Here is a 63879-nt window from a genome sequence, read left to right on the forward strand (position 1 = left end):
TTTTCAACAAGATATTTCAACTGTTTGTTCCTTCCTAGTGATTGGGTGGCGTTTATATAACTGTTAAAAGTGGATATTGATTTTCAGGTGGGCATGTACAATCCAGCCCTGTTTGTTACATTGCACATGGTAGGAGTTTAAACTCTGTCTAAAATCCTGAGAGAAAAGCAAGTCTAACCTTATTAATACTTGTGCAAGTCAAGGCGTATTACTCAAAGCCTGACAACTTGCCAAAAAACCCAGAATCTACTCTGGGCACCTAACCCACGACTGCACAACTGAAAGCAGTTTTCTTAAAACTGACCGTCTTGTTCTTAGTAGGTTTCCAGCACTGAATGTACTACCAGTGTTTACATGCATCGGGGGGGGCACAAACATGAGCAAACAATGACCATAGTTCATTTTTAAATGGACAGAAAGGCATACTTGAAACTACTTTGTGACAAAAGCAGCTAAACCATTCTATGATTAACAGTTGCTTGACTGAAAATTGTGCAGTGTGTGACTACTACAGATGGTTACACCGAATGCCCTTCACGCTTTGCTGGGTGAAATAAAGGAGTTAAAGACCTTAACCTCTTAAATCCCAGCCATCAACTATTCGTAAGTGCTTATCCTGTGCAGGGTTGCGGACAAGCTGGAGCCTATCCCAGCTGACTATGAGTGAGAGGCAGGGTACACCCTGGACAAGTTGCCAAATCATTGCAGGGCTGACACAGAGACAAAAACAACCATTCACACACTCATTCATACCTAGTGTCAATTTAGAGCCACCAAATTAACCTAACCTGCATGTCTTTGGACTGTGGGGGTAACCGGAGCACCCAGAGGAAACCCATGCAGACAACATGCAAACTCCACACAGAAAGGCCCCCCCCATCAGCCACTGGGCTCAAACCCAGGACCTTCTTGCTATGAGGCAACAGTGCTAACCACTACACCACTGTGCCACCACCTCTTAAAATATTTAAGGAACGCCAATTCACCAAACTGATCCTTGTGCCAGAAGACTGCAATAGAGCCCTACTGGTCTTCATAATAAAATTATTTTCCTAAGATTTCATGGATTAAGTCACTGCAACAAATACCCCAATACCATGATTATTAACTCCATGTTTTATTGGTATTAACCAAAGAACTTTGAAGGCACAGAAGTGAGGAACACAAAATCTGAAAAATAACTTGACAGACAAATCAGAAGGGGGGGGGGGGGGGGGGGGAGAAGGAAAGTTGAACAGAAAAACATGGAAAAAAAAAAAAGTTACTGACAAAATATATTTAAGCCAGCTCCTCTTCCTCCTCATCAAACTCTCCTTCTTCAGCAGTTGCATCCTGGTACTGCTGGTACTCAGACACCAGGTCATTCATGTTGCTCTCAGCCTCTGTGAACTCCATCTCATCCATACCTTCACCCGTGTACCAGTGCAGGAAAGCCTTGCGTCTGAACATGGCTGTGAACTGCTCGGAGATGCGCTTGAACAGCTCCTGGATGGCTGTGCTGTTCCCAATGAAAGTGGCAGCCATCTTCAGGCCACGGGGTGGGATGTCGCATACAGCCGTCTTCACATTGTTGGGGATCCATTCAACAAAGTAGCTGCTATTCTTATTCTGCACATTGAGCATCTGCTCATCCACCTCCTTCATGGACATGCGGCCACGGAAAACTGCAGCCACCGTGAGGTAGCGCCCATGACGTGGATCGCAAGCAGCCATCATGTTCTTGGCATCGAACATCTGCTGGGTTAATTCAGGTACAGTGAGAGCACGGTATTGTTGGCTACCCCTGCTGGTCAGTGGGGCAAAACCAGGCATGAAGAAATGCAGACGGGGGAAGGGCACCATGTTGACAGCCAATTTGCGCAAATCAGCATTGAGCTGCCCAGGAAACCTCAGACATGTTGTAACTCCACTCATGGTGGAAGAGACCAAGTGGTTGAGGTCACCGTATGTTGGTGTTGTGAGTTTGAGGGTGCGGAAACAGATATCGTACAGGGCTTCGTTGTCAATGCAGTACGTCTCATCCGTGTTCTCTACCAGTTGGTGGACAGACAGTGTGGCATTGTAAGGCTCCACCACTGTATCAGAGACTTTGGGTGAGGGGACAACGCTGAAAGTGTTCATAATGCGGTCAGGGTACTCCTCACGGATTTTGCTGATGAGCAGGGTGCCCATGCCTGACCCAGTACCACCACCCAGCGAGTGAGTGAGTTGGAAGCCCTGCAGGCAGTCGCAGCTCTCAGCCTCCTTACGCACCACATCCAAGACAGAGTCCACCAGCTCAGCACCTTCTGTGTAGTGGCCCTTGGCCCAGTTATTACCAGCACCACTCTGGCCTGTGGAGAGGAAGCATTGACAGTATTAGAGCTAGCAACAAACAATAGGTGAATCAAAATGAGGTGCACAGCCAAAATTCATGCACATTTGACTGCAAGACAGATGACAACCAGATTTACTGCTTTGCATCTGAATGCTAGTGCAAAAAAAGGTTGTGCAATAGTTACCGAAAACAAAGTTGTCAGGCCTGAAAATTTGCCCGAAAGGTCCAGACCTCACAGAGTCCATGGTACCCGGCTCCAAATCTACTAGCACAGCACGGGGGACATACTTGCCTCCTGAAAGGATCAAAATGAAGTTTAAAAAGTAAGGAAACATACATTAAATGTTGAAAAAAATCATTTAAAAATTAAACACTGAAAAATCCTCACCTGTAGCTTCACTGTAGTAGACATTAATTCTGTCCAACTGAAGATCACTATCACCATGGTAACTGCCTGTAGGGTCAATTCCATGCTCATCACTAATGACTTCCCAAAACTGAGGGCACAAAAAAAAAAAATAAATAAATAAAAAAAATTGGGGTTGTTTATAAAAAAAAAAAAAAAGTTACAAAAAAAAAACCACACAAGTTTAATATTTTATCTGGACAGTAAATAAGTGAAATAGAGCAGGGTTTTTTTTATATAAATGTGGCCACTGAGCGATTTCCACAAGCCTAACCAGATACAACCATATCTTAACATCACCACTCACAAAATACGGCTTCACGGAAAAAAATAATTACAATGTACCGATCTTTTATTCACTGATCGAATTTTTCCATGAAAAATCAGTAGTAAATTAATAAATTCTCTCTGAGGTAATGGATTTGATGGACATTCCATGGCATGTCCATAATCTCCACATTCTTTTCTGTGGCTACAGACTCTTTGTATAAATTTATAGGCACGCCATTCCATGCTGCTTTTTACCATCTACATCTTTTTAAATGACACAACCCTTTTGTTTTATTTGCTTTATGCAATGTGTGTGCCTTCAGTTGAGATGCAGATTTATCACCGATGATGCAACACTGCGATGTTCTTAAAGTTTGGCGACAAAGGGACGTAAACTTCTTTTCGAAAGTGCTTATCCATTACTCTTCCCATTTGTTCTGATATGTAGCTAGTACTAAGTCCAGAGTAACCTTTTAACTTACAGGGTCCCCTTCACAAGAAAAAGAAATAAAGACAAGAAGAAACACAGATAGAAAGATAAACCAAAAAAAAAAAGTCATACAAAGTCAATGATGTATCCAAAATGTATCCAAAATGTCATCACTGAAATGAATTTACCTGTGACCATCTGCTACCATACTTGCCAACCCTCCCGATTTTGGCGGGAGGCTCCCGATTTTAGTCTCCGTCTCCTGATCGTATTTATTAAAAACTGGATAATCTCCCGGTTTTGGGAAATCCCTACCACCAAGTTAAAAATACTCCCAATTATGTCCAATCAGAATCGTATGAGAAACACTGCTGACGTCAACTGATTTTTAACCAATCAACAAACAGAACGACAGTCACTTCCGTAATGTAGGATTCACCCAGGCTGGCCGACATTTTTTACAAGCAGTCATTCATCATGGCCACTAAACCCAATACCAAACGGCAAAAACATGAAAGCAAATACCAGGTTGCATGGGAGAATGAATTTTCATGGATAAGCAAATGTTCAACCAGCCAGCCCAACACATTTTGCAAAGTAAGGCTACAAAGCGATTCATTTATTCCAATTATCCCAATCTTACGGTGGGGTAAAAGCAGGTAAATTACATAGTCTTCAAAACTACAATAGGTCATTCACACCCTTTTATGTAAATTCTTAATGTTCTTATTTTTAATTAAAAATAGTTGATCATTTGTACATGTGTATGTAACAAGTACTTAGACATTGAAATTAAATTAAGATTTATATTATGTTTTGTATTTTTGTAGCAAGAAGTATAATTAAATTGCATATACAGTAGGATCTGCACCTCTGTATAAACAAAATATATTTATCATATTGAAATGGTTTTTAACTCTTGAGAATTTCTTTTTGCAGTTAAGGCCACTTTTCTGGTTGACAGATTTTTCAGGTCAAATTGTGTGATATAGGGCGAAATAAGAAAAAAATAAGGCTACAAGATTGAAAAAAATATTTTCTTTAAATGAAAAAAGCGTCAGAGGAAAAAAATAATAATGCACTTAATTTTTGGCTGTATTGTTGAAATTAATTAACCCAAAATATATGTACTAGTCTACCAAAAGAAGTTTCCAGTTGAAATATTGACGTGTTCATATTAATGAAACAAATGCAAAACCAATTTAGGTATATATTTATACGAAGGAAAACATTTCCTTGTGAGGTCAACTTCCATATATGCTGTAGCTGTAGGACTCCACACAATACAAAAATGGAGACCTTACAATTCCATGAGAAGTGGTACATGTTCCAGGGAAAGAGTAAACATACCCTAGGATATCGGCCAGAGCACAGTCTGCCACGCGCATTATAAACTCACCGACAGTTTCTCCTTTGGCAGACTGCTTAAATGCAGCTTGTCCCCCATTTAAACGAACCTGCACGAACAAAGTCAATCACTACGTTTACATGCACATAGAGAGAATCGAATTTCTGCCGTTGCTCGACTGAAATCGAAGTTCAAAATGCCATGTATACACCTTAATTCGGCTGAAATTGAACCGAACTTGATTTCTCGGAATCGAGCTACATGACCTAGTTTATGCGATTTCTGCCAAGCTACTTTGTGCATGTATACCCTATCGAGCTAGTTGTCGAGCTACTTCCGGAAGTGACGAGTGACGAGACCACAAGCAGGAAACACAACAGCCTCGGTCGGCATGACAACGAATCATGACAACGGCATGAATCTTTTCTTTTTGTGGCATTGTTTGCATTGTTAAAATTTAGCTCACTTACTGTATCACCAAATACATCTGTTGCATAGCTGAATTGTGTACATAAACAAGTCATTGTGTGTGTATATTATATATATATAATATATATATAAAAAAAAAAATGGACTTTAGAAAAATATTATTGTGCAAAATAAGTTGTCTTACAAAACAGTGTTCTGCGCCGGACAGTTTGTAGCCATAGTCTGTTAGAGCAAGCCTAACAGCTTGAACACAGAACTGCTAGTGTTGCCAGATTGGGAGTTTTAAGTGCATTTTAGCGGATTTTAACATGTTTTGGGCTGGAAAACGTCAGCAGTATCTGGCAACACTATAGCTCTTCTTCATGACGACAACCAGAAGTGTACCAACACGATGGGGAGTGTAGCGCCACGTGTGGCTCGGGTGCACAATGCACCTTGCACAATAGCCCGATTTCACTTGTGCATGTAGGATTGGATTTCTCTGGCACCCCTGCTGGGACCCTCTCTCTCATTATCTCTAGCCGCTTTATCCTTCTACAGGGTCGCAGGCAAGCTGGAGCCTATCCCAGCTGACTACGGGCGAAAAGCGGGGTACACCCTGGACAAGTCGCCAGGTCATCACAGGGCTGACACATAGACACAGACAACCATTCACACTCACACCTACGGTCAATTTAGAGTCACCAGTTAACCTAACCTGCATGGCTTTGGACTGTGGGGGAAACCGGAGCACCCGGAGGAAACCCACGCGGACACGGGGAGAACATGCAAACTCCACACAGAAAGGCCCTCGCCAGCCCCGGGGCTCGAACCCAGGACCTTTTTGCTGTGAGGCGACAGCGCTAACCACTACACCACCGTGCTGCCCTCTGCTGGGACCCTTTGCTCGATTACCAACAGCAGCTCGATTTGGACGTGCATGTAAACGTAGTCATTGTGATTTGTTATTCGATTCTTCTCACATGGCATGAACACGCTTCCTGGACGCCACCATTATTCGCAATGCACTTTGGGAACTCTCGAGGCACGAGACACAAATACAGTGGGGTCAATACAGTGACTGAAAAATGGCAAGTTGTATCGCGAGGTATCAAATGGTCATGATAAAGATGTGACTTAACGTTTAATTTAGATTAAATAAAATTTTCACATCGGCATCTTTTGAGAGATTGGCAGGGGAAAAATAAAAACTAAAAGTTGAATTTTTTTTTTCAAGCGTCAGTTTTCTCAGCACTTCGGCGGATCCGTCAACCAGATAATATAAAACGAGTGGCCTAAATCAGAATACAATGGACATTTGAGTGTGAAATTAAACTAGTCTTCCATACCATTTCAGAAACAAACCGTACAGCTTCTCAATTGTTTAGTGAAATTTTGCATGACAGAATTTGTTTGGTGAGTGTATTTGAAGTGTGTGGTAGTGTCTTAGTGCTATTTTGAATTTATGTTTGAAAGTTTACAAGTGAAATTATGAACATTCTTCTAAAGCATCACTTGTTATTTTCTGTGGGTCTCTGTATGGATACAATATTCAGGCAGTAGATTTTTCAACTAAAAATCTGATTTAAGACTTCCCTTTCATTATTATATTAAAATTCAAGACAAGAGTATTATTTCAGATTTTTCACTCTGAGCTCTCATGCCTGATACATGAATCCCATAACCTAGAGTAACTGATAAAACAATATCAACAATTCAAAAACTCTCATTGTATAAATTTCAAATGGTTTGCAATTAATTGGGATCCAATGTTTTTATCGTTTCAACCGCACATCAGATCCTCATCCAATTGAAAATGCCGTTCACGCACTTTTCTCCCCCATGAGAATTTTGAAAAGTTGGCAAGTATGTGCTACCTCAGCCCTCCTTTCTACATCAGTCTTTGGGTGAAATACAGAAACTTCAAACTCTGTCAAAAAATAAAATTGGCATTTCAGAGTTGTGTTCTCTGTATATTGTTAGATGTTCCACATCTCTTATCGAAAGACTCGTCTGCTAATTAGTGAGTATTGGCTCGGCTTTATCTGGAACTTCTACCTCCATCATGTAGCTACCATCAGCAGGTAACGTCACCATGGAGACAATCTTTGTGACATCCGTGTCACTGTTCTTGTACGAACTTGTAGCAACATCCGTAAAATTCGCCATCCGTATCTTGTATCCATGACCGTAGCCAGCTATGAGGCCACCGAGGTCCGGACCTCAGTCATTTTTAAGAGCTGAAAATACATTTGTATGCTAAATATTCAACAGGATTAAAAAAAAAAAAAAGAACAACATTAAAATGTCTTGGGGCGGCACGGTGGTGTAGTGATTTAGCCTGGCCGACGCGACTTCAAAGCTCCCCGAGCATTTGGTCTGGCCAAGCTATTAAGCCAAACCGTTTCCCAGAGCCCGTGGTTGACCCGCCTCCCTGAAATGCCTCAGTTTGCTACTGGTCGAAGCCAGAAAAGGCTGTGACGAAGCTTAAACCAATCGCATCACTCTTTCCTCTGACGTATGTGACGCGACGATAGGATTCTCTCTGAGCCCCATTGATTTGGCTACCAGCGGGGCTAACTGGTAGATTAAACCCTTACCGAAGCCGGTCGGGAGCAAGGCGAAAACGTCCTTCCTTTCAATAAATACCTCCAGGGCTGCTCTTTGCTCCGTTTTCAATGAGAACTTCCCATTGAATGCTTTCAATACAGCATCTACCGCTGTGTTAAAGGCTTGCCGCTGCTCCATGTTCGTGATGTGAATTAAGCGTTTCCGGCATAGATCTGTAAACAATCTATGGCTTCCGGTCGCAGTTCTACTACGTCACTGCCTTGAACACGCCTCTACCCAGGGCCGTTGGAGATGCTCAAAGTTGATTGGTTCCCGATTTTTCGGGAGCTTGGAAATGCTGTAGATAGCTTGCCTGGCCAGACTAAGCTCGGAACAGGCCCTCGTGTTGCATCACGCTTAGGATGGGCGGGCCCAGGCTAGTAGTGGTTAGCACTGTCACCTCACAGCAAGAAGGTCCCGGGTTCGAGCCCCGTGGCCGGCGAGGGCCTTTCTGTGCGGAGTTTGCATGTTCTCCCCGTGGGTTTCCTCCGGGTGCTCCGGTTTCCCCCACAGTCCAAAGACATGCAGGTTAGGTTAACTGGTGACTCTAAATTGACCGTAGGTGTGAATGTGAGTGTGAACGGTTGTCTATTGGCCCTTTTCCACTACCCTTTTTCAGCTCACTTCAGCCCGACACGGCTCGCGTTTCGACTACCAAAAACCAGCACGACTCAGCTCGTTTCAGCCCTGCTTAGCCCCTAAAACTCGCACCGTTTTGGAGTGGGGCTGAAGCGAGCCAAGCCGTGCCGAGTGAGGTTGGGGGCGTGAGCAGACACTCCCCTGTGCACTGATTGGTGAGGAGGAGTGTCCTCACACGCCCACACACGCCCCACGAGCGCGCTGGGATCTGTAAACACCGCAAACCCGGAAGAAGAAGAATTACGAATTACGAGAATTTCTGAAGCCTTATGCGCCTCGCCTCATCTATACGCTCTTGCCAGTATCTGTCCGCGTTGTCGGTGACAACAAGCCACAGCACCAAGACCAGCAACACTAACGACTCCATGTCCTCCATGTTTATTGTTTACTCTCCGGGTCGTGAGACTACCGCTTAAAAGCTCACTGAATCAGTGACATACAGAGCATCGTGCACGAGTTCGCGGAGCGCAAGGCTCGTCGTATGCCCTTCAAATAATGCGCGCAGTAGGCTATTGATGTTTTATTATGAGTCATGTACAGTATGTCGCCGAATGTTTTTTTGTTTCTGAGTTACATGTTCGTTTGAAGGACTTAATGTACAAAATAACATAGTTGCACCCCGTAGTGTTGAAATTGGTAAACACAGTGCATTCAGTGAGGTTTGCACCGCCCTCCTTTTATTTCTAACTCTTCCTGTCACCGTTGCAACCTCTGAGCGCTCATTCGTATGCCCTTCAAATAATGTGCGCAGTATAGGCTATTGATGTTTTATTATGAGCCATGTACAGTATCCTAATGTTTTTTGTTTCTGAGTTACATGTTCGTTTGAAGGACTTGATGTACTAAATAACATAGTTGCACCCGGTAGTGTTGAAATTGGTAAACACCGCAGTTGCGGACATTTTGTAGCCTAAAATGATGTTATGATAAGCTTTAATAAAGGGCCCGGTCATTTGCCCCGCCCCCGGCCCGGCTCTGACTTGTTCCGCCACTGTCACTGATGTCACTGTTTGCGCTGCTTAACGACATCACGTGACGTCCACCCACTTTCGCTAACTCCACCCAATGTGTCCACCCACTTCCAACCAGCACGGTTCAGCGCGGTTGTAGTCGAAATGCAACTCCAACAGCCCCGCTCAGCTCGACTCGGCACGGCACGGCTCAGCCGCGTTTGTAGTGGAAAAGCGGCATATGTGTCAGCCCTGTGATGACCTGGCGACTTGTCCAGGGTGTACCCCGCCTTTCACCCGTAGTCAGCTGGGATAGGCTCCAGCTTGCCTGCGACCCTGTAGAACAGGATAAAGCGGCTACAGATAATGAGATTAGATGATGATGATATTCAGTTCAAACACCATTAAAAGTAATTTCAGGAAGAGATCTCTTGTGTGACGTGTAATTCACCCCCTCACATCCCGGACCTCTGTGATTTTAAAATACTGGCTACGGCCCTGCTTGTATTCCCCCCACTTTTTTTTTTTTTTTAACATTTCTGTAATCCGTAACCTCTCCATGTTCTATCAACACGTGAACGGCCGGTAGTGCGCATGCGCGCTGGTAAACACCCTTCAGCAGCTGCATTGTTTCAGCATTAGCTCATTCACAGCAAACCGCTTATCGTTTAAAACATTATGAACTATGAATTTAATCTGTCAGAAGACATTTGGGCTTTACAATCAACGGTTTACCAAATGTTGGGTTTATTACTGAGTCCGATAGTTAACCATATGTTTGTTGTATTATTTACAGACAGATATTAATGGGCCTACGATACAAAAATGGTCATTTAAAATAATAACGTTTAAAACAAATGACAATTCAACAATCCCTAAGAGCTAAAACAGACTGAGGCCCTCAGACAGAGGCCGGGAAAACCTGTAAATCTCTCAAAAGACCGTCTTTCACTTCTTACCTTGGCACCAATTTGGTTGCCGCACTGTCCTGCTTGCAAATGAACAATTTCTCTCATCCTTCACGATAAAACCAAACAAACCAACTGACAATGAACTGAAAACTATCGCCCAGAATCACTTCTTTGGTCACTATATGTCATGCACCCGCCTCCCCGACGATTTAATTGGTGGCGATTAGTGCGTCATCTGACCATATTTATGACTATTGGTTGGAGTTACGTACACTCACTTGTGATTGGCTGATAAGATTACAACAACGTTTAAAAAAAATCTTCAAAATCAAGTTTATTAGCCAAGTATATTGACACATACAGAGGAAGGAGGGATGAATATGTGTATATAAAAGTTATGTATCTGTAATATAAGAGAAATGTATATATGTACATGTAATGTACAATATGGACAATATAGACGTTACACAATATAAATAAATATGCAATCTACAATAACTTATATGAAATATACATATTACACAATACCTATATTATCAAAAATATCTGTATTATACAATGTGTATTTATAATCTAAATATATATCCATCCATCATCTGTAGCCGCTTTATCCTGTTCTACAGGGTTGCAGGCAAGCTGGAGCCTATCCCAGCTGACTATGGACGAAAGGCGGGGTACACCCTGGACAAGTCGCCAGATCATCACAGGGCTGACACATAGAGACAAACAACCATTCACACTCACATTCATACCTACGGTCAATTTAGAGCCTCCAATTAACCTAACCTGCATGTCTTTGGACTGTGAGGGAAACTGGAGCACCCGGAGGAAACCCACGCAGACATGGGGAGAACATGCAAACTCCGCACAGAAAGGCCCTCATCGGCCACGGGGCTCAAACCCAGGACCTTCTTGCTGTGAGGCAACAGTGCTAACCAGTACACCACCGTGCCACCCCCTAAATAGATCTATCTATCTATAATATACAATATCTATAATATGTTATACATAAAAATCTATAATATAAATAATATACAATATCTATAATATACAGTATACATTATTAATAATTATTGTACATATGGGCCACTTTGACCTGGCGACTTGTCCAGGGTGTACCCCGCCTTTCGCCCGTAGTCAGCTGGGATAGGCTCCAGCTTGCCTGCGACCCTGTAGAAGGATAAAGCGGCTAGAGATAATGAGATGAGATGAGATGGGCCACTTTTTCCATGGAATAAAAACATGCATTCTATTCCCTTCTTGTGGGTTTATTGATGGCATGCAATATTGTTATCATATCACTTATCCTGCATGTATTACGCCACTCTCCCCAATGGAGAATGAGCTTGCAATATTTTTATAATATTGCACATTGTCAAGACAACACAACATCACTCATCGGAGCTGATGCGAAAATCCAATGACAAAACTTTTCTGCTGCGCATGCGCACAATCATTTCTTTGGTGGCCAGGAAATAGCGAAGATCCAGTGCTAGGTTTAAACACTAAATAAAAAAACTGAAAACTGAAACTAAAGATGCGCTGAGCATCCAAAAGGCTACCAAAACTTCATTAGATATTCTTCACGCATATTTACAAGAGAAAAACATACCAACGGACATCGAAAAATGGGAAGAGACACATTGGAGATGTAAAACTTACATGCTAGCGAATGACTGACAGTTTGTACACAAACAAGGCCATGAGGTTTACTTAATTAAAAGCGGAAGATTTAAAGAGAATTTTGAAAGAGAAAGATGTACTGAACACCCAAAAGGCTACCAAAGCTTCACTGGATATTCTTCACGTATTTAATCTTCCACATTAAATATATGGAAAAGCTGGAAAAGAGACACATCGGAGATGTAAAACTTCCATGCTAGCGAGTGACTGTGACAGTTTGTACACAAACATGGCTGCAAGGTTTGCTTCATGAAAAGCAGAAGATTTAAAGCGGAAGATAAGAAAAGAGTAAGAGAAAGACATGCTGAACACCTGAAAGGCTACAAAACTTCACTGGATATTCTTCATGCATATTTACAGGAGAAAAACATACCAACGGACATTGAAAAACTGGAAAAGAGAGCAACAGTGGAAATATTGTCAAAGTTCGACTTGGAGGTGAGGAAAAGTGACGGAGACTTTTACAAGAGGACTTCACTTGTGGACTTCACTCAGCAAAGCCCTTTTGTTTTGAACAACTGCAATGTAACAATGAACTACTACCAAAAGTAACTTTGAACTTGAACTGTCAACCTGTACATAGCTCCTATATAAGTTGGGTTGTTGTTCAGGCTTTTTGGACTTGTACCATTTTTATTGTTAGAACTTTGACTTTGTACATGTACATTGGATTGACAGAACATTGAATTACATTTGATCAGAATCAACATTTAATATTGGTAAGTCACCCCCCAGTTCTTAACTTTTTGTAAAATCTATAATTGTTCTATTGAATGCATAATAATAATAATAATAATAATAATGGCTGTCTTTTTTCGTTGTATATCAGATATATTCCATTCAGCTAGCATGATACTGAACTCGTCAAAGACAAATTGGAGACAAGATATATTCCATCGTGCTAGCTGAATGGACTATATCTGATATACCACTCAACGCCAGCCAATATTATTTGATTATGCAATCAACAATACAGTGGTGCTTGAAAGTTTGTGAACCCTTTAGAATTTCTATATTTCTGCATAAATATGACCTAAAACATCATCAGATTTTCACACAAGTCCTAAAAGTAGATAAAGAGAACCCAGTTAAACAAATGAGACAAAACTATTATACTTGGTCATTTATTTATTGAGGAAAATGATCCAATATTACATATCTGTGAGTGGCAAAAGTATGTGAACCTTTGCTTTCAGTATCTGGTGTGACCCCCTTGTGCAGCAATAACTGCAACTAAACATTTCCAGTAACTGTTGATCAGTCCTGCACACCGGTGTGGAGGAATTTTAGCCCATTCCTCCATACAGAACAGCTTCAACTCTGGGATGTTGGTGGGTTTCCTCACATGAACTACTCGCTTCAGGTCCTTCCACAACATTTCAATTGGATTAAGGTCACGGCTTTGACTTGGCCATTCCAAAACATTAACTTTATTCTTCTTTAACCATTCTTTGGTAGAACAACTTATGTGCTTAGGGTCGTTGTCTTGCTGCATGACCCATCTTCTCTTGAGATTCAGTTCATGGACAGATGTCCCGACATTTTCTTTTAGAATTTGCTGGTATAATTCAGAATTCATTGTTCCATCAGTGATGGCAAGCTGTCCTGGCCCAGACGCAGCAAAACAGGCCCAAACCATGATACTACCACCACCATGTTTCACAGATTGGATAAGGTTCTTATGCTGGAATGCAGTGTGTTCCCTTCTCCAAACATAACGCTTCTCATTTAAACCAAAAAGTTCTATTTTGGTCTCATTCATCCACAAAACATTTTTCCAATAGCCTTCTGGCTTGTCCACGTGATCTTTAGCAAACTACAGATGAGCAGCAATGTTCTTTTTGGACAGCAGTGGCTTTCTCCTTGCAACCCTGCCATGCACACCATTGTTGTTCAGTGTTCTCCTTATGGTAGACTCATGAACATTAGCATTAGCCAATGTGAGAGAGGCCTTCGGTTGCTTACAAGTTACCCTGGGGTCCTTTGCAACCTCGCCGACTATTACACGCCTTGCTCTTGGAGTGGTCTTTGTTGGTCGACCACTCCTGGGGAGGGTAACAATGGTCTTGAATTTCCTCCATTTGTACACAATCTGACTGACTGTGGATTGGTGGAGTCCAAACTCTTTAGAGATGGTTTTGTAACCTTTTCCAGCCGGATGAGCATCAACAATGCTTTTTCTGAGGTCCTCAGAAATCTCCTTTGTTCATGCCATGATACACTTCCACAAACATGTGTTGTGACGACCAGACTTTGATAGATCCCTGTTCTTTAAATAAAACAGGGTGCCCACTCACACCTGATTGTCATCCCATTGATTGAAAACACCTGACTCTAATTTCACCTTCAAATTAACTGCTAATCCTAGAGGTTCACATACTTTTGCCACTCACAGATAAGTAATATTAGATCATTTTCCTCAATAAGTAAATGACCAATTATAATATTTTGTCTCATTTGTTTAACTGGGTTCTCTTCACCTACTTTTAGAACTTGTGTGAAAATCTGCTGTTGTTTTAGGTCATACTTCTGCAGAAATATTGAAAATTCTAAAGGGTTCACAAACTTTCAAGCACCACTGTATAACCAGTATACAATATACAGACATATGCAGGATATTTACAGACAATATTGTATACAATATACAAAAAATATACACGACACAGTCAGTGTACACAGAGTGCAGTGAGGTAGTGCAAACAAGACTATGTTACAGGAAGTACAAGTGGGACAATAGTCCAATGGCAAGGATGGTCCAGGTCAGATATTTATGGCATTGATGGCAAGGGGAAAGAAGCTGCTCTTATATCTGGTGGTTCTGGTTTGCAGTGTTCTCTAGCGCCTGCTGGAGGGGAGGAGTTGGAAAAGGTTATGACCAGGGTGTGAGGAATCCTTAATGACTTTAATCATGTCTTTATCTTACCTGTGCCTTGAGTTTCTAACGGTTCTCATGAGTAGTGAAAACAACATTCAGAAGAACACTGCAATCCAGCTGTTCTCCAAGGGTCCCAGAAACTTAGCCAGGGGTCCCTGATTTTTAAAATTTTTATTAAAGTATCAACCCATTACTGTATTATAAAAGTTATTATATTTATTATTGCATTTTTCTAGCTCTTCTGTTTGACTGGTCACTTGTGTTGGGTTGTAATGTATTGGCTTTAATGGGGTTCATCCAAAGTTCACGAACTCAAAAATAAGGTGCCCATAAATAATAACAGCTTGGACCTTGGTGCTCTGTCACAGAAAATTGAAGAATAGATGACTCTGGCTCCAAAGACAAAATGTTACTGTATACATTTAAACAAGACATGGTCATCACTATCCCCCGCACGAGCATTTTATGAAGACCTCTTAACACTTATAACCTTATAAGCCCATAGTTTTAATATTGACTTATGATGTCGTAAGTGCTATGACACCTTCATAAAATGCTACCCAGCTTTTTTCAGTAGTATGAGCATGCAAAGTTTTATTGATGTAGCTTATGTAGTTTCAGAGAAAACTTGTCCAGATTGAGTCCACTTGTACAAAATCCAATAACGAAAATCAAGGGCCATAACTCTGAAAATAATAATTAATTGTAAAAGATTTCGAATTCAACTTACATCATGAATAGTAATATGAGCATGCAAAGTTTCATTGATGTAGCTTATGTAGTTTCTGAGAAAACTTGTCCGGATTGAAATGGACGGACGGACGGAAGAACTCCATTCTTATATCCCCCTGTGTACTTTGTGGCAGGGGATAATAATGTTCATGTAATAAATCTGTACTGAGGGGGTCAATTGAATTCGATTGAATTTCTACAGTTAAAGGGGTTCCTAGCAGCAAAAAGTACAAGAACACTGGGTATAAACTACATAGGAAATCTGCTTAACAAATACTCAGTGTCTGTCTCGTTAGCACATGTATTATCAAATATTGATATTTGAAAAAGATTTGAAAACTTTTAGCTAGTTTTAGTTAGTGGTCAGTGTAAGATCTTCATAAATTGTTAGCAAATATTAGTCACTGATCTGCCTGGCAGACTAGGTCACGTGTGCTAAACAGGCCCTGAATGTTGGATTGTTTTTGTGACCAAGACCACAAGTTCATTGATCAAGAAAAGATGTGGCAAATGATGCAAATGACAGACTTCTAAAGGAAATGAGTTAACTGGACACATAATTTAAATCAAACTGAAATTTGTCAGTTTATCTCTACACTATTCATAATAATGACAGTTTAACATGTACATTTCAGAGACATTCACGTCACAAAATAAAGTAAGATTTTTCATTTATAAATTATCTTTAATGTCTGATACTGAATCAACACATCTCCTTACAACAGTCCCTCAAACTGGGTTATTTTGTTTCATTCCACACAATGTCCAGCTCCTGATTTCTAAGTCTAAACTTTATAAAAATAATATAAGATGATCTACTGATACCGGGGTGTAGTACAAACTTTTCTGTAGCAGAGAAATAATTAAAAAGATATGCATGACTGCCATGCAAAAGGATTAATAAAAATCCATTGCGGTGCTAGCTGCTGGGAAAGCAGAGACTTATACAGTATACAGTGACATAATAACGTTGGTCTGTGGTGACTCTCTAGCCCATGGAAAAGCAAACTGGTTCTTAGAAGGTTTGCAAGTTAAACCAGTTCCAGCACTAGCACCAGCCCAAAACTATAGCGCCTGGTTCATGTTGGTGGAAAGGGGCATATCAGAGGGATATCTGGTAGTACTTCCTTCAACTGATGTGCCGACCACAGCATCCTAGGATCTTCTGCTCCAGAGCTCGAGTCCAGAAAACCCTGCGCCACAGTACAAGCTTTGGCTTCCAAATCTACAAGCAAAAATAGTATGTTTTATCATGAAAAGTTTTTGCCACTGACTGTATGATGCATTAGCAAAAGTCTTTTCAACACTCCAGACTCTTGAAGCTTATCAGTAACCAGTGTACCATCTTTAGTCAGCATACAATATGTCAGTTAATAAATCATACAGTTTTAGTACTCTATCCAGTTTCTCCCAACTTAGCCAGGTGTGTGGTGTGGGAAACTGTCTTTTGATGTGTTCAGCTTTACCTGCTTTGGTGATCTGTGCTGAAACAACACAGATCTCGGTGGCCAGGAGATGGAGAAAAGAGCAATAGATAAAACAAGATCAAACCTAGACAGATGGTCTCATTTGTCCAGGATTTCATTTGATGTATTGGAGCTAAATCTTTATCCAATATACAGTGTATGGTTCAATAATTTGGGGGGGAGCAAAAAAGCAAAAAAAAAAGTGTTGCCAGGCAAAACAAACCTCGCCCAGTAGCACTTATGATGAATATGAAGGAAGATATCATAATAAAAAATAGGTACCCTATGGGTCCATGTGGCTACTGCTTATAAATAAAACTGTTTTCTGATACCATGTCCATACAGTAAATATAGCATATATATTTATTCTATGAGACAGTAGCCACAAAAATGAAGCATAATCCAAAAATGAACAATTTAAAAATCACAGAAGTAAAATATACCAAGTGTCTGTACTTTATATTATTCTACTCTTACCTCTTACAGTTTTCGAAACTGAAACCTCTGAACCGAGGCTGACATACACACGCTGTCGCCATGACCAAAACTTTTATTTCCTGGAAATGGCCCAGCGCTAGAGCTCAGTGGAACGCACTCTCCCTCTGTAATAAGCATAAACATGTCTGAAAGTGATTTCTTTAGTCTAGTCCATTTATTTCAAATGGTGAACCGAATTGTATACACTCACCGGCCATTTTAATTGGAACGTGTATGCACATGCGCAGTGTGCCATTCTTACAGCACGATGACATAGTAGCTAGTGCCTGTATATGAGGCAGTAGCCACAACAAAAATAATTTTGACCTTTTTGGTGACCTTGACCGGATGACCCTCAAAATGGTGGAGGTTCTATTTGAGACCAATGCCCATCTATCCTGAAAGTTTCATGAAGATTGATCCAGCCATTTTCCCGTAATATCATTAACAAAAAAACAAAGAAACCCAACTGAAAACAATACCTCACCCCCGGTGGACTCCGTCCCGGGCAAGGTAAAAATGAATCATATTTGGAGATTTTAAAAAATCTGTGGGATATTCTGGTCTATCTGATTTAATCTTCCATTAGTATGACTGCTTGTGTACCCTCATGGTCATGATAGATCAGGTCTCTGTGTAAGGTCTCTGTGTTATTAGCATCATCCTTTGTTTCTAAGGAAACTTGGTACTGGGACAGCAGTAATGTGACTGAGATGGTGATGAGTGGGGTGAAGTGTTGTGGACATGAGATGACTATAACTGAATGTGAGCACCATAGTGTTGTCAGCTGGAAGAGAGCAGGAGCTGCATCTGCTGCTGGAGTTATCTGCACAGATAGTAAGTAATCTGTGCATTGACCAATCTAATTTCATACTGGGAATAGAATAATCAGCAGGTAGTTGAAAGCCATTCTAGCAAATGTAAGAAACTAAAGTGAAAATAGAAATGCTTATCAAAAGATGTTTAAACTAAAAAGGTCGACTACGAATTTGATTAAAAAAGTAAATCTTGAACGCTGTTGACGATCGCAATTCTAAAGATTAAAGCTCGACAGTCTTTCGATTTAAAAAAATCAATGAGAATTAGTTCCCTCTGAAATTTGGTCATTGTGATATGTTTATTTCTGTAATATGTCACAAAATATCAGGCCAATCTGTGGCTGGGAAGTTATTTAATTTGAGGGGATTCCCCTAGCAAATAATGTGCATGAAATTGCTCAATTTGTGCAGTCAAGCAGACAGAGGAAGTCCTGTGTGCGCAGGTTTACCTTCTTCTTCTTTTGGGTTTTACAGCAGCTGGCATCCACAGTGTTGCATTACTGCCATCTACAGGTTTACCTTCGACCGTGCACTGACAGTTACATCATTCTGTCGCTAAACGACCAGCTGATCACACCAAGGTGCTCACTGACCACCAATATTTATTAGTTTGGTCCTGCGTTGTCTTTTCTTCGCAACATAACATCTTTTCTTCTCACTTTCCATTTCTGTTGTCCGTCTTTCACATTTCATTCTCACACACACGTCCTCCATTTTTCTCTCCTGCTTCAAATTTGTATCCCACAATGCCTTGTGCGAATGGGGAAAGCCCACCACATGATGCATGACGTAGTATCTTGAATTGGGTCATGGGGAAGCAGGAAAAAATAGCAGAGAATTTAGGGCCACATGACTCTAAATTCATTAATTGTTCTATTTTCTCATCTCATCTCATTATCTCTAGCCACTTTATCCTGTTCTACAGGGTCGCAGGCAAGCTGGAGCCTATCCCAGCTGACTACGGGCGAAAGGCGGGGTACACCCTGGACAAGTCGCCAGGTCATCACAGGGCTGATACATAGACACAGACAACCATTCACACTCACATTCACACCTACGGTCAATTTAGAGAGTCACCGGTTAACCTAACCTGCATGTCTTTGGACTGTGGGGGAAACCGGAGCACCCGGAGGAAACCCACACGGACACGGGGAGAACATGCAAACTCCGCACAGAAAGGCCCTCGCTGGCCACGGGGCTCGAACCCGGACCTTCTTGCTGTGAGGCGACAGCGCTAACCACTACACCACCGTCCCGTCCTTATTCTATTTTAAAAAAACTAATAAAATTGGAAGTCTGTGATTTGAATTCTTTCGAATCACTAAACAAAACTAATTGGGTGTCAGGGAAAATTATTTTTATGACCTACACTTGAAAAATCTGAAGGGAAGTATAGCTTTAATGTACAAGTGTTTAACATGGATTTTTCCTTGAAATGTTTTGTGCCATTTAATAGGAAAACCTGGAAATCATGGGACATGCAGAAGTGTGCACAAGTGTTTATACCATGGGTTCAGTCCCACTTATTGAGATTGTTAATACTTGAATTTGCTTCAGGAAAACACATAGAAATATATTTGAAAAAAGAAGGAATCCAAGGCGGGCGGCACGGTGGTGTAGTGGTTAGCGCTGTCGCCTCACAGCAAGAAGGTCCGGGTTCGATCCCCGTGGCCGGCGAGGGCCTTTCTGTGCGGAGTTTGCATGTTCTCCCCGTGTCCGCGTGGGTTTCCTCCGGGTGCTCCGGTTTCCCCCACAGTCCAAAGACATGCAGGTTAGGTTAACTGGTGACTCTAAATTGACCGTAGGTGTGAATGTGAGTGTGAATGGTTGTCTGTGTCTATGTGTCAGCCTTGTGATGACCTGGCGACTTGTCCAGGGTGTACCCCGCCTTTCGCCCGTAGTCAGCTGGGATAGGCTCCAGCTTGCCTGCGACCCTGTAGAACAGGATAAAGCGGCTAGAGATAATGAGATGAGATGAGATGAGATGAGATGAGATGAGGAATCCAAGGCACTCTTCGTATCCAACTATATAAAAAAAAGCCTTTATTTTACATGGCTATTTCATACAGCAAACATAAGCTGAGCAGCAAACCACGCGTAGCGGCACAGACAGCCTTCTTCAGGGCAAGAAGAAGGCTGTCTGTGCCGCTACGCGTGGGTTGCTGCTCAGCTCATGTTTGCTGTATGAAATATCCATGTAAAATAAAGGCTTTTTTTATATAGTTGGATACGAAGAGTGCCTTGGATTCCTTCTTTTTTCAAAGGTTTTTGCATTCGCTATACCAAAGAGCACCTTCAATTTTTTAATTTTTATTTTTTATCTCTATTTTCATCAATTCCTGAGCACTTTGGATTTTTTCTCATCTTATGAAGACATCGAAATATATGTTTGGCATGCTTGAAACTAGAACAGGCTGTTTTGATTGCTATTTGTTTTGGTGAGTTAAATCCTTGAGATTTATCTTCGCTTGCACTTTCTGCTCTCTGCTTAATGGAGGTTCTTTTGAGCAGTAATGTCTTTCTTCTTTTCATAAGATCATGATCCTGACAGGTGATGTAATGGTAGAGTACGTAATGTCTCTGTTCTTTCATAAAGTAGTGTAGCATATCTATGACAGGGTAACATAATGTTCATCACCCATTTACGTTACCCTGTCATATACTAGTGCATCTCAAAAAATTAGAATACCATGAAAAAGTTCCTTTTTTTTCATAATTCAATTCAAAAAGGTAAACTTTCATATATTCTATATTCATTACATGTAAAGTGAAATATTTAAAGCCTTTTTTGTTTTAATTGTGATGATTATGGCTTATAGCTCATGAAAATCAGAAATCCAGTATCTCAAATTATTAGAATATTCCCTAAGATCAATCAAAAAAAGGATTTACAATACAGAAATGTCCAACTTCTGAAAAGTACAGTGGGGAAAACAAGTATTTGATCCCTTGCTGATTTTGTTGGTTTACCCACTAAGAAAGACTTGATCAGTCTATAATTTTAATAGTAGGTGTATTCTAACATGTGGAGACAGAATATCAAAAAGAAAATCCAGAAAATAACTTTTAAATATCTATATTAATTTATTTGTATTTTATTGAGAAAAAGAAATATTTGATCCCCTAGTAACCATCAAGAGTTCTTGTTAATACAGACAAGTTAGACTCTCCAAATTACCTTGTCACCTAAATTGAAGACACCTGATATCACTAAAGACTTGTATAAAAGCCACCTGGCCACAGAATCAATCAGTTTGTCAGACTCCAAACTCTCCAACATGGGAAAGACTAAAGAGCTTTCTGTGGATTTAAGGGAGAAGATTGTAGACCTGCACAAGACCGGTATGGGCTACAAAACCATTAGCAAGAAGCTGGGCGTTAAGGTGACAACTGTTGGTGCAATTGTGCACAAGTACAAGACTCACAACATGATCATCAATCGACCTAGGTCTGGGGCTCCAAACAAGATCTCACCTCGTGGGGTTTCCAGAATCATGAGAATGGTGAGAAATAGACCTAATACAACACGGGCAGAGTTAGTGGATGATCTTAAAGCAGCTGGGATCACAGTCACCAAGCAAACAGTTGGTAACACTTTACACCGCAATGGTCTAACATCTTGCAGTGCTCACAAAGTACCCCTGCTGAAGAAAGCACATGTGCAGGCCCGCCTGAACTTTGCCAATGAACATCTGAATGACTTGGAGAGTGACTGGGAGAAGGTGTTATGGTCAGATGAGACCAAAATTGAGCTCTTTGGCATCAATTCAACCCGTCGTGTCTGGAGGGAGAGACATGCTGCTTATGACCCCAAGAACACCATCCCCACTGTCAAGCATGGAGGTGGTAACATTATGCTTTGGGGGTGTTTTTCTGCACAGGGCACAGGGCTACTTCACCGTATCAATGGGAGGATGGACGGAGCCATGTACCGTAAAATCTTAAGTGAAAACCTCCTTTCCTCTGCCAGGAAGTTTAAAATGGGTCGTGGATGGGTCTTCCAGCAGGATAATGACCCAAAGCATACAGCCAAGGCAACCAAGGAATGGCTGAAAAAGAAACATATCAAGGTCATGGAGTGGCCCAGCCAGTCTCCGGACCTGAATCCTATAGAAAATCTATGGAGAGAGCTGAAGCTCAGAGTTGCCAAGCGACAGCCACGGAATCTTGAGGATTTAGAGGTCATTTGCAAAGAAGAGTGGACCAAAATTCCTCCCAATATGTGCAGAAACCTGGTCATCAACTACAAAAAACGTCTGACCTCTGTGCTTGCTAATAAGGGGTTTGCCACAAAGTACTAAGTCCTTTTGGCAAGAGGGTTCAAATACTTATTTTCCTCAATAAAATGCAAATAAATTAATACAAATTCTTTAAAGTCGATTTCTTGATTTTCTTTGTGATATTCTGTCTCGGCATGTTAGACTACACCTACCATTAATATTACAGACTGATCGAGTCTTTATTAGTGGCCAAACCAACAAAATCAGCAAGGGATCAAATACTTGTTTTCCCCACTGTATATTCATTTATACACTCAATACTTGGTTGGGGCTCCTTTACCATGAATTACTGTATCAATGCAGTGTGGCATGGAGGTGATCAGTCTGTGGCACTGCTGAGGTGTTATTGAAGCCCAGGTTGCTTTGATAGTGGCCTTCAGCGTATCTGTATTTTTGGGTCGGGTGTTTCTCATCTTCCTCTTGAAAATACCCCATAGATTCTCTATGGGGTTCAGGTCAGGCAAGTTGGCTGGCCAATCAAACACAGTAATATCATGGTCAGCAAACCATTTGGTAGTAGTTTTGGCACTGTGGGTAGGTGCTAAGTCCTGCTGGAAAAGGAAATCAGCATCTCCAAAAAGCTCGTCAGCAGACGGAAGCATGAAGTGCTCTAAAATCTCCTGGTAGATGGCTGTGTTGACTTTGGACTTGATAAAATACAGTGGACCAGCACCAGCAGATGACATGGCACCCCAAATCATCACAGACTGTGGAAACTTCACACTGGGCTTCAAACACCTTGGATTCTGTGCCTCTCCACTCTTCCTCCAGACTCTAGAACCGTGATTTCCAAATTAAATGCAAAATGTACTTTCATCTGAAAAGAGGACTTTGGACCACTGAGCAACAGTCCATTTCTTTCTCTCCTTAGCCCAGATAAGACACTTCTGACAGTGTCTCTGGCTCAGGAGTAGCTTGATATTAGGAATGCGAAAGTTGTATCCCCTTTCTTGAAGATGTCTGTTCGTGATGGGTCTTGATACACTGACACCAGCCTCAGTCCACTCCTTGTGAAGCTCTCCCAAGTTCTTGAATCAACTTTTCTTGACAATCCTCTCAAGACTGCGGCCATCCCTGTTGCTTGTGCACCTTTTCCAGCCACCCTTTTCAGCAATGACCTTTTATGGCTTACCCTCCTTGTGGAGGGCATCAGTGATCATCTTCTGGACAATAGTCAAGTCAGCAGTCTTCCCCATGATTGTGGTTGTGTGTACTGAACTAGACCGAGAGATACACTGTGTTCATACTGTTTTACTCAAACTCAAAATGAAATATTCTAATATTTTGAGATGTTTTTTTTTGTTTTTGTACTGTATGCCATACTGATTAAAATTAAAATAGAAAAATGCTTGAAACATTTTAGTTTATGTGTAATGAGTCTATAATATATAACATTTTCACTTTCTTAAATAACTGATGGAAAATATTGAACTTTTTCACAATATTCTAATTTTTTGAGATGCACTAGTATAGATAACTTAGCCTGATCAATCACATCAATGTCATCCAATCCCACAGCTGCAACACACTCTCGAATATGAATATATACTCATGTTTGTCCTAAAATAAACAGGGGAACATCTCTGAGCAGCTGTGTCTGTGTCAGTGACTGCTCCCGGATCGATCCGAGTCAGAATCTCTTAGGCAGCCAAGGTCTACATTCCTAGATCATACTTTGTCAATTCAACCTCCTTCGCTACGGACAGATCAAAACCTAACAAAAGGATTTCCCACATCTGTAACCTTTCTTCTTTTTTGCATTATTTAAGGACATCTTATGCATTTCATTTTCTACACTCTTCTTTCGTAGCTCTGAAGCATCCTTGGCTGCAGTTTCCTTTGAAATAGTGATAGCCAATGCTTTATCTAAGTCCAAATCCTTTTCTGACAGTAGCCTCTTTTGTGTGCTTGAGTAATGCATGTCACATACCAGCCTGGCCCTTAATGCATCGGAAAGTCCCTCTTTGTAATCACAATACTCTAAAAATGTAATTATATGGCCATAGTTCAGCCATGTAATCAGAAATGCTCTCATTCTTTGACTGACTTCTGTCATGGACAGGGCACCTCCAGAAATTTTTCAAAGGGGTGGCCAGATTGGGACCACTGAAAACCTTGGGGTGGCACACCAAAACCCAAAACCATAACAGAATTTCTATTATGCTGTTGTCATGTATAGGTTATTTGAAAACTATGGCAATATGAGAGTTAGGGAATCGCCTACTGATGTACTTTGGTTTCTTATTTTACAGTTAATATTACTAATTATGTGATGTGTATAGATGGATACCAGAACAGTTAACATTTTGAGTTCCACAATAATCCTGTTTTAATGCGTTAGGCGATTAATTGTTCTTCAAATAGGCTAGTTGTCCTTTTCCTTAAAAAGACAAATATACATCTTTAATTTGAAGGGGTTTGTAAGAAAACATTTACTGCAACCAAGCCTTCTCAAGTTTAAAATCACCACACAGAGGCCTCCAACTATTTTAATTAATACAGCTTTATTTGGTTGCTGCTGTGTACTTTTGTAAACAAAAAATGTCCAACAATGAAAAATAAAATAAAAAAAGCATCATCATGGCCAACGTACATTTTACAATAGCCTACTCACAACCTATCCTTGCTTTATCAGGCCACATTCTTTTTGCCTATTGCTGTGTCTTTTGGCAAACACATCCACAAATCAAGATCCGTCCCTAGCCCTTCTTGACGCTACACTTAACGCTGCCAAATTGCTCAATCGCTCATCACTCACTGTATTTCTCAAGCCAGACTTGATCACAGAAAAACTGTGCTGACAGGTAATGTGAATCCTCCTCACTGTCCCTCTGCTGCTGCATCTCACCTGAATTAACTTTCTTCTTAAAGTCAGAAGAAATGTCTGTGGACTTTGTTGTCTGCAAATTTACAGGGCACAGCAGTCACTCATCATTGCTAGTAAGCTAATGCTTTACCACCACTGAGCTCTATATAAAATCTGGTAGCTCACAGGCTCATCAGAGCAAAGCCATCTGGCCACCATCTTACCACCCACATCGTGTGTATTTGGCTTGTGCGTTAAAACCATCGTATCCGATCAAACTTGCCCCAAGAAAATTATCTCCTGACTCCCACCCCCCCTTCATTACCTCCTCTTATTTTCAACTTTACCCACATTCCTTACATATCTTTATAGCACTCACCTTCACTATTAGTATTTTTTTAATGGCTCTTTGATTACTATAATTACTTTTACAGCGATTATTTCAGTTTTTCTCATACAGTGCATCTTTCTCTTTCATATATTTCTTCTTCCTTTCTATTTACTTTTATTAATTATACCAACACACAGGCTGTACAATACTTCGTTTCTATTTAGGACAGTTGTTGGAACAGGATTATTTTCTCATGTTATTTGCCATTTTTCACTTCATTCTCATGTGTCTTAACATTATTTATTGGTTATATAATTCATTCACTGCCATTTTAGACGCAAACGATTCAATTTTGATGCCTTTTCTTTTGAAGACCATGCAGTGTTTAGCAAATGGGGTAACCTTTAATGTGGTCAACAAATGCAATGAGAAATACAACTTGGCAAACAACGTGACAGACAAATGTAACTTATCAGAATTATGAATGATGTAGGCATTGGAAAATGAAATCATTCATGCCTATGCAAGAGGAGTTTAAGTGCTTGCGGCGTGTGGGTCCAGTCATCATCTCACTGAAGCGTTCGGCAAGATGTTACCCCTGAGTCTTGACATAGCATGTCCAACACCACTGTCAAATTTCATTACGAAATTGGTTTGTTAATATATAATCATGCTCACTCTACTTAATTCAATCTAGTAATTAGAAACTTGTTCAAATGAAGTTTTGATGAGAAGCAATATTTTATGTAAACTATATGGAAAAGATTTTCTTAAATCTCACCGAGTACATATTCCATTCTTTCAGCACAAACGTGTAATAATAAGAAATCACAGCATTGTGACAGGGATATCAGGTCAGAAGTCATGGAAAATGTCCACACGCGTCAGCTCAGGTAACTCTTGCATCAACATGCCCCGACTTCAGGCATGAAAGACATCCAACTATGACAGGCAGATATAATTCAGGAGTTTAACGTCTCTCCTGATTAATAAGTGAAGCATTTTGTAATGAAATATAATGTTCTGCAAGTTGCTGGCAAGAGCACTTTTTCTACTTGAGAATGTGAAAAGTTTTACATCGGGCAGCTTTAAGAAAAAGATCCTGCTACACATTACTTTTCCAGCATAGATGTATTTAGCAACACATCTATACTGGAAACTCTGATAACACTTTTGCAGACTAAGTTTAAGAAATAAACACATATTCTAAAACAATCTGTTTATTGTTAAGCACTCATGAGATTTGGTCCACTGTATTCAATATTCATTCCAATAAGGGAGCAAAAAGGAGAAACAAAACAAACAATGTAAAAATACAGTACAAAAAGAGGCATTGTTATTTTTTTCCTTTCCAAAAACCCTGAATTTTTCTCAGCGAGTTGAAAAATAATCTTGACGGAGAACAGCATCTTAAACATTATCCATAATTGTGTTCTGGTGAAAAGACATCATCTCAGGATAAAACATTATCCATAATTCTGTGTTCTGTTGAGACATAACATCTTTTCAGGATAAAATATGGAACATCATGTCAAGATCAATGTTTAATTGTCTGCTTTAGAGAGTATTAAACACAAAGTTCTAACCATGTGCAATCTCTCCCCATTTGTTCCAACTACTTGGGGAAGGAGTCAAAGTCCAAGAAAATCCAAAATACCATATGTTCACATTCAAATGAAGCAAACTCAAGTTGAAAATGACAGGGATGTGATTTAGTTGCGTGGATGATGCTCTCTTAACCCCATTAAATAAAACGGTGGCCAGAGATTCAGTGACCCTTTGATATGACGGTTTGCAAACATCCTCATGATTGAGACCGTGTCTGTAAACCGAGTCTCTCTGCACCTCCTTCTCAGCTTACTTACACTTCCTCTGATTGTCTACCTGTCATCAAGAGTGGAAACTGCGACCAAAACCAGAAAAAAAAAAAACAGGTCTGTGGAAAGTGTCGATGTTCCACAGGAGTTCATTCAAGATAACTGGAGCTGCATGCCACAACCAATCACATCAGCCAATAAAACAAACCACAAAACCTGTCCACCACCTTGCATCTATTTCATTATTGAAGTTGTCTAAGTATGTATATATTTATCATATATTGAAGGAGAAAGATTATATATGTTCAGGATATTTATAATCGTATATATGTTTATATTGTATAAAGGTGCTATGCACACAAAAAAAAGGAGAAAAAAAACAACACCAACTTGTGTGTATGCTTAGCATTTCCTCACAATACAGCTGACAAACACATGTGCTTGAGGACCATCAGAACCAGGCAGGTGAAGCTATGCATTTTGAAATATAATCTCCATATTATCATTCTACTTAATCCATCGGCCATATCAAAAGGTAAAATAAAGGCACATGGTAGTTCCTACCAATAGAAATCGCAACAAAACACATTCCAAAGAAATGAGAGCAAAAGCAATGGTCTAACACTTCTTTGTAAACTCAAACTGTACTTGTTTTCTAGCTCAAGAATAAACTAATGACCATCTCAAAACCTCAAGCACATGTATCTACACAGCACCTCCTCCCTAAACCGAGTCTCTCAGCATACATAGACTATTCACTGTTATGTTTTATGTTCATACATTGTTACATATACTTGAGTTATACATTGCAATTAACATATACATATCAATAGAATATAGGAGGATAGACAGTCATAATAGTAATCATCATCATAATCATAGTAGTAGTAGTAGTAGTAGTAATAATAATAATAATAATAATAATAATACAATCCCTCACTGAAGCATACATTAAGATCATTCCAGAAATCCCCTCACTGTATTCATACGTGTTGAAATCCAGACAACTCCCTGCCTCAAATTCATAAAGTTCTCATTATTTCTAAGGCATTAATGTGCAAACAGTAAGATTTACAGTTATTCCTTTCTTTGAGTTGATGGTATAAGGCTGGGGGAAACTTCACGAAACTGATTTCTGGAATGACCCTCACAGAAGCGAGAAGAAAAATCACTAGTCATCTAATCAGCAATACAAGTCATATAGCATAGTTCAATAACAACAGGTTCTATGTAATCAATACAAGGTCAGGCTATATTTAATTAAGCTTTAACTACTAGGTTATCAATAATCATTAGTAGTATAGTAAATATGTATGTCCACCATACGTATGGACAGGGCTTACTAAAAGTAGCAAGGTATATCATAGGTGTACATATATATATATATTTTATTTATTTTATTTTTTTTTGGGGGGGGGAGATATAATTACGCATAGGCACACAATATCAAGTTTATCTGCCTAAAGTCGTCCAAGATCAATTTCATTCAGGTTCCTTGCCTGAAATGAGTAAATATGATTGATGGAGAATTGTGGATCTGTTTCAAGTCAAACTGCTATAAATTCAAGAACTCGTTTTAGAATATAGCCTAGCGAGATCCAAAGTTTTATGATGGCACAGGGTAAATAAGCTCGAACGAGTCCAATTCCAATCACTTATGCTTCTTAAACTGCTCAGTCAAAGCCATCACGTTGCTCCGCAAAACTATGATAACTAAGTTCGCTTATATCTGACTGGTCAGATGATACTGTACTGGAGGAGCAGACTTTTCCAATCCCTGCTCTCAAGTGCCTTCCTTAACTCATTACGAAACGCTGCCCCTTTTCACAGCACACTCAGTGCAAACTGAATGCAAGTTTGGGCACGCAGGGCTGGATGGTGGAAATAGACAGGCAGCAAACCTACATGCTAGTTCTATAAAGAAACAGCCAGACAGGCAAAGGATCTCTGCCAAGGTGTGTTCAATCAATTTCACATCACTTTTGGAGGACCTTTACTGGCTATTCAATCATCTTCTGCCAATATGGCAAGAATACAGAGTAAGGAACCACTCGTATATTAAACTGGCATAATTTTGTTAAAGAATTTAAAATGACCTTAAATTACATAGGCTGTCATTACTGGTTTGAATACAAAATACGCAGCCAAGTGTAACGTCAACAAATGTATTTTGGGCATGAATGAGAAAGCATGTACGTTTGTGTTCACTATCACCATGTTAGGCTTACAGTCAGGCCGTTAGCAGGAGATTACAGTGCTTCCTAAAGTTGCACTGAACGGAATGGAGAATACAAACTGACTGGTTCTCGTGACAAGAAGCCTCATCCAGGCAGTTGCAAGGCCCATCACTCAATGCTTTGGTCGGGGTCACAGCTCCCCACTTCCTGACATGCGCTGCCCAGCCTGTCAATCAAAGCCACACACACACACAGTCATCACACTGTAACCAAGGCCTTGACCAAGACATCACAGACTGCACAAATCCCATGCAGTACATGATTTTAGTCACATCAGCATAGTCCTTCATAGGATTTTGCTGAAATTGATCTACATTTAAGGTACAATTTCTCAGTTCATCAAAATTATAACTCAAACGCTGAAAATAAATCAGCCGGTCGGTTACCCACCACTGACTCAGTGTAGTCAGCAGGCATAGCGTTCTGTTTTTCTTCTGGAGGTGGAGTCATGAGAGGGCCATCTGATCGACGGTTCTGATTGGTCAGCGATAGCCATAAATCATACATCTGCTGCATGTCTCTCACTAAGAGAGATAGAAAAATACATTCAAATTTAAAAAAAAACAAAAAACACAAAGCATTAATGCAGAGTAACAGTTTCACTTGAGTCCTTCATGAAGGAGGAATGCATGACACCCACAACTGTTGTTCTTCATGTAAGTCCACACATCTCTTTCTTCTGAACTGTGTGCAAAAGAGCAGTTCCCAATGTAGTGGCACTTCTTCTGTTTCATCACATGAACACACATCTACAAACAAAGATACAACCGTGTTAAGAGTTTGAAGTGTGAGGACTTGCTCACAAATCGTTTAAAAATTGGAACGACAAAAAGATTGATATTCATCCGAGATTAGGACAAATGTGTGTAACCACCTACATGGCTAAGTGCAAAGAAAGACCTCAGAACTTACATCATACTGCTGGGGATAAGTTCGAGAGAAAGGCAGTGGCCGCACAACTACCCACTTTTTCTTTTCAAACGATTTTACCAACAGGACTCGGCGCTCTTTTGTCCAGCTGGAAGCAGAAATGACCAAAGGAGAGGGTATGACTTGTGTCAGTAAAACCGACAAAATGAAATCTGTTATTTTACAGACATGCTTGCCTTCAAGGTCATACAGATTCCACACATTTGATTTGAAAGGATTATATTTTACATACGTAATTTTCTGACCGAGACATGTTGCCATCACACTACCTACAAGTGACAAGCAACCATTCATTTCCTATGGGAGTACATGGGTTAGATTTCAATTTCAACCAACATCAGAACTAATTTTTTTTTTTTTATTCAAACTAATTATATAGTTTGCAACAAATCCAACTGACTGGCTCCAGTAAATCCCTAAGCCCCATCTTGTAGCTTATTAATCTTTAATTCCTAACCACACTTGGGTCATATGAACCTTACTTTCAAAAGAGCCTGGCTCAAATGAAAGTGTTTTAAATTTGTAAACATCGCTTGAGTGCAATTTCCAACATATATAAAGCAAGACAAGAGCCAATAATTTAGTCATCTTTAATGTTGCGAAAAAATTTAATGGATTAGGTAATCGATAGGTCATATATGAGCATCACTGTACTGCACCTAACCTTTTCTTGGAGTGAAGCATCGTCTCTCTCAGAATAAAGCATGAAATAGTGTTCAGGCTTAGTTTTTGAACTGACAACCAATTTCTAATTGCTGTGAAAATAAACAAAAATTTAACCAACAACAAAGGTTGTGAAAAACCAGCTTCAAGTGCATATTCTGGACCAATTTCATGGGTTTTTTTTTTTAATATATGATAGTATGTCCCTTTACACACTCATCCAGAAGGGTAATTTTGCACAAGGCCATCTGTCTACAGGAGAAAAAAATAAAACGCGTCTGGAAAAATCCCAAGGGAGTCTGGAGCCAGATTCGTGACGTTACCTGCGGAAGCACCAGCAGGCTGCGCGAGCTTTGCACGGTTTCAGTGCACAGCCTGTGTAGACCAAGCGCTCCCATTTCTCTCTCGTTGTCCGGTCTTTTGGGAAACGATGAGTACTAATCCCATCAAGATTGGTGTTGCTACACCCTCCTACGATACATCTGTTAACCATTTTAATAATTACGCGATAACGTTGAAGAAATTTGCAGAAAACCACCAGGTCGTTTTCTCATAAACAAACCAGCGCTGACGTAGGATTCAGAGGGAGGCGTCCCGCACACGACGTCACGAAAATCAATGTTTGCTAGGAAATCCAAATGGCAAGTTTTTTCAGAGGCGGACCAATTCGCCTCAAATGGCTTGATTTCAGCTGAATTTTTCTGGTATTGTGCAAAGTAAAAAAATTGCACAAAATCTCATCTCATTATCTGTAGCCGCTTTATCCTGTTCGACAGGGTCGCAGGCAAGCTGGAGCCTATCCCAGCTGACTACGGGCGAAAGGCGGGGTACACCCTGGACAAGTCGCCAGGTCATCACAGGGCTGACACATAGACACAGACAATCATTCACACTCACACCTACGGTCAATTTAGAGTCACCAGTTAACCTAACCTGCATGTCTTTGGACTGTGGGGGAAACCGGAGCACCCGGAGGAAACCCACGCGGACACGGGGAGAACATGCAAACTCCACACAGAAAGGCCCTCGCCGGCCACGGGGCTCGAACCCGGACCTTCTTGCTGTGAGGCGACAGCGCTAACCACTACACCACCGTGCCGCCCATTGCACAAAATGTGACAGATATTTGACCAAAGTTTAATATAAAATAGGAGAATTACATTGATCTTGCTCCTGAATTTACTCATGATATGCACTTTAAGGCCTCACCTGTGTTTGGCTTTTGCAGTGCAATATTTCAGTGCCTTGTCTGGCTCATTAACTTGGCCCTCCCTCCAGCATTGGCCACACACAAACTTCATCTTGAGGTTGAGCCCACGGCCTCGACCACACGTGCCTCCTCCTGAGCCTCCACCTCCAATACCGTCACCACCCACTCCAACCCCTCCTCCAGTCCCAAAACCGGCATTGCTCACAGAATTACTGCTAGTTTGATGAGGCATATGCATGGGCTGAAAAACAAAGTGGGTCAGGTAAATCTTTTTAAAAAAAGACCGCACACTACTCAGTCTTTAATATTAGCCTGAAGATTAGGCAACTAGGCCAATTTTAATCTAAATAAGAGAGCCTTACCTTCTGTCTTTGTGCATTCTGCTCCAGTCTTTGCCAGTGTCTCTTAGACTCCTGCACCATCTCTTCATGGGTGATACCTAATCATACATGTACAGACAAAGTGGGGACGATTTTAAAACTTCTCGTCGCATTCTGATTATAAATAACCTATAATGTCTGTGTCGCTCAAGCTCAACATTCTTTTTGTTGAGTGGTTTAACTTGCATTTTATTTTGGAACATTAGAACAAACAATGAGCCTCATTTATGAAGCTGGATCCATGTGGATTTATGCTTAAATCATTTGTATGAGTGTTTACACAAATTTGGTAGGGATGAAAAGACCATAAATTTAGAAAAATTTTCATATTCTACTCCTGCTCCTGAGTGCAAGTTTACACAACAGTAGACTACTAACAAACTTCAAATTGACTTAATCATAAATTGCACTGATTACTGTACTTTTATACACGTAATATGCTGTCAAATTTAAATTGCTTATTTGTATTATATTTACAGATTTTAGCAGATGCCCTTATCCAGAGCAACTGATAGAAATGCTTTAGAGTCTCTCAAAAACACTTCTCGATGCTAGTTCAGTAGGTCAGGAACCAAGAGTACCATCAAAAAAAATTGTGAAATCTAGTCATTTTATATTATTAGCATTAACAATAAAATAAAATGTTCCAAATAAGTCCTTAAGATCAGCAAATGCTGGACTGCTTAACATTCATCTCATCTCATAACCTGTAGCCGCTTTATCGTGTTCTACAGGGTCTCAGGCAAGCTGGAGCCTATCCCAGCTGACTACGGGCGAAAGGCGGGGTACACCCTGGACAAGTCGCCAGGTCATCGCAGGGCTGACACATAGACACAGACAACCATTCACACTCACATTCACACCTACGGTCAATTTAGAGTCACCAGTTAACCTAACCTGCATGTCTTTGGACTGTGGGGGAAACCGGAGCACCCGGAGGAAACCCACGCGGACACGGGGAGAACATGCAAACTCCGCACAGAAAGGCCCTCGGCGGCCACGGGGCTTAAACCCGGACCTTCTTGCTGTGAGGCAACAGCGCTAACCACTACACCACCATGCCGCCCTGCTTAACATTCCGAAAGTAAAATACAAGAAATATAGAGAAACTGCCTTTTGGTTTTTATCAGAAGTGGACAAAAGTACCCAACTTCATTACTTAAGTCAAAGCACAGATCCCACTGGTCAAATGTTACTCTAATACAAGTGAAAGTTGTCCAGTCAATTTTTTTTTTTACTTAAAAGTACTTGCTTTTAAAAATATTTAAAACATTAAAAATACATTTTCTGTCAATGCATCATTGTATTATTGCCACAACGCTTACAAAACCTAATGCCGTTACCAAAAAGACAGAGAAGTGAATTCAGAAAATGAATGCATGCTGTGCCATTATGGTGGTTTAACGTTAAGCTAGCTAGTCAGTGAAACTCCACCTGACATGCTAGCAAAGGCTTTTCAAACTCGAAATCATATTGGGTAGCTAACACTACTAGAAAAGAAAATTTTCTATCTTGTTTATTTGGCAAGATCACGCTAAAACATTTCTGAAAGGACTTCAGATAAAGTTAACGTGATTCATGTTAGCGTAACTCCGTTTTTACATGCCAACTAACAATGTCCAAGGTAACTAGTTGTGTGTTAACATTAGCCATGGACAAGGCGATGGCAACTTGGTGGGCAAATCCATAGAAAATCATTTGACTAACTAGACTGCATAGCTACTACAACCTTATCACTAGCTCTAAAAGCACAGACAACTTTGTTGCAAGCTTTCTCTTGGAATAAAACATTTACATCCCTCAATATGCTTCTGCAGGTCGGATGGCGAGTTTTTGTAGGCCGCGATGTGATTCATTTTAGGCAAACAAAGAAAACATTTAAAACGAAGCAAATCTTTAATCCTTTCAGAAAACTGAAACCTGGGTTCATGGGTGCGTGCATTCCCCAGAAGAACCGCTTCCTTCCATTCTGCCATCAACTGATCGTGTTCAAATAATGCTGCTGAGAAATCATTGAACTTGATTTTATACAGTCTATGGACATGACCCTAGTGATTACTGATGGGCTGTCTCAGCATCACCTGTGAAAAAACCAATCACGTTTTAGAAAAGAAAAAACATCCACTTTCAAAGCTGCTTCATAGTAATGAGGACCTTGACAAAAATGTAGTGGAGGGAAAAGTATTATTTGCCTTTCAATTTCGTTTTTTTTTTAATATGAAAGTATGTCCCTTTACACACTCATCCAGAAGGGTAATTTTGCACAAGGCCATCTGTCTACAGGAGAAAAAAATAAAACGCGTCTGGAAAAATCTCAAGGGAGTCTGGAGCCAGATTCGTGACGTCACCTGCGGAAGCGCCAGCAGGCTGCGCGAGCTTTGCATGGTTTCAGTGCACAGCCTGTGTAGACCAAGCGCTCCCATTTCTCTCTCATTGTCCGGTCTTTTGGGAAACGATGAGTACTAATCCCATCAAGATTGGTGTTGCTACACCCTCCTACGATACATCTGTTAACCATTTTAATAATTACACGATAACGAAGAAATTTGCAGAAAACCATCAAGTCGTTTTCTCATAAACAAACCAGCGCTGACGTAGGATTCAGAGGGAGGCGTCCCGAACACGACGTCACGAAAATCAGTCAGTGCGTTTACATGCACATTCAAATCGAGCTACTGTCGGTAATTGAGCTAAGGGTCCCAGCAGGGGTGCCAGAGAAATCCAATCCTACATGCACACAAGGAAATCGAGCTATTGTGTGAGGTACATTGTGCACCCGAGCCACAGGTGGCGCTACACGCCCCATCGTGTTGGTACACTTCCGGTTGTCGTCATGAAGAGCTATTCAAGAGTATAAACAAAGTTATCAGCAGTGTTGCCAGATACTGCTGACGTTTTCCAGCCCAAAACATGTTCAAATCCGCCAAAATGCACTTAAAACCGTCCAATCTGGCAACACTGGCAGTTCCGTGCTCAAGCTGTTAGGCTTGCTCTAACAGACTGTATGGCTACAAACTGTCCTGCACAGACCACTGTTTTGTAAGACAACTTATTTTGCACAATTGTATATTTTTCTAAAGTCCATTTTTTGCTTACAATTTAACTTGTGTCTTAATAAACACACAAAAAGTTCAATTGTTTTGTTTTTATTGACATTCTTCAGATGTTGGACACACACACTATATATATATATATATATATATATATATATATATATATATATATATATATATATATACATACACACACACATACACACACACAAATACAATGACTATGTACACAATTCACAGCTATGCAACAGCTGTACAGATGTATTTGGTGATACAGTAAGTGAGCTAAATTTTAACAGTGCAAACAATGCCACAAAAAGAAAAGATTCACGCCGTTGTCATGATTCGTTGTCATGCCGACCGAGGCTGTTGTGTTTCGTCACTTCCGGAAGGGGCAGTGCTGAAGTAAGTAGCTCGACAGGATATACATGCACCAAGTAGCTTGGCTAAAATCGCATAATCTAGGTCGTGTAACTCGATTACGAGAAATCAAGTTCGGTTCGATTTCAGCCGAGCTAAGGTGTTTCCATGGCATTTAGAACTTCGATTTCAGTCGAGCAACGGCAGAAATTCGATTTTCTCTATGTGCATGTAAACGCACTAAGTGTTTGCCGGGAAATCCAAATGCCAAGACCAATTCGCCTCAAATGGCTTGATTTCAACTGAATTTTTCCGGTATTGTGCAAGGTAAAAAAAATTGCAGAGAATGCAGAATGTTACAGATATTTGACCAAAGTTTAATATAAAATAGGAGAATTACATTGATCTTGCTCCTGAATTTACCCGTGATATGCACTTTAAAGTCAGAAGTTTCAAAAAAAAAAAATTTCCTCAAGTACAGATACTTAAAAAAAAGTGTACTTAAGTAAATGTACTTTGTTACTGTCCACCTCTGGTTTTTATGTACCAAAGATATGGAATAACCTGCCTTTAGACATTCTTCAGGTTACTTTTCTTCGCATTTTGATTAAAAAGCAGCTAAAAACACTTTTTTAAACTTTGCTTTTAGTTAATCCTTATCTGATTACATACATGCAAGCTTATCCTTTTATGTTCTCTTAATTTAACACAACTTTACTTTAGCTTTTAAGTACACAAGTATTTTTATTCTTTTTTCCCTTAATTCCAGATGTTTACATTTTGTGTTATGCATTTTTGTATTTTCTTTTTGTAAAGCAATTTGAGCTGCATTTAAAATGTATGAAAGGTGCAATTAAAAAAAAGTTTATCATTAATTAAATATAAAAAAAAAAAAAAAAAGCACCAGCACAAACCCATAAATTAAAACAAGAGTAATCAGATGATGGCACATCCCCCCAGCCCCCACATGAAAACCCCACTCCAAATTTTCCTAAGTTGAATTAGTTGCCATGGAAATACGGAAAAAAAAAATAGAAATCCCAAAATGTCAAAAGGCACAACTCCTCGAGTCACTTAACATACGGTAACTGTCAGGTTTCATGGAAAAATTCCTAATAGTTTGAGTTATGCTCCAGAAACTAAAAATGTTGACAGATGGATGTAAACATTTATCTTCTCACAATACTTGCCGGGGGATAACAAAGCTAACCAGAACATCAAGTAGTAGCTCATCTGGCCTGCCATCAAAAACAATAATGACTCCCAAAACTGAAATGTGACAAATGTGAGAGAGGACCAACCTCCACAACAAATTGTTTACAACTGGAAAATCAAAACAACTAACTAAATTTTGTTCCCTAAGGGAAGATCTACCCAAAACATCGATCAGAACTGAATTCGCATGATAAAATGAGAGGAAATACAATTCTAGTCAGAAGAAAATTTGTTAAGTTGACCTAACTGCTAATTTGTTAGCAAAGAATTGACAATACAATCTGTGCTCACTCTAGGACCCAAATTGTTTTAGCGAAAAGTGCTAAAGACTCAAATTTTTCTTTAGCAATGTGCAATTTCGCTTAGCAAGAAATGCTAAAAGAACAATTTTCTTTTTAGCAAAGTAATTTTTTTAGCAAGATATGTTATACTTCGGCGGCACGGTGGTGTAGTGGTTAGTGCTGTCGCCTCACAGCAAGAAGGTCCGGGTTCGAGCCCCGTGGCCGGCGAGGGCCTTTCTGTGTGGAGTTTGCATGTTCTCCCCGTGTCCGCGTGGGTTTCCTCCGGGTGCTCCGGTTTCCCCCACAGTCCAAAGACATGCAGGTTAGGTTAACTGGTGACTCTAAATTGACCGTAGGTGTGAATGTGAGTGTGAATGGTTGTCTGTGTCTATGTGTCAGCCCTGTGATGACCTGGCGACTTGTACAGGGTGTACCCCGCCTTTCGCCCGTAGTCAGCTGGGATAGGCTCCAGCTTGCCTGCGACCCTGTAGAACAGGATAACGCGGCTACAGATGATGAGATGAGATGTTATACTTCTAAATGTTTCTTGCACTGACATAATACTGAAAAATGAATAATTGTAGTTTGTTGGTGTTTCAATAGTGTTTGCAAGCTTGTTTCCTGCCTTTGTCTTTCCATGTTCTTGATTTATGTTCATAGCATGCTTATTTATTCTTGAATCCTCTTATTTTGATCATTTCATCAACTGTATATATGTAATGAAATTGTGTGTTTAATTTAACCCGCTTAATCTGGTTTACAGAGTCCATATTTTTCATTATAATTATATCCAACATCTGGTGTGATATGCTTTGCATTCTTTGCTATCTATGCACCTTTTAGCCATTAGTCACCCTCTGTAGTACGCTGTCTGGCTGTGTAATATAACTGCATACAATATTCAAGGTTGAGCAACCTTACAGAGTCATATAAACTATGTTCAATGGAAAGGTGATATCACTTTATATTATGGCCCTTTTCCACTACCCTTTTTCAGCTCACTTCAGCTCGCTTCAGCTCACTTCAGCCCGACATGGCTCGCGTTTCGACTACCTCAGAACAGCACGACTCAGCTCGCTTCAGCCCTGCTCAGCTCCCAAAACTCGCACGGTTTTGGAGTGGGGCTGAAGCGAGCCAAACCGAGCCGAGTGGGGCGAGGGGCGTGAGGAGACACTCCCCTGTGCACTGATTGGTGAGGAGGAGTGTCCTCACATGCCCACACACGCCCCGCGAGCACGCTGGGATCTGTAAACCCGGAAGAAGAATTACGAATTACGAGAATTTCTGAAGCCTTATGCGCCTCGCCTCATCTATACGCTCTTGCCAGTATCTGTTGGCGTTGTCGGTGACAACAAGCCACAGCACCAAGACCAGCAACACTAACAACTCCATGTCCTCCATGTTTATTGTTTACTATCCGGGTCATGAGACTACCGCTTAAAAGGGCATTGTCGTCACTGTTTGCGCCGCCTAACGACATCACGTGACGTCCACCCACTTTCGCTAACTCCACCCAATGTGTCCACCCACTTCCAGCCAGCACGGTTCAGTGCGGTTGTAGTTGAAATGCAACTCCAACAGCCCCACTCAGCTCGACTCAGCCCAACTCAGCACGGCACGGCTCAGCCCAACTCAGCCGCGTTGGTAGTGGAAAAGCGGCATTAGTGGCCTATACAAATTTGAGCTCTATCTGCCATGGTTTGGGAGTTATAGCCAATTCAAGTTGAGCGACCTCGAGTCTGACCTTTCAAGGTCCCCCGAGGTCATGTATGCTATGTTCAGGAAAATGCTGATTTCATATTAACTGCTCATACAAACTTAAGCTTCATCTGTCATGGTTTGGGAGTTAGAGGCCATTTAGAGGTCCATGGTAACCCAAGGTCATGTATAAATTTGAACTGGCCAAGTTGGCCTGGCCAACATTAATGTCGTACCTGGCCAACATCAGTGGCTGGCTTTGCTAATATATTAATTTTATTTCAAAATTCTATTTTAACATCTCAACCACTGGTACTGCCTCGTGTGTGTGCGTGTTTTCATTATTGAGATGTATGTATGGTTGGGATTGTGTATGCATGTGTGTGTGTATATAATTGGGATTGTGTGTGTGTGTGTTCATGATTGAGATGTGTGTATGATTGGGATTGTGTGTGTGTGTGTGTGTAAGTGTAATTGGGATCCGTGTGCTTGTGTTTAGGGGGAGGGGGGTGTCTTTATGGGTAGGATGAAGGGAGCTCAGGGAGTTAAAATCAATGGTTGTTTCTTATAAATTAATCTCATAACCCAAATATAATGATATTCACCATTAATTTCTCAAATGAAACACTTGCAGTCAAAACTTTGAACCATGTGCGTCAAAACGCTCTGAAAACAAGGTACACTTGGTCGATATATCCTGGTTCATCTGTGAGTTCTTCCAAAGTTCTGTCAGGGTTGATATGTAGAAAATACGTCTTTAGAATGGTTATATCGTGTTTTTATCCCTGAGAAAGCTAACAGAATATTCTAATATGTTATCTCAATTTTTCGATAAGTTTTTGTCATACGTAAAGTCGGATAATTTATTTTAAACAAACCTCGCTATAATCTTGTTCACTAATGAGCGAGAATTGCCGACATTATCAGCGCAACTCGGAAATTGATCATTTTATATGTAAGGTCCGATGCTATTGGAAGACGTAATTTGTGGTCAACCAATAAGAAGCTTCGAAACTCGGGGGCGTTGGTTATAAATCTAAACATCGAAGATGGACACGAAAGGTACTGTTTATCTTGAGAAATCGCAATTGTTTGATGGATTTTGCTTAAACTTTAAATGACTTTCGCATAAAATGCGAATACAGATGATTTTCTTTTCGCAAATTGGAATAAAACTTCGCAATTTGCGGGCGCGCGAGCAGCTAGCGTGAGCCCAGACAATGACCAAGTTTTGTGCCGAACGACTAGTTCTTTCAAAACAAAACAAGCAGAACTGAAATCCATTGAGAACTGAGGGACGAGACATGATTTAATTGAAAAACAAAGTTGTAAACAGATTGTTTATAACAAGAAAATCAAACAACCAAGTTTTGCTCCTCAAGGGAAGATCGACCCAAAACATCGATCAGAACTCAAATCGGGTGAGAACTGCAAGAGGAAATACAATTCTAATGAGAAGTCCCAAAATTTGTCAAGTTGATCTAATTAGCAGTTCGTTAGCAAAAATTTGACAATGACCAAGTGCTGTGCAGAAGGACTAGTTCTTTCAAAACAAAATCAGAACTGAAATCCATTGAGAACTGACAGAGGAGACACAATTTAGCTGAAAATAGACAAAAGGTGTAAACACAAAAAAATCACAACAACCAACCAAGTTTTGTTCCTCAAGAAAAGATCTACCCAAAACAGGAATCAGATGAGAAATGAAAGAGGAGATATGATTCTCATGAGAGGCCTGGAAAATTCATTAATTTGGTCTAATTAACTCATTCGCAAAAAATGTGACAAAACAACCACCAAGTTATATGCAGAGTGATTGAGGTCTTTCAAGCAAAACAATCGGAACGGAAATCCGTGGAGAACTGACAGAGGAATTACGATATTTTAAGTTCGTTTCTTAAGACAAGGATTTTTTTTAAGATGTTACCTTGTTGACAGTTTCGGCGGGAATCTTCCGCCTTCTTCAAAACAGTCACCAGATGTCGAGTGGTGACGTGCCTTATCAGCTGATGTTACGCTACGGAGGCGTGAACGTCCCGCCCAATTTGACAGGTAGTTCACGCCTCCTGCTGTCAGGTCGCTCCCCCAGGACTGCGCTCCAGGTGTGTGACAGCGCGTACGCTCCCTCATCCCGGCTCATCGTCCTCTGCGCCCGCTTGCGTATCTCCACTGCCTCTAAAATCCAACGCTGGTATCTATTTTCTTCGTTGGATTTTAGAGGCAGTGGAGATATGCAAGCGGGCGCAGAGGACGATGAGCCGGGATGAGGGAGCGTACGCGCTGTCACACACCTGGAGCGCAGTCCTGGGGGAGCGACCTGACAGCAGGAGGCGTGAACTACCTGTCAAATTGGGCGGGACGTTCACGCCTCCGTAGCGTAACATCAGCTGATAAGGCACGTCACCACTCGACATCTGGTGACTGTTTTGAAGAAGGCGGAAGATTCCCGCCGAAACTGTCAACAAGGTAACATCTTAAAAAATCCTTGTCTTAAGAAACGAACTTAAAATAGCTTTAATAGTTAGACATAATGAACTTCCACTACATAGAGGAATTACGATTCAATTGAATTGTGGATGACGGACGCCACGGCAGGAGCTCGTCGGCCTTAAGGCCAGAGGAGCTAATCATTCAATTATGATGGAGGGGGGGAAAAGCCACTATATTTCATGAAGGACAGACTGGTCTGTTTGTGCATAGCCATAATTAAATGCCCAATTGACAGAAGATTTAGTGCAATATTATTAAAATGTTTATTGGCAAAGAAGTGAATCAAAATTTCCACTTCTGCATTTCAGCCTTTACACTCTGATCATTCACTGACTTTAATTTTAAAAAAAAAATTTATCTAAATAAATAAATAAGCAAGCAAGCCACCACACCCCCTCCACTTCTGTTTTTCAGGCTTTACTCCGATTATTTCGCTCTCCCAATTGAACTTCTACAGAGCTTTTTGGGCGTCACTACATGCAAACGAGTTGTTTCGGGACGATGCTTTGCAAGTTACCGGTGACCAACATATGCACAAGAGATCAGCCTTTCTAAAACGTTTCTAAAATGTGGCAGAAATGTGTGTGTTTGGTTCAGCTTACGCAAATATTTATTCAACTATTGATAAACGAGGCCTAATATGAGCAAGTTGGTATTTGTGTATTTTGTACCTGTGTCCTGTTGCAGCACCCAGCATTTGAGCTCAATAACTGAATGAGCAAAAGAACAGCTGTCTTCCCTCTGGCAGCCGTAGCGCACCTCATGGCGGCATACATCAAACTGGCATAGTGGATGGAGCGGACGAATCTTACTGTAGCGCACATTGGCTGAGCGTACCACATGCACCAGGCACCTGCCACACCACATGCAACACACAAATGGATTAGTGGGGTCAAAAAGTAATGCAGTTTACCAAAATCATCTAATTTAAGAATTAGACTTATGAGAGTGCAGGGAAAAAAGAAAAAAAAAAAAAAAAAAAACAAGCAGAGGCGCAGCTTACTTGTTATCATCAAAAGGATGCTTTGCAGTCAGGTTGGAGCAGACACCTAGATTCTCTTTGCTGCGCTTGCTGATAATACGAGGCTTACTGTCAAAACATTCCTACAATAAAGCAGGGACAGAAGGAGGACCTGATCTCAGTTTCAGGTAAACCTCTATATACAAAACTAGCTTTTAAATGTATGAGTTTTGTGGCGTGGTGTTAAACTACCTCACAGAGGAACATGAACATGCCCATATGAATCTGCAACAAGCGAGTGACACTAAGTGCTCGTCTCTCATTTGTGCCCAGCGGGTCGAATAAGAGCTCTCGACTTAAAGCTCCTTTCCTCTCCTGGGTCCATACATCTATCTCCTCCTGGCAATAAGCGAACGTGCAGTTTTCTCCATACTGGCACTCCTGACGCTCCTGCACTTCTGCATAGAGAGGCGCAAAAGCATCAGCAAACTGATACAAAAATCAACTGGACTCCTCTTTTTTTTTTGTGGAAAAGTAAATGACATTCACGATCGTGTTAATGTAAATCAGGCCTGTTAAGACAACTGCAGTACAATGGAATACCTTTGCAAAGAACAAATGCTCCAAGGAAGTTATTGCGGGCAGGGCGAGGTCTTATCCTCTTCCAAGTGGTGTCTTCAGATGATTTGAGGCGACAGAGCAACACATCTCTTTTACAACGATGAGCTGCTTCGGGCTGATACTTGTAATCCATGACTCTAGGACCTATATTAGAAGCAAATATCAAACTTTGCTTGTTAAATGGAATGCAGATCTAGTACATTGAATATAAATGCAATAACAGACATGTGTCTCTCTCTCTCTCTCTCTTTTTCTCACACACACACAGTACCTATGCGACTATAGCAGGCATGACAGGCCTGTCTGAACTCATGGGTGGCAGCCAGTGGATTCTGGGACAAGAGGGAAAGGTTGGTAGCAGCTGAGCCATTCTACAGGGATCATTAATCAAAAACAGTTTGTTGGACAAAAAAATATACTCAATCAAAAAATTAAACACAGATGAGCAGCTGTCTCGGAGGATAAACAGTGACTGAAATGACAACGTGGGCTTACTGAGTGAATGGTACTATGGTTCCGTAATCCAGAGAAGACACTACTAGGGACTCTTCCTCCTGAGTTTATCAAGAGGAAATAAGCAAAATGAAAGGAAAGCATTATTCAAATATTTAAACAAGCTAAAAACGGAATGAAAGGATCTGATATTAAATATCAGTGCAGACTAAACTAGAATGCTGGATTTGACATCAGTTCTACTGATGCATTTTATGCTGCGTGTGTGTACAATGTCAGCAAACGTAACGCAGATCATGCACAAACACAGGACACTTGTCTTAAACGTGCCATCATAATGACCGCTACGTCTTATGGTGATGATACACGGGGCAACTTTTTGGGCAATGTTGCCGAGCAATGTTGCTGGCAACGGGCAACTAGGTGAGACACAGGGCAACTTTTCAGGGCAACTAACAATGGGCAACAACAGTTAGCAACGGCAGTTTACAGTTAGCTAAAAAAAATAAAAATAAAAATCGATGTCTTAATTTTTGCTGTGACCATTTAATCAAGCTGTCTGTTGTTTTTTAGAGCTTTGGTGAGGTAAATTCCTCCATATAGAATATTAAAATAACTTACCGGCGTAAAAACAGATGAGGAGTCTCTCCATCTCTTCACTCCACCGACACTGAGCGGCCGCCATATTTGTTTGAAATTTCTGATCCGAACCTCACCGGAGGTCACATGACTCGATACTCGCGTTCTGATTGGCTTATCTCAAAACGTTGCCAGAGATTATCAAAACCATTCAGAAAGAAACAATGTTGCCCAATCTCAATAGAAAAGATTCAAAACGCAATTGCCCAGCAACATTGCTCGGCAACATTGCCCAAAAAGTTGCCCCGTGTATCATCACCATCAGTAACAGAAGCGCGCAGGGACTCGGCTCAGATACCGAGAGTCAGTACTGGATCAGCCAATACGCAAAGCTCTGATAACAGTATAACAAAAAGGGGACTCTGTGCATTCCTACAGCTAACACAGTTATAATATTACCTGGATATGTATATTCAGAAAGAGAGTCAAGTCCTTGCGTGCTGAGTGATTCAGCTCTGGCCCTCCCAACAGCGTCTCCAGCCCCAGCGGTGAAAGGGAGGACAGACTCCATGGCTTGTGAGCTCTCACTCTGGCCAAGTGCAGAAAAAGTGTCCAGCTGAGTGAGGGGGCTGATGGTGGTGCCAAAATAAGGGGGAGTAGGTAGGGATGAAGAGGCGTAGGTCGTACGCAACCCGACAGCTGTGTTGGGAAGGTTAGTAGGAATGGCACCTTGAACAGGGGTCTAATGAAGAGATGGAGAAAGAAAACAAGCGATTTTGTCAATTAAAACAATAAACGGTTGATGCCAATTACAATCCCAGATTAGAAAAAGGGTGAGGACCGTATGCTGAAATCAGAATTAAACTGAAAACAATGATTTGTAAATAATCTGACTTGTATTGCACTCAAAACTCGATGTTTTGCCGCATGAACTGTATTGCTTTTTCAAAATAAACATTTCAATTTTGATTCCTGCAACACGTTTCAAAAAAAGTTGGGACGGTAAAGCATTTACCACTTTGTAACGTTGCCATTCCTTCTCACTTAAGGAATGGCAACATTACAAAGTTAGGTAATGTTATACAAACTTTATACAAACACTTAAAAGATGTTTAGGGACTGAAGACACCAAGTGATGAAGTGTTATTTTGTCCCATTCTTCCTGCAAACAGGTCTTAAGGTGTACAACAGTACAGGGTCGTCGTCGTCCTATTTTTCATTTCAAAATCTGCTACACATTCTCTATTGGGGGACAGACACCCTCTTCTTCCACAGCCATGCCTTTGTGTAGAATGTGGTTTTGCGTTGTCTTGTTGAAATATCCCTGAAAAAGGTGTCATCTTGAAGGCAGCATGTGTTGTTTCATAATCTCAATGTACTTTTTTGCATTAATGCTGCCATCACAGAAGTGCAAGTTACCTTTACCAAGGACGCTGACACAACCCCGTACTATGACAGACCCCAACTTTTGGACTTGCTGCTGATGGTCCTTTTCGCCTTTGGGCCGTCCATTTCTTACGAAAAGACCTGGAATACTGATCTGTCTGACCACAATACACGTTTCCACCATGTGATGGTCCACCCCAGACATTTCTGAGCACAGAGAAGTTGACGGCGCTTCAGGACACAGTTGAGAGACGGTGCAAAAAACAGAATCCTTAAAGTTTTAATTTGGTATTTGTAGATCTAATTCCATACTGTAGCGCTGGACAAAGGTTTGCCAAAGTAATCTCGAGTCCATGTGGTTATATAGGGTACAGATGAATGATGGTTCTTGATGCAGGGCCGTCTGAGGGATCAGAGATCAGTGTTCAAGCTTAGACTTGTGCCCTAACCCTTTACGCACCAAAATTCCTCCAGATTCCATAAGTTGTTTAATGCAGGGGTCTTCAACTAAAATTGCAAGCAGTCCAGGAAAAAAAAAAAATTATATATATATATCAGCCCTCCTCCCCTTCTGGGGTCCGGATCGTCAGATACATACAAATACGGGTTCATGCTTCTTTTTTTTTTTTAACATTTTTATTGCATGAAGTTGCTTTTGTAACAATATTGAGGTATTTCACCTGACGTCACAGGGTCACGTGACGCCCCGGTGTCCGCCATTTTGAAGGTCAAGCTAGCTAATGTCAACAACATAGTAGCTAGTATGTTACTGTAGCAATGTTTACGTTCAGTCATTTGGATGACTGTTAAAACCTTTCAGTCTCAAGTTTTTCCTTTACTGTATTTACTAGTTTACTGTAATTATGATCCGGCAGCTATTTACACCGGATCCAGTGTAAATAGCTGCCGGAGCACGCTCCGGCTTGCTCCCCCTCAAATTAAGCAGCGCGCTCCGGCTTGCTCCCGGAGTGCTCCGGCCAAGGTTCCGGAGCACGCTCCGGCTTGCTCACCCTCAAATTAAGCAGCACACTCCTGCTTGCTCCCGGAGTGCTCCGGCCGAGGTTCCGGAGCACGCTCCGGCTTGCTCCCCCTCAAATTAAGCAGCATGCTCCGGCTTGCTCCCGGAGTGCTCCGGCCGAGGTTCCGGAGCGCGCTCCGGCTTGCTCCCCCTCAAATTAAGCAGCGCGCTCCGGCTTGCTCCCGGAGTGCTCCGGCCAAGGTTCCGGAGCACGCTCCGGCTTGCTCACCCTCAAATTAAGCAGCACACTCCTGCTTGCTCCCGGAGTGCTCCGGCCGAGGTTCCGGAGCGCGCTCCGGCTTGCTCCCCCTCAAATTAAGCAGCACGCTCCTGCTTGCTCCCGGAGTGCTCCGGCCGAGGTTCCGGAGCACGCTCCGGCTTGCTCCCCCTCAAATTAAGCAGCATGCTCCGGCTTGCTCCCGGAGTGCTCCGGCCGAGGTTCCGGAGCGCGCTCCGGCTTGCTCCCCCTCAAATTAAGCAGCGCGCTCCGGCTTGCTCCCGGAGCACGCTGCTTAATTTGAGGGGGAGCAAGCCGGAGTGCGCTCCAGCAGCTATTTACACTGGATCCGGTGTAAATAGCTGCCAGATCATAATTACAGTAAACTAGTAAATACAGTAAAGGAAAAACTTGAGACTGAAAGGTTTTAACAGTCATCCAAATGACTGAACGTAAACATTGCTACAGTAACATACTAGCTACTATGTTGTTGACATTAGCTAGTGCTAACAGCTAGCTGCTACTGCACTGCTACAACACAGACACCGACCCTAATAATACAGTTCTCGGTCATTGCCTGGTAACAGCAAATTTATAACGGGCCATGTCTCAACAGACTAAGAAGTTATTTCAATGACATTTAATAACATTTTGTTTATCCTGAGGACCGAAAGTAAATGAAAATGCGAACAAACCTTAGCTGTAATAAGATGGCGACCACCGGCTCCAGGGACGACCCGCTGATGTAGGCATGTTACCCAGCCTGACACAAAATATTTGTAGGCATCCAAACTCTTATACGCTTTCAGATCAATACCTGTGTATGGCGATGGGTTCTTAACGACATAGGTATACAGATCATGTGGGCCGAAGTCAGGTAAAGACGAGGGCTTCGTGTACTTCCGTACGTCAGTGAACAATCCTGGTGGAAGCAGGTAAACATCGTTCTCTAAGCCTGCTAACCTCAATTTTTGCAAATACCTCTCCCTCTGCTCGCCCTGTAAATGCCCTACGTCGCTGGATAGTGAAGGTGTTTTCTGCATCTCGCTCCTTTTTCTTTTATGTTTTTCGTTTGTCGCCTTCCTCGCATTCAAACTGATTCGAGCCGTGACGTCCAAAATGGCAGCTTAACGATGCATCACATGACTTGGTCACGTGGGTGAAAAACCTCAATAAAAAAATTCTAACACAAACTGGCAAAAATACAACACCTATGCTGCACAAAAATGAAACAAAAGGCAATAAACAGATGCAACGTCCCCAAAGGAAAACATATAAAGTGCTCTTTTAGGTTGAACTGAGCTGAACAACCAAATTTCAGGGAAGCTCAGAGATGCAATCAAGGCCATTTTGAGCTACTTTTTGAGGAAAATAAATGCAGGGTTTACTGTACAGTATATCCAAACTCTCTGGGGAAAAGGTTTGGCTAACTAAGAAGGATGTTCAGATAAAAGTGGTTCAGATAACGGAGCTTGTACTGCAAGTGTTTCAGTAGTTTCACCATGAAAAACAACAAAAGCCAGAGCAAAAGACAAATGATTTATCTATAGGTCTTTCAATAACAACAAAATCAATATTGTATTGACTTCCTGAACCATGCACCAGTCTAATACTGGACTGAATAAAGTCGATACTGAAAGATGCCCATCCATACAACATTTAATTAAACTGAACATGCTGAAGTTACTTAGATGATTTGTCGTATGTAGCCGACTTTGCTTTCTCCAGTGTACTTCTGTTGTATGATGCTTCACTTCACACCTGACACTAGTTTGAGAGAAAAACTTGAAAGTTTCAGTTCTGGAACATGACCGACAAAGACAGTTCGCTTCCAGGAAGACGACGACGCATCACTACTGCGCATTTCTGAGCACTGCATTTAACACGCGCTGTGACTGGCCGAGGACCGCGAGTTGACCTAGTGGTTAGCGTGTCCGCCTCCCGGTCGGGTCATACCAAAGACGATCATAAAAATGGTACCTACTGCCATCTGGCAAGACACGCTGCAATACAGATGTGAGTGGGGAATCAAACTCTCGCGGTTACCAGAGGACTAGCCCCCCACTGTAACCCTAGCTATGTAATAGGCGAGAGGCCGAGGGCTACGGAAACGGAGATCAGGACGACCCTATGCGCCACATGGCGTGGGAAGGGACTTTGACTTTGTGACTGGCCGAGAGCATGAATCAGGTCAACTCTCAACCAGCGCAGCTAATAAAGATACGGACATTTTCAGGTTTACGCGTCGCACCGTAATTGTGCTTCAAATCCATAGCTGCTACACCCAAATCATGCATGTAAGCATCTCTGGGAATGGGGTCAGTGCCATTCTCAAACAGGCTCTTGAACGGTATTTGGTCTTAATAAAGTGTTGAGAATGCTGATTCGTAACTGTAAATGGAGCCAAACATTGTCAAGATGCGTACTGCCACTTGTACCCCTTTTCCACCAAATCAGTTCCAGGGCTGGTTCGGGGCCAGTGCTGGTTCACAACTCGTTCAACTTGCGAGCCAGCTGAGAACCAGTTTGCTTTTCCATAGCTCGCGGTGCTAAGGGGAGCCACGTCATTACGTCGCTGTATACGTCAGTTACGTCGCTACGTTTGCATAAACCTTGGCGCGAATATCGAAGCAAAAACAACACGGAAGAAGCAGCAACAACAACAATAATAATGGATGACTTCGCGTTTGTACAGCTGCTGCTTCTCGTCGCTTAAAAATGGCGATCTTTCACAGTCTTGTTATTGGTCTTAACAACTCCGCCCCCCCACTGACGTAAGCAGTTCTTTCCTCTGGCCCAGCAGAGAGTTGGTGCTAGCCTGGAACTGGTTTTTCTGGCCCCAGAGCCAGTTCTTTGTCAGTGGAAACAGAAAACCCGGTTCCAAACTAAGCACTGGCCCCGAACCAGCCCTGGAACTGATTTGGTGGAAAAGGGGCATTACTGGGCTTTAAGCTAATTTATTTTCCATGTCCTCAGGTCAGACTGCTGCAGGTAAGAGTCTTCAAAGTGTGTGTGTTTAGTTTGTAAATTACATTTCAAATTGCCACTTTTGACAACCGCAACAGACTCCGAGCAAATGAGACACACCGGTCTCATTGATCTCATTGCAGGAAGAATAAATGCATACTTCTCTGTCCACTCTGCACAGAAGCCCCGGTTTTCAGTATCAACTTTCCTAATTTTTAAATAATACCATATTTTGCCTACACCTCCGTGCTTCTCTCTACCTAGCAACATATACAGTACAAGATAGCAACACATAGGACTCAGACCGCTTGACTGGGCTGGCATCGTTATGCCTGATTAAAAGTCCGCTGCCGATTTTTTTTTGAGTGAAGAAGCGTCACGATCTGGATGGAAGCCTCTCGCGGTCCGGATTTGGACTGGAGTCCACCAGTTGGCGACTCCTAGTTTAATGATATGCACCGTAGAGGGTGAAATATACAAAAGGAATTTGATCTTTGAGGAACATTGTTTTTAAACATTTCAATACATTTTCTGATGCATTTGTTGACAAACTGGAGATCCTCTGTCCATCTTTGTTCCTCAAAGATACGGCTTTTCCTGGATATCAATTTTGTACCAAATCGTGATTACAATCACCTGCTTCAAATCACATCATTATTTAACTGTTTTACTGCATTACCAGCACTAAATTGCTCCCATTCCAACTTTTTTTTTTTTAAATGTGCTGCAGGCATGGATGTATATGAACAAATGAAATGAAGATAAAGAAATTGACCAGACAAAACATGAAATATCTTGCACTACGTTCACACTGCAGGCTGAAGTGAGTCAAATCCGATTTTTTCGCCCATATGTGACCTGTATCCAATCTTTTATTGACAATATGAACGACACAGATCCGATTTTTTCAAATCCGACCCAGGCCGTTTGGATATGTGGTCCTAATTCTAATTCCGATTCCTATTTGATCTTTTCATATGCGACTTCAGTCTGAACCGCCAGGTCGCATTCATCCGACTTACACGTCATCAACAAGCCACAAACGTCACTATTCTGCGCTGAAGTAGGCGGCGGGTCTCTCAAAAAAAGTTACAACAACATGGCGCATGACATCAATGCGACTCCGCACCCACACGTTCCTTTGAACGGAGGTTGCAGTCACTACCCCGCAGAACGCCTGAGCCAAAACCCTTGCCCTCTTCCTTCTCAACCTCCTCCTTAACATCAGGCTATTGTGCATGTTCTGGCTCCGTCGCAACAACAACCGCATCATCGCCAGGTACTCCATGCTGGCTACTGTCATACACAGGAAACTTTAGGTTACTTCCGTAAACACTGGCCATGCTCACTGCGTGTGACGTCGTTGTATCCTGCAATGCGCATGCGGAACACTTTTAGGTCGCTTTTCGTTCATACTGAGGATCACATACAAGTCGCATACATTTGTTAATGTGAACGACCTCACAAAAAAAAACGGATTTCACAAAAAAATCGGAACTGAGCATTAAGCCTTGCAGTGTGAACGTAGTGTTGGGTTCATGCTGTCTGCAATGAAATGCAAGTAAATTTAGAAATCCCTGCTCTTTTTTTTTTTTGCATTTTCCATACTTCCAACTTTTTCTGATTTGGGGTTGTAGAACAGAATACATTTATTTCTAGAACATAATTTTACATACCAGCTTATTTCTGTTTTGTGAAGCTCAGGTCTAACTGCAATACACCTCAGAAACATACCTAACTACATATGTATGTGACCAGAAAGGCTCAAAAACGTTTGCATTTGGTAGTCGTCAATACAGTGGTTTGTTAAAAATTGTTCAGCTCTATGATTCTAAAGTGCTGATCATGGACTCACCACGCTGACCTCGGCTCCTTTTTCCAGTAGACTGTCCAGATTCGTATTAATCACACATTCACCCACGTCCTCAGACACTGGCACAGAATACTGCACCTGCCCTGTGGGCCCCTGACTCGGGCTCTCAGGTGTGTCCTGGGGAACTACGGGACTCAACGAGGGTATTGCAGGGTCATCACTGACAGGAATTGGGGTGGCCAAAGGTGCAGGGATGCACTGGGCATTTGACAAATCTGGACAGAATCCAAAATCAGGGTCAAACTCACTCAACTATGCAATCATTCAAAAATGAACATCTAAAAGCAAGTCAACAGAGTATCGTAAAATGCAGCTGTACCTGGCCCAATATCTGTCAGCGACTCAAGACCATTTGAGGATGTCTGAAGAAAGAGTCAGTAAAAAAAATTTTGGATAAAATGTTGTTACACAAAATGTCTACAATGAAGCAGACAGAAGCCTATACTTACCTCCCCTGCAGAAGGTGCAGTTTCCCCATTACTTGCTGGGCCAGATGTTGTGGATTCAACCTAAAGGTTATAAAAACAATACATACTGGTTACAAGCTTCCTCTCATTCATTTTCCCAGAAATACCATACAGAAATGAGCGTACATTACATACCTGAGGACTAACATAAGCTTTGCGGATTTTTAGACCAAGTTTATTGGCCAGGTCCTTAGCCAGCTCACTGACTTGTCTGTCCTGTATTGAGATTGAAAGAATAAATAGTGGAATACTTGACCCTCATAACACAAAGTCATGTTTAATTAATACAATCAAATATTGTACTGATTAACGCAAAGGCAATGACTTTTTCTGCAGTTTTTTTTGTACACTGATGCAAATTACGGCTTCTGAGAGGGACGTAATAAAACGGCGTATTGTAGCTCAAGAAAAGCATTTTCACCGTTGATTCAATTAAGGCGAAAGAAATCACAGCAGCAATTGGGAAGTTCATAGCTACAGACAAGATACTACTCAGTGGTGGTGAACACAGGATTCAAAAATGCTACAAAGCACTAGGTCAGTGAAGGCTTGGCTAGAGAGCTAATGCTCTCCCCCATCACACGACAGATACCAACCAGGGAAGGTGAGGGAAACCAAGCGCTTCTACGGAGACATGAGAAGGCAAGTACCACGTTTTCTCAAATCTGTTCATCACAAGGAAGCATACCATACATGGAAGAAAGAGCTAATTTTTTTTCACATACGTTCACAGACAGCCACTACTGTCCAGAGGTAGGTTTCCCAAAAGCATCGTAGCACAATGATGCTCGCGCTACCATTTAACGATCATCACTATGAACACACACTCTCCTAGTTAAGATGCTCTTAGTGTTAAGAGGCTTTTGGGAAACCCACCCCAGGCCTTTACCTGAAGCAATATTTAGATACAGCCCGATAATGTATTAAAAATATGACTAGAACACTAAACTGTTCACGTATACAACTAAATCTGAATAAAACAGTTGATGAGTGCTCCGACAGCACAATATCCCCCGCTGGCAACTATGCCAGAACTCTGATAAAATGCGACTGAACTGAACAAAATTGCAATATGCGTATTACGGACATATAACAAAGAATCCTGCCAAGTTTCGTGAAATTCATCCAAAAATTGTGAGAGGAGTTGATGTCAGAAGGCAAGCACACCTTCATGAAAGTACAAGGTCGTTAATCAATGGCCACAACTCTGGTAAAATGCGACCGAATTAAACAAAATAATATGCATACTAATGACATAATGCCTTTTGCCAAGTTGGTCAAATTCCTCCAAAAATTGTGAGAGGAGTCGATTTCAAAAGGAAAAAACACTCATGAAATTGTCAAAGTATAATTTTGCTAATCAAGGGTTGTAACTCCGGTAAAATGTGACTAAATTTAACGAAATTACAGTATGCGTACTACCGACATGTAACAAAGAATCCTGCCAAGTTTTTTGAAATTCCTGCAAAAATTGTGAGAGGAGTTGATTTCAGAGGGTGAGCACCCTTCCCGGGATGGACGGACGGACGGACATCGCCACAACATAATCCCTCTTTGGACCTTTTGGCCAGCGGGGGATTAAAAAAAAAAAATTTGACTGAAGCCAACCCAACTGAAATTTGAAACTGATCATAGTGGATAATCCATTTAATAACGCACTTATTTGCTTCTTTGATGATGCACTCTGGCGGCACGGTGGTGTAGTGGTTAGCGCTGTTGCCTCACAGCAAGAAGGTCTGGGTTCGAGCCCCAGGGCCGGCGAGGGCCTTTCTGTGCGGAGTTTGCATGTTCTCCCCGTGTCCGCGTGGGTTTCCTCCGGGTGCTCCGGTTTCCCCCACAGTCCAAAGACATGCAGGTTAGGTTAACTGGTGACTCTAAATTGAGCGTAGGTGTGAATGTGAGTGGTTGTTTGTGTCTATGTGTCAGCCCTGTGATGACCTGGCGACTTGTCCAGGGTGTACCCCGCCTTTCGCCCATAGTCAGCTGGGATAGGCTCCAGTTTGCCTGCGACCCTATAGAAGGATAAAGCGGCTAGAGATAATGAGATGAGATGATGCACTCTGGCCTACAAAAACAGTCCTGTGAGGGGACATGCATGCTACATGGCTAGCTTCTCATTATGGTAATGTTGCTGGCATGTCTATACATTTTGTCTGATTTACATGTACTATATGCCTGTACATGGAAATTTTCAACAGTGTCTGCTTCGGGTGCATATAAACAGTTCATCTGCAATCTGCAACTGGAATGAATTCATTTGGATTCACAAAAATGCCAACAAAGGCAGGGTGGACTTACATGAGGGGCAGTGAGCAAGCACCCCGTGCCACACTCATAGGCCTCTCTGAATCGACCCAGCTCTCTCAGGCACAGTGCCTTCCTGTAGAGTGCTCTCCGGTTGCCCTCACACACAGCTAGTGCGTAATCACAGTCCTGCACCCCTTGCTCATACTCTTCCTGAACAAATACAAGAACAGAAACCAAAGAGAATCAATTTCAATCAGAGCATGAGCTCCACTCAAAAGCAGACATACACAACTTTTTTCACTAGCAACGTTAAGGGTGGATTTAATTGGTCATCAACTTTCAGTGGAAAGAACACGATTGGAAGAAAGAACATGAACACACCACCACTTACAAGGCTATAGTGTGCAGATGCTCTGTTCACATAAAGACTTTCAAGCAGTTCTGGAGGAATGACCAGTGCTTCAGACTGGGCATATCGAGCTACGTTCACACCTTCACTGTAGTGTGCAGCTGCCTGCCTCCAATCTCCATCACGAAATACTGCGTTACCTTCATCCAACAGGTTACACACTAACTGAGTCAAAAATGCCTGCAAGGTAGAAAACATGGGATTATTACTCAAAATGACTAAACATGTTAGCTCATAGGGCTGCACGATATCAGAAAAATATGCGATATTCAATAACATGACTGAATATCTCGATATCGATATGTATCACGATAATTAAATATATAATGTTTTTCTTACCTCTACTCGCCGTTCTGCCCTGTATCTAGCATTTAAAAAAAACACCCAATGCATCGCTTCCATTCCAACATTATTTTTTATTGGAAAAACATGGCTACACCTGCAATGGTGTCCATCAATCATCTTTAAATCTCTTAATTTTTGTGAGCGCAGCAGAAAATGTCTTAAGTTGAAGTAAACAAAAAACTGAAAACTACATTACATTAACATAAAGCATTCAAAATGGCAGTTTCAGCGGCTCCCGGGAGATGAAGGTGAGCGACACAGATTCACCATAAACTCAAACACAATCTGTTAATAACACATGCGGGTGAGAGAGCAGTGGTGTGTGTGTGAGTGAGCGAGCGGTAGTGTGTGTGTGAGAGAGAGAGAGGTTGTGTGTGAGAGAGCGCGGTTTTATGTTTTTATGCTGCTGTACATCAGTGTTTGTCCCAGTGAGCCGCCCCACCACTGTTTTACATGTCTTGCAAAGTACCCGAGTTTGCAGTACGTCATCCCTCCTGAATCCAAAGTACTTCCAAATAGCAGACGTGCATTTTTTTTGGAAACCAGTTCCTCCTCACACAAGTTTGTCTCAACACACTTGCTACCGCTTCCGCCATCACCACGAGGCTTTTACTTGTTTTGCAATAGGGGGCGGAGTTATCCCGCGGCGCTTGTTGACATTCAAATGTGATTGGACGGCACAGAAAAATGTGCCTTTTATCGAAATTTAAGTAATTTTTGCGGTATGTGTATCGCAAACTATGATATCGCAATATCGATACTTTTTCGATATATTGTGCAGCCCTATTAGCTCATACGCAGAAAAATAAGACGGCACACTGACCTCATAAGCTTCAGGATCAGGGAAAGGCAAAGATGACCTGCAGAACCATAAAACAAGATCATTAAGGGTCATAAATATGTGCATTAAGTGCACATAAATCTGCACTTTTGGAAATTAATACACATATGAACATAGGCATGTGTAATAGTTTGTATTATAAGATTAAGTGTAGCTTTAAGCAGGGCTGGGAGAAACAAATGAAGTGATTCTCGGAGAGGACATTTTTTTTGACAATTCAGAATCCACTACTTCCATAGTGCTTTTAAATATAAGGCTGTAAGCTTTGTGTTAGTTGTCTCGAATATTTATGTCCCAATATCTTGACCACATTTTAGGATGAAAATAATCATTTTAGATATGTTATTTTGTATTGAAAAATTAGCTGTCTCGGAGAGGACATTTTTTGGACACAATTACATACTAATTTGATCAAAAATAGTCTGAAAACTTACTGGCATTCAACATTAAAACTTAACTAGGTTTCCAATGATATGGAACCAAATATTTGTTTTATGGTATAAAGAATGATTTAGCACGGTGGCGTAGTGGTTAGCGCTGTCGCCTCACAGCAATAAAGTCCGGGTTCGAGCCCCGTGGCCAGCGAGGGCCTTTCTGTGCGGAGTTTGCATGTTCTCCCCGTGTCCGCGTGGGTTTCCTCCGGGTGCTCCGGTTTCCCCCACAGTCCAAAGACATGCAGGTTAGGTTAACTGGTGACTCTAAATTGACCGTAGGTGTGAATGTGAGTGTGAATGGTTGTCTGTGTCTATGTGTCAGCCCTGTGATGACCTGGCGACTTGTCCAGGGTGTACCCCGCCTTTCGCCCGTAGTCAGCTGGGATAGGCTTCAGCTTGCCTGCGACCCTGTAGAACAGGATAAAGCGGCTACGGATAATGAGATGAGATGAGAATGATTTAAGTGCATCCCTTTTGGAGCTACCTGTGGTCAAAAAAGCACTTTTTCTAAATGACAAGTAATTTTGCTAAATATGACATATATTGCCATACAGTCACCAAAAATAACGTTATCACCAAATTTTTTTTTGCATGGTAAATAGCGCGATCACAGGGCTACAATAAGCAACCAAGTTTATTTAGTCAAGCCTTTTGATATTGAAGATAATAAGTGTTAAATGTGATTTTTAGCTTGCGTACCCTGATTGTAAAACAACCCTTAAACAAATCTGTAATCTCTGGCATGCGGTAGGTAGCAAGGAAGAGGCAAAATGACATACTGAATGAATCCCAGGGCTTTCTCTATTTCCTCCTTGCGCTTCTGTCTTTCTGAATCCATTGCTACAAAAAAAAAAATTAGGAAGAACGTAACCTTTATTAGAACATTGCATCATTTACCAAACGTAACAGAAAAATGCACAAATAGAAATGTACTGTCTTAATTATCAACACATTTATTGATTATTGCAATCTGCATCTACAGACAACAGCTAGTAGTTACAAGTTTGTCGGTTTGGATATGTGGAACTTTCTAAATATTGGTTTCAAACTGAAGGAATGAAGTGTAACTACTTAAAAAGTTTTAATTTAAAAAAAAAAAAAAAAAATCTCATGACCTTAACTTTTAAAGCCAAGCAGTCTTTACAGCACATACACGAGATTCTTATCCAGCTATGGCTTTTCAGAAAAGCATTTAAAACCAACCAAAAAACGTCACAAATGCTTTGCTCGCTCGGTACAACTCACTTTAATGCGTTAAAAGATAAAATAAAAACAGAAAGGAAGTACCAATTGCCCTCACTAACAAGTTAACCTAAATAAATATATATAAATAAATAAAAACCCTTACTTCTGAAACAGCCATACACTACCTGACTGGCCGCAGCTAGTTATCTGTATAGTTAGCCTGCTAGCGCAATTAGCTGTAGTTACCTGTTAACTTTATAAGTATTTACTCAGCGCTGAGCGATAAACATTTCATTATTACAAATTAGCTAAGTAGTTTAAAACCCATATAGGTGAAAAGCCATTTAATTACCGAAATTAAAGTATTCGCTGTAATGAAATACTGCGTTATTTTTGTAATAAACTGGAGCTAGCTAGCAGGCTACATTCCCCGAGTGGGCCTCGAAAAAACACGGAGGGACTCGAACAACCATCTCATGCGTTCACTAGCGATCTGCGGTATTAAACACACTGCGTTACTGTCAACTCATACTAAAATACACATCTGAACGCACATATGACTATAAATCATAGTATTACTGTACAGTGTGTGTTATATGGTGTAGCATTAGCATGTTAGCGTCTGCTAGAAGTTGTGCACAGGAAATCATCAAAACTCCACATTCAACACCACCAGGCAGGATCATATACAATGCTGGTTTTCGTTATCCAGCTTAGCTACCCTCAATCAAACCAAATGAAAACGTATTATTATTATTATTAAGGCAGTAAATGATTTAAGCCACCAACCAGACAGGGTTAATGAAAACAGCGACGTGTTTTGTGCACATTAGCTCACCCACCGAGGGCAAATCGTGTTCACGTCCACGGTCTATTTTAACACACCAGTGAATCCCGTGTAAAAAAAAATTAATCTGGAAATAAATGGCGCAACTTTTGTATTTATTCTCCTGAAATCATCCTTTCCGAGTCTCCTGTAACCGAATGCAGACGGAACATGTGAGACTTCCCTGGCGATTTCTCCAAGTTGTGCCCAAGTTGAATTGGGCCGGTTCGTGCCGACGACGGGTCCTAAAGAGAGACGATTGCAGAGCATTCTGAAAGTACACAGTAGGGGACGCTGTTACAGAACCAGCGCGATGGTTTTATTATGAAGGAACAACATGACGCTATTGAGGTTTTTCACCCACGTGACCAAGTCATGTGATGCATCGTTAGGCTGCCATTTTGGACGTCACGGCTCGAATCGGTTTGAATGCGAGGAAGGCGACAAACGAAAAACATAAAAGAAAAAGGAGCGAGATGCAGAAAACACCTTCACTATCCAGCGACGTAGGGCATTTACAGGGCGAGCAGAGGGAGAGGGATTTGCAAAAATTGAGGTTAGCAGGCTTAGAGAACGACGTTTACCTGCTTCCACCAGGATTGTTCACTGACGTACGGAAGTACACGAAGCCCTCGTCTTTACCTGACTTCGGCCCACATGATCTGTATACCCATGTCGTTAAAAACCCATCGCCATACACAGGTATTGATCTGAAAGCGTATAAGAGTTTGGATGCCTACAAATATTTTGTGTCAGGCTGGGTAACATGCCTACATCAGCGGGTCGTCCCTGGAGCCGGTGGTCGCCATCTTATTACAGCTAAGGTTTGTTCACATTTTCATTTACTTTCGGTCCTCAGGATAAACAAAATGTTATTAAATGTCATTGAAATAACTTCTTAGTCTGTTGAGACATGGCCCGTTATAATTGCTGTTACCAGGCAATGACCAAGAACTGTATTATTAGGGTCGGTGTCTGTGTTGTAGCAGTGCACTAGCAGCTAGCTGTTAGCACTAGCTAATGTCAACAACATAGTAGCTAGTATGTTACTGTAGCAATGTTTACGTTCAGTCATTTGGATGACTGTTAAAACCTTTCAGTCTCAAGTTTTTCCTTTACTGTATTTACTTATGATCCGGCAGCTATTTACACCGGATCCAGTGTAAATAGCTGCCGGAGCGCGCTCCGGCTTGCTTCCCCTCAAATTAAGCAGCGCGCTCCGGCTTGCTCCCAGAGCACTCCGGGAGCAAGCCGGAGCGCGCTGCTTAATTTGAGGGGGAGCAAGCCGGAACGCACTCCGGAACCTCGGCCGGAGCACTCCGGGAGCAAGCTGGAGCGCGCTGCTTAATTTGAGGGGGAGCAAGCCGGAGCGCGCTGCTTAATTTGAGGGGGAGCGAGCCGGAGCGCACTCCGGAACCTCGGCCGGAGCACTCCGGGAGCAAGCTGGAGCGCGCTGCTTAATTTGAGGGGGAGCAAGCCGGAGCACGCTCTGGCAGCTATTTACACTGGATCCGGTGTAAATAGCTGCCGGATCATAATTACAGTAAACTAGTAAATACAGTAAAGGAAAAACTTGAGACTGAAAGGTTTTAACAGTCATCCAAATGACTGAACGTAAACGTTGCTACAGTAACATACTAGCTACTATGTTGTTGACATTAGCTAGCTTGACCTTCAAAATGGCGGACACCGGGGCGTCACGTGACCCTGTGACGTCAGGTGAAATACCTCAATTTACAGTGGCGTGCACAGATAGACATGAGGTGGTGCTCAAGCACCTGCCCCTCTGCCCTCTGTCCAAAAAAGTGCCCTTTTGAATTTTTTTTTTTACAGTTTACTGAGGCCAATGTCAACATGATCTTTTAGAAAAGCCGCGGCATTAAAAGCGTGTGTGAAAATAATGTCCCGATGTGTGCCCCCTCCGCACACACACTGGACCTCTGTCTCTCTTGCTCTGTCACGTGAACAAGCGTGCAGTGCATTCAATGTGAGGTTGCAGCAGCATAGCGTCCTGGAAGCCACGGCCTTGTCGTAACGCAGACAACACATCGGGCAGTCAGTCAGCTCTTCCCCTGCCCCACCAGCCAGGTAACACATGAATCGAGTGAAAATGTATTGTTTGCCCTCTAAGCCCAAGCTGTAATTATTTTGTCATGAAGTAGCCTGTCGCATACAGAAACAACTGCACATGGCAGCCTTTGCCAGCTTATTTGCTCACTTTCCATATGGAGAAACAAACTGAACAACATTTTAAATGTAGCCTAAACCATTGAGGCAACCCCACTCTCCATCAATTCCGACCTGTTTTTATAACATGATTAAGAATATCACGTTATGCTAGTATGCACGCCGTTATGCAAATAAAGGAGAGCTCCATTGAGCCCATTGAGTGTGTATATTTCGTTACAAATTTTAAGATGATCTCACGGAAATCTGTGAATAAACACAGTCTTGAGACTCAAGTCAGTGACGGGAAGATCAGACTTTCAGACTTTATCAGACTTTTTAAAGATGGAACTACAGAAAAATACCCAAAACTTTGATATGATTATGAACACAAGAGGAGGGTTAAATCTCAGACTTTTATAATAAGGTGTTCCACATGCGCAAAAAAGTGCCCTTTTATCCCCCCAGAGCACTTGCCCCCCAAAATGTCTGTGCACGCCACTGGCTATTTATGTCCATTGTGCACTTTTGAAGCCTTTTTGGGGTTGAAATGGGAGATGCTGGGAAGGCACAGTGGTGTAGTGGTTAGCACTATGGTTGCACAGCAAGAAGGTCCTGGGTTCAAGCTCAGTGGCCAGCGAGGGCCTTTCTGTGTGGAGTTTGCATGTTCTCCCCATGTCTGCATGGGTTTCTTCCAGGTGCTCCAGTTTCCCCCACAGTCCAAAGACATGCAGGTTAGGCTAATTGGTGGCTCTAAATTGATCGTAGGTGTGAGTGTGAATGGTTGTCTGTGTCAGCCCTGTGATAACCTGGCGACTTGTCCAGGGTGTACCCTGCCTCTCGCCCATAGTCAGCTGGTATAGGCTCCAGCTTGCCCGTGACCCTGTAGAACAGGATAAGCAGCTACAGATAGTGGATGGATGGATGGATGGATGGAACAACATGATGCCATTTACTTCCATTGTGCACTTTTGAAGCCTTTTTGGGGTTGAAATGGGAGATGCCAGGGAGGCACAGTGGTGTAGTCGTTAGCACTATGGTCTCACAGCAAGAAGGTTCTGGGTTCAAGCTCAGTGGCTGACGAGGGCCTTTCTGTGTGGAGTTTCCATGTTCTCCCTGTGTCTGTGTGGGTTTCCTCTGGGTGCTCCGGTTTCCCAGTCCAAAGACATGCAGGTTAGGTTAATTGGGGCTCTAAATTGACCATAGGTGTGAATGGTTGTGAAAAGCTGAGACAGGCCTAGCAAGTGGGCAGAAGATTAAGTGTGTGTGTGCTCTTGATAGATGCAGACAGCCTCGTAAGAGGCTGGCAACTGACAGGGTGAAAAAAAATGGAAGATGCCATCTTGCAAATCCATCCATCATCTGTAGACGCTTATCCTGTACAGGGTCGCAGGCAAGCTGGAGCCTATCCCAGCTGACTATGGGCGAGAGGCAGGGTACACCCTGGACAAGTCATCAGATCACATAGAGACAAACAGCCATTCAAACTCACACCTATGGTCAATTTAGAGTCACCAATTAGCCTAACCTGCAACACCTAACCGGAGCACCCAGAGGAAACCCACACAGACATGGGGAGAACATGCAAACTCCACACAGAAAGGCCCCCATTGGACACTGGGCTTGAACCCAGGACCTTCTTGCTGTGAGGCGACAGTGCTAACCACTACACCACCATGCCACCCCCATCTTGTGACTATTACAGTTAAAGTTAATCTCGCCACAGAGCCGCAGTTTCATACAGGTCAGTGGCGTTCAGCATATACACTGACACTTTTTTTGGTTTATATTAGAGACTGTTATGCTAATCAACATTTCAGTCATTTTCATGTTATGGTTAGGGTTAGGGGAAGGGTTGGGTCAGGGCAATGATATCACTTCCTGAATGGTAACATACATGGCGACACATACAACCAGCACAACAGTTGCTATCTGCATGATACGATTGTGAGAATTAGCAGGTTCACATGATGTCCGACATTCAATGCCACTGGCCTGAAACTACTGTTGTGAAAGTGTTGCTCTGAAACTGTGACTCTACAGTCAGACCCTGATCACTACAGTCTTTGCAAAAGAGACTTTTGAGCCAGAGCATGAGCAATAGATATGGCCAGTTGGGCAGTGGGTCCACTTCTGACCTGCTCATGTTCATGATGGACACAATATGAGAACGCACAAGCTGATATTACCTGAAGTGCAACTTAAGATGGTGATGTATTAGCTAACTCCTACAGCTCTTTTCCACCAGGATGGTGATGGTGCGAGTGCGAAGCCAGTTCTGCCTTGGTGCCTTCTGAGAACTAGTCTGCATTTTGACAGGTGTAAGAACCAAACGTAGCAGAAGTTGAAATGTTATCAGAGTAACATTTGTGAGGTAAAAGTCTCACATCTCAATTTAGTAGTCTGTGTATGTGTGTCTCTTTATCACAGTGTGTATGTGTGTGTGTGTGTGAAAGAAAAACAAAGAGGCAGCCAGAAAAGGGAGAGAGGAGGAAAAAATAAAGTCTGCTTCTTGCTGACTTTCACATTTCCATTTGTGGCGAAGCACAAGCTGTGCTATGAACTTCAAGCTCGCCTCAAGACACGGTCTGTGGCGCTGAGCTGAAACTGTCCCATGGCGGAGAGAGGAGAAACATAAACACACAGATACGCACAGAGCGGTTTATGGAAGAATGAAAATTACTGAAAGAAAGTGATCTCATCTGTTCCACAGACCACTGCTGTCTCAACTTTTCACTGCTTTTGAGAAGCCTCATATTTTATCACATCAATAAAATGTTCAGAGTTCAAGTT

The 63879-nt window shown here is 41.7% G+C and overlaps 2 protein-coding genes across 3 annotated transcripts; both read right to left on the reverse strand.

Moving 5' to 3' along the window:
- Positions 1 to 1101: 1101 nt before the first annotated feature.
- On the reverse strand, positions 1102 to 10486 carry LOC132898204 (tubulin beta chain-like). Its single transcript, XM_060939665.1, has 4 exons — positions 10338 to 10486; positions 2706 to 2814; positions 2502 to 2612; positions 1102 to 2333 (listed from the first exon to the last, which is right to left on the reverse strand). Exons 1-4 carry the CDS (start codon positions 10392 to 10394, stop codon positions 1279 to 1281), a joined length of 1332 nt encoding a protein of 443 aa, XP_060795648.1. The 5' UTR covers positions 10395 to 10486; the 3' UTR covers positions 1102 to 1278.
- Positions 10487 to 25105: 14619 nt separating this feature from the next.
- zc3h7bb (zinc finger CCCH-type containing 7Bb) lies at positions 25106 to 59026 on the reverse strand. 2 transcript variants are annotated; one of them, XM_060939667.1, is made up of 22 exons: positions 58937 to 59026; positions 57689 to 57749; positions 56458 to 56494; positions 55272 to 55469; positions 54932 to 55090; positions 52769 to 52849; positions 52616 to 52675; positions 52486 to 52528; positions 52149 to 52381; positions 45165 to 45447; positions 44169 to 44227; positions 43945 to 44005; positions 43656 to 43817; positions 43305 to 43510; positions 43095 to 43195; positions 42763 to 42944; positions 32977 to 33053; positions 32614 to 32855; positions 30724 to 30829; positions 30452 to 30560; positions 30202 to 30335; positions 25106 to 29977 (listed from the first exon to the last, which is right to left on the reverse strand). In XM_060939667.1, exons 2-22 carry the CDS (start codon positions 57745 to 57747, stop codon positions 29942 to 29944), a joined length of 2628 nt encoding a protein of 875 aa, XP_060795650.1. In that variant the 5' UTR covers positions 57748 to 57749; positions 58937 to 59026; the 3' UTR covers positions 25106 to 29941. The 2 variants fall into 2 exon arrangements, with proteins under 2 accessions (XP_060795650.1, XP_060795649.1); XM_060939666.1 differs by having other exon boundaries at positions 43945 to 44044.
- Between the last annotated feature and the right edge of the window lie 4853 nt (positions 59027 to 63879).

Source organism: Neoarius graeffei, chromosome 14, assembly GCF_027579695.1.
Source record: "Neoarius graeffei isolate fNeoGra1 chromosome 14, fNeoGra1.pri, whole genome shotgun sequence".
NCBI lineage: Eukaryota > Metazoa > Chordata > Actinopteri > Siluriformes > Ariidae > Neoarius > Neoarius graeffei.

What these genes read in the sequence shown, in the direction of transcription:
- LOC132898204 (XM_060939665.1), bottom strand. Translation starts at nt 10,394, where the DNA reads ATGAGAGAAATTGTTCATTTGCAAGCAGGACAGTGCGGCAACCAAATT. An exon ending in GCAACCAAATTGGTGCCAAG is followed by an intron (nt 2,815 to 10,337) that starts GTAAGAAGTGAA and finishes TTGTGCCCTCAG; the next exon opens with TTTTGGGAAGTCATTAGTGA. An exon ending in GCCTGACAACTTTGTTTTCG is followed by an intron (nt 2,334 to 2,501) that starts GTAACTATTGCA and finishes TCCTCTCCACAG; the next exon opens with GCCAGAGTGGTGCTGGTAAT.
- zc3h7bb (XM_060939666.1), bottom strand. Translation starts at nt 57,747, where the DNA reads ATGGATTCAGAAAGACAGAAGCGCAAGGAGGAAATAGAGAAAGCCCTG. An exon ending in AAGCTTATGTTAGTCCTCAG is followed by an intron (nt 52,676 to 52,768) that starts GTATGTAATGTA and finishes TATAACCTTTAG; the next exon opens with GTTGAATCCACAACATCTGG. An exon ending in TGCCTGCTATAGTCGCATAG is followed by an intron (nt 43,818 to 43,944) that starts GTACTGTGTGTG and finishes CTTCTAATATAG; the next exon opens with GTCCTAGAGTCATGGATTAC.